Genomic DNA, 69,127 nt, shown 5'->3' with positions numbered 1-69,127 from the left:
AAATGCACAGATGCATAGAGAATTGAAAATACTGAAATCCAAACAAGGAAGAAGAGAAAACCACAGGAGATTAACAATTGTTTAAAAAATTAAAATAGTAATCAAACCTCTCTCCCAGCACACACACACACACACTGCCCAAACACACACACACACACACACACACACACACACGCACTTCCAGAAGCTCCTAACCCAGCTGTTACCACAAACAGGTCTAAGAAACCTTCAGAGAACAGATAACCCATGTGATGTATAAGTTGTTCCAGAAAAAGAGAAATAGAGGAAAAGTGGTCCACCCCAGTTTACGAAGCTAGTACGGAGCCTGGGGCTTCCCTGGTGGCTCGGTGGCAAAGAATCTGCCTGTCATGCAGGAGATGTGGGCTCGATCCCTGGGTCGGGAAGATCTCCTGGAGGAGGAAACGGCAACCCGCCCCAGTATTCTTGCCTGGAGACTCCCACGGGCAAAGGAGCCTGGCAGGTCACAAAGAGTCGGACTTGACTGAGCGATTAAACAACAACAGTATTGGGATTTTTTAAACCGCACAGGATAAGTGAATTCTAAACCAGCTGCATCTATGATCATGAAGTTTTTATTTTTTTATTTTTAATTTTTTTGTATTTAAAATTTTTATTTTATATTGGTGAATAGTTGATTTTCAATTTTGTGTTGGTCACAACAAAGTGATTCAGTTATATGTTACATCCATTGCTTTTCAGGTTTTTTCCCATATAGGTCATTACAGAACATTTAGTAGAGTTCCCCGTGCCACACAGTAAGTCCTTGCTGACTGTTTTGTACATAGTAACGTGCGTGTTAATCCCGGCATCCCGATTTATCCTCTCCTCTACCTTCTCCTTTGGTAACCATAAGTTTGTTTTCTAAATCTGAGTCTGTTTCAGTTTTATAAATAAGTTCATTTGAATCATTTTTAGATTCCGCACATGACTGACACCATTTTTTCTGATATCATATATATTTACATTGTCTTTCTCCATCTGACTTTCTTAGTATGATCTTCTCTAGGTTCATCCATGTTGCTGCATATACCATTGAAAGTGAAAGTGAAAGTGAAGTCGCTCAGTCGTGTCCGACTCTTTGCAACCCATGGACTGTAGCCTACCAGGCTCCTCTGTCCACGGGATTTTCCAGGCAAGAGTACTGGAGTGGATTGCCATTTCCTTCTTCAGGGGAATTTTTTAAATAGTAAAGTATTAGCTAACTAAAATCCAATCACAAGTTGCATTCACATAAGGTTTCTCTCAGTAATAGAAGCATAGTTCAAATCAGAGATTTTAACACAGCAATTTCCCAGGTTAAAGGAGAAAAGAACGATAATCATTACATTGACGCAGAGTAAAGCATTTGACAGTTTGATAAAAATTGACATGATGTAAAGAAAAAAAAAAAACCTTAGGAAACAGAAGCTTAAAGGGACTTTTCCCAACTAATAATGACTATTTCCCTCAAACCTGTGGCAAGTTTAACAGAGGCCATTTGCATGCATTCCCTTTGGGCTGGGAAAAATAGAATGTTCATGCTCACAGCTTCTGTGCAGTATCATTCTGGAAGCCCTGGCCAACGCATAAGACAAGAAAAAGAATCATCAGTTTAGGAATTATTAATAGATGGAGGCAGATGTATTGGTTTGGCCAAAAAGTTCATTCAGCTTTTTCCACAACGTCTTCAGAAAAATTCGAACAAACTTTTCGGCCAACTCAATATCATAATGTCTTTTCAAATAACCTGTTAACATTCATTGAAATGCCCAAATAATCAATGGATTAACTATCAGAACTAATTAGAGTTTAACAGAGTGGCCCCAAACAAAAGTTAACAGTATTAAGTCACTAAAAAATACAAAGATGACTGGACAGATGTTATTTTAAAAAAAGAACAGATGTTCAGGAATTAATCTTGGAATCCACAAGCTCTTTATTGGGGTGGGGGTGGGGGAAACCCTGGAATCACTTCCCAGCCTCAACAGAGAGCTGGAACTGATGACGCCTCTCTGCCTGCTTGCGGGTCAGGGCCAGGCTGTGGGCCACACTGATACACCCAGGCTGCTGGTTCTGGTGCCCAGGTTTCTGTGGGTTTGGAGGCCCGCAGGAGGCTCTGAGCAGTGGGGTGGGTCTCCACTCCGAAGGCATCGTGCCCACCCCTCGCCGTGCGGGGCTCTGCAGCTCCTGGGACAGGACGCCCTAGCCTTCCGCCTCCCGCAGTTGTTCTCAGGTCAGTGGGCCGTGTTGATGTTCTCTGCTCGGCCCTCCATGGCCTGAGCTCCTGAGAGAGACATCGGGGTGGTGACCGGCCTGCCTGGTTCTTCCCAGACCGTCAGCCAGGAATGTCAGGGCGTGCCGGTGCATGCCCGTCCGCCGTCTGGCGCAGTTGAGCTGCTTCATGTTTGCGTGTGTGCACGCGTGTGTGTTGGGGGTGGGGGCCTGGGCCTGGACCCTGATGAGATCTGGAGTCAGCTCCTCCCCGAGCCTGGAGCTTCCAGGGAGTATGGGGGGGGGCAGGCCAGGGGATGTCCCTGCTGCTCAGCCACGTGGACCCTGAGCTGGCTGTGTGACCCCGAGCCAGTCACCGACCTCCCTGGGATGTGAGTCCAGCCAGCGGCGCTGGCCTTGGCTGGGAGTCTCACACTGCAGACCCTTTAGTGAGGGCTTTCTCTGCCACAGTTGGGAACACGGCGCCTGACTGGGGCTCAGGGGTGAGATATGAAGAGGTGTGGGGCCTTGGCAAGGCCAGAGAGGCTAGGACTGGGGGCAGGAAAGAGGTGGGGGGCTGTGGGCAGAGCTTGTCAGGCCGTGTGAGCCTGGTGGGGAGGGGCAGCAGCAGGACAGGGTCTGCAGAACTGGCCACATTCGAGGGCTCACCTCTCTGAGCTTCTCCGATTGGACCCCGACATCTTCACATCCTACCCTGAGTCTGGGTGCGCCCCCGAGTCCCTCAGCATGGAGGATGCCAGCATAGGCAAACAGCTGAGCAGGGGCTTGCTCCGGGGCGTGGGTTTGTTGCTGTGAGCTACAGCAAACTTTACGCCAGGGGTGGGCCCCCCAGATGTGTGCTTGAGAGAGCAGCTGGCGGCTGAGCCAGGGCAGGACAGGGGCAGGTGAGGGCGGACGGCCCGAGGGCGCTGGAGTGGACAGAGGCTTAGGAGCCTGGACTGAGCTGGGAGGGACAGGAAGGGATGCCTCTCCCCAGGTTCCAGCCCGAGCAGCCAGGGGAGGGGTGTCTCTGAAGGAGGTGGGGGGTCAGAGAGGGCCCCGAGGCCAGTGGGCACCCCTGCTGGTGCTCAGGAGTCTAGGCTGGGGGCTGAGGGCGGGGTCATCAGCACGGGGGCTCCCGAGGGCCGCCCAGGAGGGGCTGTCAGGTCCCTGGGCGAGGCGGGGTTGGGGGGAGGTCGTGGCATGGTGGGCAGGGAGGCAGCGGAGCCCTGCGGGCGCTGCTGGAGGCTGGGCAGCGGCACCACCACCAGGAGTCCTTACTTCTACAAACTTGTCTTCAAGATTCGAAACGCAGCAGCGATGAATGGACAGCGGCCCTCCACATAGAGCTGTCTCTGGCCAGAAATCTGGAAACCACTTAATTAATTTGCAACATTAGGGGGTTTATTAAATAAACGTTGGTCCCGCCCAAGACAGATTATTCTACAACCCTGTACATCGAGCTTTCAAGGTGTCTGCTGGCCTGATCTTTCCGTAGTTTGCATCTGGTCACTGGCTCCCAGCTCCAGCGCCCCACACCCGCACTCCCTTACGACCGTGCTGCAGGCCCGCCTCTTCCGCCCGCTGCACCTGCTGGGACCACCCCTCTGCCCGGTGGACAGTGCTAGGCCTTTCTCGTGGGTCCAGCGTCACTTCCTTGGGGCCCTTGCCTGCACCTCTCAGGACTTCCCTGGACTCCCCTGTAGGCGCTCTGGGCCCCTCTCTCCTTCCCCAGCTCCTCCTGCGTCACCCCCTCCCTATGGACCCCCTGGATGTGTCCCGTGTCCAGCCTGGGTGTGGGGGAGTCAGGGCAGGTGGGCTGAGCACATGGGAGCAAGGAGAGACCTGGGCGCCTGGGGGAGGCAGGCTTGCAGCCCAGTCAGCCTCCAGCTGGTCCCCAAGGCCCAGCCCTCCCTGGGCGCCGCTTACCCCAGGGCCCAGGGGCTCCGCGCACTCCTCCGCACTGGCCCCTGGCAGCCCCTTCGCACCTCCCGGAGATCCCGTCCCCTGTGAGGCAGGGAGGGTGTGCTCCCTCCCTGGTCCCTCGTGGTAGGTGTTTCGGCCCAGCGTGTGCAGTGAGTGAATGGAGGCGCGGAGGCGACACCCCGAATCACGCCTCCCCGGCCCTCTGGGCCGCGGACCTGGCTCAGACCTCCCACTCAACCGGTCCCTGCGCCACCACACAGGCCGCCCCCGCGAGTTGGGAGGCGCAGGGACAGGCAGGGGCTCAGCAGCGCCGCCCATCGCCCCAGCCCCTCACCGGCTCCCTGCCCGCTATCTCCTGGGACCAGGAGGGCCCACCCGCCACGTGCCCGGGGCCTGGGCCGGAGGTGGCCACGGCCTCGGGTCACCGGCTGCCGGAGGGGGAATTCACCCCTTCCCGGGCGGCGTGCCCTCCCACCCGCCGCTGGGGGCGCCCCGCCTTGCCGGGAATGCGCGCGGGGCCGGGGCCGGGGCGCTGGCCGAGGGCGGGCGCTGGAGCCTGACCTGCTGGGGGACGCCTCACAAAGGCACCCCGCGCCGCCCCTGCAGTACGGGCGGTCGGGCCGGCGCCCCTGAGCCCCGGCAGGTGTGAGCGGAGATCCGGGCCTGTCCGGAGATTCGCCCGCCCCCTCCCGCGCGGGCCACGTGCGCGACCGGGGGCCGAAGGCCGCGGGCTCTTTCCCTCTCGGGCGGGGGTTGGCTCAAGAATGGTTCCTGCGCCTCCGGGCCGCGCCTGCCCCTCCTCCAGGAAGCGTCCCTGGCCGTTCTGGTCGGGTCGCAGGTGCCTCCCGCTCAGCCCGAGCGCTGACCCTGAAGCCCCGCTCCTCTCCGTATCCCCAGGGACACTGGCAGTCCGGTGGCCGGGCAGGGGTCGGGGGCGAGGCCCGACCGGCGGGTGGATGGGCACACAGCAGATGGGCAGGAGAGCGGACCCGGAGCGGGACCGGACCGGCGCCCACGGTTTCCTGGGAACCAGGGCGTGGCTCCTCCCCTCCCCAGGAGCCCTCCTCCATCCCGGCCGCTGGGGCACGTGGCGGAGGCGGAAGGAGCAGACCCCGCAGCGGCCGAGCGGGTGGGCGCTGACTACTGTAATTGACACCCGCGGGTGGGGAAGCCCACGGAGAGCGGCCGAGGAGGCGGAGCCAAGCGCCCACCCGCTCCCACTCCCCTCTCTCCTTGGGGTCAGGGTTGAGGCCAGGACGTCCTGGGGTCTCTGGGTGGATCAGCTGTGGCAGGGGTGATGGGGCAGGGGGTGAAGTAAGGCTGGAAGGCCCAGCTGGAGGAGGAGCAGGCCTCTGGGCCCCCAGCCTGGGGCAGGGGAAGGGCCGGGCTGGTGTTGGATATTCACAGGCTGAAGGTGAGGAGCAGACCCAGGCCCCCAGGGGAGAGGTTGGGACCACCGCCTGGCTGGCAGGAGCTCCCTGGGGTTATGCGGGGAGCAGAGCTAGGCCCTGGGAGCTGGCGTTCAGAGCCTGGGGGAGCTGGGGAGTGAGATTCCGCCCTGCCCCCCTCCCAGCCTCCCCTGTGGCCTGGCTGGCAAGGCCTGGGCGCGCCCAGCTCCCTGGAGTTGGCAGGGACCAAAGGGCGGAAAGCCGTCCTCCGCCCTCGCCCACTGAGACAGGAATCCGTGGCCCCGGGGGACGGAATCCGCAGCCACATTCCGTGTGCCCTGGTCGCCACCAGGCAAGGGTGGGGCAGGGCTGGGGCGCCAAGGCTGGCTCCGGGGAGTGTGGGAACCCCGTGCTGCCAGCACCCGGGCTGGTGGCCCTCTTTGCCAGCCTGGCTGTGGTGGGTACCGCTCTGTCAGCCCTCGAGGGCCTCACTGGGGCCAAAGTGGGGTCCACGGTGGGAGGAGGGGGTGGTGGGGCCTCGATGTCTTCTACTTGAGACCAGGTCACCCTCACCACTGGGGGAGGCACAGCCCTGACCGCCCCCCCCCCCCCCCCGCCCCCGCACTCTGCGTGGGCAGGCCCTGCCCCGCCTGGGCCAGCAGGGGCCTTGGAAGGGAGAGGGCAGTGGTGGGCTGGCCCGTAGGGGTCATGCTGACCGATAGGGTCCTGGCCCACTCGGATGTGCTCATACACGTCCGCACCCAGCCTGCGGCGACTTGCTCGATGGCAGGAAGGCGGGCCCGCTTGTCCTGGTTGCAATCTCAGAAGTTCTCCAGAAGGGTCTGCTCCCTGCTGGCTGGCGCAGAGCCGGGCTGCAGACTCCCTGGGTGCAGGGCCATTGGGCTGCATGTGTGGCAGCTTCCAGACGCACCTGTGCTGGGGGGTGGGGGTGGAGCCCTGCTCCAAGGAGGGGGCAGAGTCCAGCCAGGCGTGGGCTGGAGGCCGGGGCTGGGCTCTGTCCAGTAGTTGGCCCCGTCCAGCCAAAGCAATGCCTTCCCACCCCCACTTTCCAGATGGAGAAACTGAGGCCGAGAGGTCAGGGGACTTTTCCAAAGTCACACAGCAAGGTGGAAGCAGCAGAGCAGATTCACGGTGGACTTGGAGAACCCTTGGGGACCTGAACCTTCCTTTCCTGAGAGCCCGGGTGGGTGGCATCCCTGTCTCTGGCCTCAGTTTCCTCACCTGGGAAGTGGGCTCACAGTAACCACATGGCAGAGCCCTCGCGAAGTCAGGAAGGCGCTGGCCGACAGTCAGGCTCTTCTGCCCCTACTCCCCACTCCCAGCACCCAGACAAAAGGCTCTGCCGCACCGGGACCCCACATCCATAACAAGGGGCCACCTGGTGCCACTGGTGGCATGAGGCCACCTGTCCTCTGCCCTTAAGTGATGGAAGAGCCTTGGCCACGTGGGTGAGAAAGGCCCTGAGGAGGGTAGGGGGCAGAGGGCAGGCCCTGGGGGGTAGAGGGCAGGGGCTGCTGGGTTGGAGTGTCCATGGGGGTCCATGCAGGGGAGGCTGCGAATGCCGCCCGTCAGAAGCTTGGACGAATCCTGTGGGTGGCTGGAGGCTACGGGACAGTGTCCCCTGGAAGCTGACCGCAGGGGAGGCAGGGCCTGGGGCAGAGTTCACACGTGAGGGGACAGTAGCCCAGCTCTGGGGGCACAGAGGCCCCGGGGGTGCTCAGTCGTGGGGTCTGGTTGGCCTGAGGCCTCGGCCGGTCTGGGCTGGGAGAGGAGCTGGCCAGGCGCCCGAGGGCTCCAGGAGACCGGGGCGCCCACCCCCTTTCAGACAGCGCGGTCCCCTCTGCTCCTCCGTCCTCAGAGGCCCGTCCTGACCCTAACTTGTCCCCGGGAAGCCACCAGCACGCTGGCCTGAGAGGGCCTTGTGGCTCGGGACGCCGGTGAGTGAGCAGACACAGGGCCCTCATCCTCCCTGGCTCCCTGTGTGCCCCGCGCTCTGGCATGGGGTCTGGTCATGGGCACCATGCCACCTCCCTGGTCAGAGCTGGCAGGCGGTGATGGCCGGGACAGGAGGGATGGGGCTGGGGTGGACGGAACTCAGGGTCATCCTCTGGGCCCCGCCCCGGTGGGGGAGTGCAGAGAGGAGCCATGAGGGGCAAGGGACACGGGCACAAGAGGGGCCCGGGCAGTCCAAGGGAGCCCACTGGCCTCTGGGTAAAGGGCTGGGCTGAGGCTCCGACTCACCTGGCCTCTGGGTACCAGGCGCAGGGACATGTCTTGGCTTGTAGCCTGTGGCCCCTGCTCCTTCCGCTATCAGCCCTGGGGGGCGGTGGGGTGCGTGGCGGGGCAGACACAGGCTTGGGAAGCCACCTTGGGCCCCATGCACCCTAGGACTTCTGTTTCTGGTGGTGACAGTCCCCCCGCAGGCCACCAGCACGCAGCATATCTGCCCAGAGGACCCCTCCTCTCTGGGACCAGTCAGTCCTGGCCTTCAGTAAGGCACCCCCCCCCCCCCCCCGCACCGTCCTTGGTGCCTGTGGCCAGGGTATCAGGAGATGGGGCTCCCTGTGGCTGGCTCCCCTCCCTGGGCACTGTTGTCATCTGAGCCTGGAGGTTGAGCTGGGCTGGATGTCTGTGCCCAGGGCACAAGCCTGCCCTACCCAGGAGCTGGGCCCACCACACAAGCCGGGACCCCCAGTTGGCAAAGTGCTCCTCAGTGAGGGCTGACCAGAGCGAGAAGAGGGGCTGTGCAAACCTGGGGCCCAGCATCCCCAGGGGCTGGCACCTGTGACTGCCCTGTGCATTTGCAGAACTCCCCACGGAAGTGGCGAGCATGCGTGTGTGTGTGTGTGTGCGTGCTGTGGGCACATGGACACAGGTGTGCACCGGCTGAGCAGTCACACCAGCGGGCACTCACAGGCCCACCCCCTCACACAGCAAGGAGCACAGACCACACAGACTTGGTGACCAGCCCTACGGAGCACGTGTGAGCGGACCCAGAGCAGCGGGGAGGGGGCTCGTGACTGGGCCCCTGTGTCTCCTCCAGGGTACTTGTAACAAGCCCCGCCCCACTACCAGGGGTTCACCACACACGGATGCAGAGAGCGCTGACAACCCTCCTGCGATGGAAGAAACACGCCAGGCAGAGGGGCAAATCGAGGGAGCTGGGGCTCAGACCCGTGGTCGGGGGTGCCCAGACCCTCGGGGCGGCGGGGCCGCAGCACGCGGAGGAACCCGGCGGCGCGCCGCCGTGAAGCCCGCCCGGTCGGGGAGCCGGCCTCTCCTCGCCCCCGCGGGCTGGGGTCGCCCGGCCCGGGGCGGAGGGGTCGCCGAGGGCGCCGGCTCCCCGGGAATTCCAGGCGCGTGTGTCAGCGCGCTCGGCTTCGCCGCCCCTCGGCGCCCTCGGGCCCCTCGGCGGTTTGGCTCGGAGAGCTGGATTCCCACGGGGGCGGGGCGGGGCCCACCCCGCACCCCCAGAGCGGCCCTGGCAGGAGCGGGCCTCCCTCTACTCCCTCTTACTTTTTGCGCCCCCAGGGTCGCAGCTCCCCCGGGAAGGAGCGGAGAGGGCGGGCACAAGAGGACTCGGCCTGGGGAAGGGACGCCCCCGGGCCCTGGGCGCCCGCGCGCGCCGGGAATTTTCATCCCCTTGGGCGAGCGGGCTCAGCCCTGCCCGACAGACAGATGAGACCCCCTAGGTCACGGCCGTCCAGCTGTTTCTGTGCAGACCTCTGCGTGAGCTGGGGGCGGCGTCTGGATCTTGGGCGCGAATCCCAGTTGGGCTTTGATTTTCGCATCTGGAAAATGGGAAGCAGAGCAGCGCCTGCCTCGCACTGTATCGCGCAAATAGAAGCCGCCACGGCGAGCGCCGCCAGTGCCCGGGGTGCGGCGCAGCCTGCAAGCCCGGGGTGCGGGGACCCAGGACACCCACCCTGCCCGCCCCGGCTCGCTCTGGGGCTGCCTGGAGCCCCCTCCGGGCCGCACACACCGAAGTCTCTCCCCGCCCCAGGCCCGCCCCGGCGCTGCTCTGCCAGCGGCCTCGACAGGCTCCGGCGCGCTCAGGCCCGCGGGGCGAGGGTGGGTGCGCGCCGGCCCCGACCGGAGCGCGCCGGGGTCGGAGGGGCCAGGGGCGGCTCTAGGCGGCGGGAGCGGGTGGAGGCGGCGAGGGGTTGCGGCGGGGCCCGGGGCGGAGCGGGCTGGGGAGCTCGGTACGGCGGGGCCGGGCTCGGGGTCTAGACCGGGTGAGGGGAGGGCGCGGGGAGCCGGGCGTCTCGGGACACGCCCGCGGCGCCGCGCCCCTCCGCGTGCCCCTGGGCGCCGCTCGCCCGTTTCTCCGCGGGGGAAGCGGTGGGTCCCGCGCCCCCGCGGGAAGGGGGTTGGGGTTTGTGTGCCAGCGGCCGGCGTGCTGAGCGGGTTGCTCGTGGTAACCCGCTCGTGGTACCCCGGGTTGCTCGTGGTAACGCAGACAGCACGAAGCGGTGCGGGTCAAGCCAACCGGCGGTCTTGGGCCGCGCCTCCGCCTCCCACTGCCCTCACCGGCCCCTCGGGGCAGGGGCTCTGGGCCGGGAGGCGCCCGCGATCCGGGGAGGCGCCCGCGATCCGGGGAGCCCCGAGCGAGGCCCGCGGACGCAGGGCCGACGTCGGCCAGCAGGCGGCGCGGCGCGGAGCCCCGCCGACCCGCTTCCCTAGGCCCGGCCGCCCCGTCCCGGAGCCCCCACCGGGATCGCAGACGGGAACCCAGGCCCCCGAGCCCTCGCATCATCTTGAAGTTTGCGTGCAACAGAGGGGCAGAAAGGCGGCTTCTTGGGGCATTAGGTGCATGAAACTTGCGGAGCCCAGCTGTATCCCTAGGAGGTGACCTTGAACACGGCCCAGGCTCTCCCTTCACTTCCCCTGTGAAAATAGGGGGTGGGGGCGGGAAGAGAATTCCCCGCTGCTGGCCGGCCTTGGCCCGAGGAGACACGGGCCTTCGGGAACCTGGGCCGCTGGGGTGTCCGGGGGGAGAGGGCTGACGGCAGGCCCACTGGAGGCGGGGTGGCGCCCCTCTCTGCTCTGGGTGTGGCTGAGCCAGGAGAGGCTCCTCGGGACAGAAGCCCCTGCCCTGAGCCCGAGGGCCCTGTGGGGCTGGGCCTGGGGCTGGACGCCTGGGAGGGTCCGCCTGTCCGCAGAGCCTGTGAGGAATGGGATGGAGGAGGTGGGCCAGCCCAGCCTACAGCAGCGCCCCACCCCAGTCAGAGCTCGGCTGTGGCCCCAGCCTGGGGGCGCCGTGCTCACAGAAGGCCTCCAGCCGGGGACTCCTCCCCAGACCCTGGCCTCCCAGTGTCCAACCCCATGGAGGGAGGAGCAGGTCAGCGGGACCCCCTCTTCCAGCTGCGGCGTTGCCCGCACCCCGCCCCACGTGCTCTGGGGCCCGGGGCCTGCCCACCCACCCCTCCCCTGTCTACCCCTTCCCCACCTGGTGCCCTGGCCATCAAGGGTGCAGCCTTTCCTGAGCCCCTGCATGCACTAACCCCGAGGACTGGCTTCTGTGTCACCCTCAGAGAACCCTCTTCTGGGCCTGGGCAGAGAAAGAGTCACCCAGTGGGCTGGGGTGTCCACCCGCTGCGCAGTCCAGAGAAAGGTTTAGCCCTTGGCCTGGCTCCTAGGAGGCACCCTCCGAGCCCCTGGAGTGTCTGAGACGGCCTCTCCTGAGCGCACAGTTGGCCCTTGGCTGAGTGGTGGGCGGGCAGCTGCCCCAAGGTGCCAGCCATTGGGCCTCTGTCCTTGGCTCCCCATTTACTGGGGCACAGGTGCTGACAGAAGTGTGCCTGGTTGTAGGCAGGCCTCCAAGCGCGAGAGCGGGACTCGTAGGGAAAAGGGAGGGGCCTCGTGGGTGGATAGAGAGCTGGGCGGGTGGATGCGTGGAGGCATAAGAGAGCAATGTGGCTGGTTGCTCATTGTAGAAACAGGCGAGGGGTACGTGAGGTTTCACTGTGCGACTCTTTTACCTGTGCTGTGTGTTTGAAAATATAAAACAATGTTGGGGAAATGTTTGTAGATAAGCCCTGTAACACACATGTACACACACTGCTGAAAACGCACGGGCTAGGACTTCCCTGGTGGTCCAGGGGTTAAAAATCCGCCTGCCAATGCAGCGGACACGGGTTAGATCCCTGACGCGGGAAGATCCCACATGCCGTGGGGCTACTAAGCCCGTGGGCCACAACTGCAGAGGCCGCGTGCTGTGACCACTGAAGCCCACGTGCCTAGGGCCCGTGCTCGGCAGCGGGAGAAGCCCCTGCTCGCCACAACGGAAGGAAAGCCTGCGCACAGCACTGAGGACCTCGTGCAGCTGAAAATAGATAAATTAATTAATCAACAAAAGTCTTAAAAACATCATGAGCTAAAGAAGAGATCATAATAGAACTTTTTAAATACCTAGAGCTGAATGGTAATAAAAACATTGTGTATCCAGACTTGTAGGGGGCTGGGCAGCAACGGCGGTGCTTCCAGATATGTGGGTGGGAAAGAGGGAAGCCCCGAATTTGTCAGCTGCATCCCCATCTCTCAGGGGAAGGGCAGTAGGAGGGCTGCAGAGGGGCTGGGGGAGTAGCCCCCTTCTGCACCAGTAGCCGCTGAGCTGGAGCCCTGGCCAAAATCAGACGCCACACCCGAGAGGGACTACACAGAATGCAGGTTCTCTCTGCGTTTTGCAAATCAAATGAAAATGTTGGGGGAAGAAAAGAAGGCATTGATGGGGGGGACAGAATAACTCTGGAGAAATCTTGAAAATAGAGATAAAACCAAGCTTGGGAAAGGATGAAGCAGGAAGCAAATGCGAAGGAGTAGGTCTGCAAAGACAAAGTTTGTTCTTTGAAGAGAATCAACCAACGAAACAGACCAACTTGTGAGAAAAAGGAAAGAAGGGCTTCCCGGGTGGCGCAGTGGGTGAGACTCCCCGGTCCCAAGGCAGGGGGCCAGGTTCCATCCCCGGTCCCAAGGCAGGGGCCCAGGTTCCATCCCTGGTCCCAAGGCAGGGGCCCAGGTTCCATCCCTGGTCAGGGACCTAGATCCCACGTGTCCCAGCTAAGAGCTCGCACGCCAAGCAGAGGTTGACGCACCACAACCAAGACCTGGCACCGCCAAGTAAATGAATCAGTATTTTTAAAAAAGGAAAGGAAAACACAAAGGTAACAACATAAATCGGAAAGAAGATGCAATGTCAGACTTAAAAGGAACTGAGAAGCCACAGACTAACAGAAAACGGTTGCAAAATGTGTATCAGATAAAGGGTTTGTTTTCAGAATCAGTAAAGAACGTCCAGAACTCAACAGCAAAGGGACAAACAACCTGATTTGAAAATGGGCCGGAGACAAAGGTCCATATAGTTCAAGCCACGGTTTTCCCAGTGGTCATGCACGGATGTGCGAGCTGGACCCTAAAGAAGGCTGAACACGAAAGAATAGATGCTTGTGAACTGTGGTGCTGGAGAAGACTCTTGAGAGTCCCTTGGGCAGCAAGGAGCTCAAACCAGTCCATCCTAAAGGAAATCAACCCTGAATATTCATTGGAAGGACTGATGCTGAATCTGAAGCTCCAATACTTTGGCCACCTGATGCAAAGACGAACGACTCATTGGAAAAGACCCTGATGCTGAGAGAGATTGAAGGCAGGAGGAGAAGGGGATGACAGGGTGAGATGGTTGGACGGCATCACCGACTCAATGGACATGAGTTTGTGCAAACTCCGGGAGATGGTGGTGTGCTGCAGTCCATGGGGTCGCAGAGAGCGGGACACGACTGAGCGAATGAACAGCAAGAGATGTGAACCTGGCAGGGAGGAAGGCTTCCTGCTAACGGCGAATAAGCACATGGAGAGACGCTTCCTCCCTGTGTCATTAGGCAAATGCAGATTAGACCGCAGTGCAATACCGCCTGTGAGAGAAAGCAGACGCTAGTAACACGGGTGAAAGAGCAACGCCACGTGAGAAGCCGCGTGGCAAAATTGTGAACAGAACTTCCGACCTGTCGCCGGTGAGAAGGCAGAGCAGAGCCTGGTGGAGGAGCGGGGTCACATCTCAGCAGCTGGTGACCAGGGCTTCCACTCCCAATATTTACTCAAGAGAAGTGAAAGCTCACGTCCTTGCAAACGCCTGTGCAGGAATCTTTACAACAGCGTTATTTACGGTCGCCCAAAACCAGAAACAAAGTAGGTGTCATCCAGCTGGTGTGGTGGGGGCCCCTGTGGTCTGTCCACAAGATGCCACCGGGGGAAGGGGCTGTCCGTGTGCCTGGTGGGCATGAGCCTCCAGTGCCTTGTCTGTAGGAAAGCCTCCGGACCCCAAAGGCTGTACCGGTCCGCTCACGTGAGGTTCTGGAAGAGGCAAAATAAGAGAGGGCCATGACAGACGAGTGGTTGCTAGGGGCTGGGGTCGGGGAACGATTACCTCTCAGGGGCCGCAGAGGGAAGCATGGGGATGATGAAGCTGTTCCCAGCACGACTCTGGTGGGTACACAGCCAGGTGCATTTGTCAAAGCCTATGGAGCTGGGGCTTCCCTGGTGGTCCAGGGGTTCAGAATTCGCCTGCCAATGCAAGCGACATGGGCTGCGCCCCTGGTCCGGGGAGATCCCACCTGGCGCAGGCCAGCTAAGCCCGTGAGCCACAACTACTGAGCCTGCACTCCCTAGAGCCCATGGTCCAGCACGGGAGAAGCCCCACACCACAGCCAGAGAGAGCCTGCGTGCCGCCACAAAGCCCAGCACAGCTGCCAGCCAGCAAGTATGCTCATTTAAAAGGAGACCTTTGAAAGGAGCGAGCTGAACGCTGCAGAGTGAACTTCACTGCACGTACGTGAAGATTTTTTAAAGTGAAAAACACCCATTTCAAAAGGCAGATAATAAGAAGGCACTGCAGACTACCATGTGTTATTTCTGAAAACATAAATGAAATGAACCAACTATTAGAAAACTGGAATGGGCTAGAGGAAATGAAAACCTTGAATGAAGCGGTGCTCAGAAGTCGTCCCACACAGACACCTGGAGCTGGAAGTACAGACACAGACACGGACGGTGACCCAAAGCAGGGTCAGCTCTCTGACAAGCTTGGCAACTCTCGGCTCCAAGGGGCAGGGAGGAACAGGGAGGGGGGTAAGCACGCGGCACGCAGGCAGAAGCGGGGGACGGAAGCCTATCCACTGTCTCCCTGATGTCGGTCGGGGTTTGGGGCTCAACCTGGCACCTGAAGGTGAGATCTGACATGTGGACACGTGGCCGTAGCACTCACGCTTATAGAAAGGCCCTGTCCCCTGTCCCCATGGTGGGGCCTTGAGGCTGCCCAGCCCAGTGCTGGGTCCCTGTGAGGGGGTGACACAGAGCTGCCAACAGTAATGGGAAGTTCACAGTGGAGCTGGGGCCTATTCCAGAATGAAGTTAGGATACAAGTTTCCTGGGCTTCTCAGGTGGCTCAGTGGTAAAGAATCTGCCTGCCGTGCAGGAGACATGGGTTCAAGCCCTGGGCCGGGAAGATCCCCTGGAGAAGGGAACGGCTACTCACTCCAGTATTCTGGCCTGGGGAATTCCATGGACAGAGGAGCCTGGCAGGCTGCAGCCCCTGGGGTTGCGGAGAGTCGGACACGACTGAGCGACTCAACACCACCGCGTGTTCTCTGCAGGCCCACAGCAATGCAGACGGGACCAAGGGGAATGGAAGAAGTGAAATGACCTCCACTGGCAGATGGTGTGATCTGACATGTAGGAAATCCTGAGGCTTCCAGCTGAGTGGCAGGATACGAAGCGAATAAGGAAGTCAGCTGCGTTTCTACTGACTAACAGCAGAGAAACTGAGGAGGAAATTAGGAAGTCAGTTCCATTCTGTCTCTCTCTTTTCTTTTTCTTCACTGTGAGTCCGAAGCATCTGCACCCCTGCCAAGTTCCCAGGGATGTGCTGTGGGCGGCTGGGCGCGGAAATCAGTCCCATTTCAGCGGCCTGAAAAATAATGAAAGACTTGGGAACTACCTGACCCAGGGAAGAGAGAAGGCGGCACTGTGGGAGCCACAGACTGCTGCAGGGAGGAGTGAAGACAGACGGGGAGGCCCGCACCCCGCTCGGACCAGAGGGCGCCCTGCTGTCACAAAGTGGACCTGCAGCCACCACAGCCCCTGCCCAAGTCCCCGTGACGTGACTGGTTTTGTTTTGTTCTGTCTGCAGAAATAGAAATGCTCAGAAGTGCTCAGACGCTCGGTCGTGTCCGACTCTCCGAGACCCCACGGACTGCAGCCCGCCAGGCTCCTCAGTCTGTGGGATCCTCCAGGCAAGAATACTGGAGTGGGTGCTATTTCTTTTTCCAGGAGATCTTCCTGACCCAGGGATCCATCCGTGTCTCTTGTGTCTCTTGCATTGGCAGGCAGATTCTTTTACCACTATGGCACCTGTGAAGCCCCCAGAAGTAGAAATATCCACCCTAAACGTCACATGGGGCCTCAGGGACACAGTCCCAGGAATTCATCCTCGGGGCAGAGATGATGCCTCCCTGAAGCCTGGCCGGCAGAGACTGCGGGAGGGGCGGGGGTGCAGGGGGACAGGGCCAAATGGGGAGGGGGCCAGACGGCAGAGGAGCCGGGCCGAGACTGGGTGCAGCGTGCCCACTCAGCCCGGCCTCGATACTCGGGGGCGGGCGCTCTGCCCACACCCTGAAGGTGCCCATGCCCCTCCTGGAGTCCCGCCTGCACCCCATCTCAACCCGGGAGAGTGGAGCCCGGCCGCCTGCCCGTCACAGGGAGGAGAGTGGGCCAGGGCTGGGGGCGGGGGGGACACACCGAGTCTGCTACAGTGTGTGTGTGTATGTGTGTGTGGTGTCTGTGTGTGTGTGTGGGGGGTGTGTGTGTGTGTGTGTGGTGTGTGTGGGTGTGGGTGTGTGTGGGTGTGGAGTGTGTGTGTGTGTCTGTGTGTGTATGGGGTGTGTGTGGGGTGTGTGTGTGTGTCTGTGTGTGTGTGCGGGGTGTGTATGTGGATGTGTGTGTGTGTGTCTGTTTGTGTGTGGGGGGTGTGTCTCTGTGTGTGTGTGCAGGGTGTGTGTGTGTGGATGTGTGTCTGTTTGTGTGTCTGTGTGGGGTGTGTGTGTGTGTGTGGGGTGTGTGTGTGTGTCTGTGTGTGTGTCTGTGTGTGCGGGGTGTGTATGTGGATGTGTGTGTGTGGTGTCTGTGTGTGTGTGTGGGGTGTGTGTGTCTGTGTGTGTGGGGTGTGTGTCTGTGTGGGGTGTGTGTGTGTGTGTGTGTGTGGTTGTGTGTGTGTGGGGTGTGTGTGTGTCTGTGTGTGTGGGGTGTGTGTGTGTGTGTGGTGTATCTGTGTGTGTGTGGGGTGTGTGTGTCTGTGTGTGTGTGCAGGGTGTGTGTGTCTGTGTGTGTGGGGGGGTGTGTGGGTGTGGAGTGTGTGTGTGTCTACGTGTGTGTGTCTGTGTGTGTGTGTGGGTGTGTGTGTGTCTGTGTGTGTGTCTGTGTGTGGGGGTGCGTGTGTGTGGGGTGTGTGTGTCTGTGTGTGTCTGTGTGTGCAGGGTGTGTGTGTGTGTCTGTGTGTGGTGTGTGTGTGTGTGTGTCTGTGTGTGTGGTGTATGTGTGTGTGTCTGTGTGTGGGGTGTGTGTGTAGGTGTGGGGGGGTGTGTGTCTGTGTGTGCAGGGTGTGTGTGTGTGTGTCTGTGTGTGTGTGTCTGTGTGTGGGGGGTGTGTGGGGTGTGTGTGTGTGTCTGTGTGGGGGGTGTGTGGGGGGGTGTGTGTGTGTCTGTGTGTGTCTGTGTGTCTGTGTGTGTCTGTGTCTGTGTGTCTGTGTCTGTGTGTGTGTGTGTGTGTGCGTGCCCGTGCATGCTGGTGAGTGCCTCCGTGGCCACGTGTGTGAGCGCAGCTGTGTGCACTGGGCTCTCCTGTGTGAGGAAGCAAGCATGCCTTGGTGTCACAGCCAGAGAGGGCGTGCCAGCAGGGCGTCCGGGGGGGGGTGGGCTCCCTCGGCCAGGCAGGTAACAAGCCCACGGAGCAAGCCTGCAGGGAGGGGCAGGAAGCGGGGGCCGCTCCACCCTGTCCTGGCGTTTCTGAGGTGGGGGAACCCACGCGCTGGGAGTGGAGACGGTGGCTTCACACACACATGTCTGCACGCACACCCCTCTGCCCTGCCCTGAGCAGAGCCCTGACTGTGGGCTGGCTGCACCCCAGTCTGGTCACCCAGGACCCCAGCTGCAGGCCCGGCCCCTCCCCAGCCTGGCACTGCCCCCCGCCGCCCCATCCATGCCCTCCTGACTGCAGCTGGCCACCTGCCAGGATTGTGGGCGCCTTGGGAGGGCCGTGACTCCTCCCGCCCAGCGCACGGCAAACGCTCTCTAACCCGGCGGCCAGACTGTGAGTTCTGGCCACCCTGGTCCCCCTAGCCCGGAGGCCTCAAGGGCTGTTACCCGAGTGCTGTAAGCTGCGGTCGGCTGGAGCCCCAGCCTCCTGCAGAGGAAACCGGATTGCTTCCGGCGCGAACAGTGGCTCGCACGCCAGCTGGGGTGTTTTTCCACGTGGGGCCACTGTCTCTGCTGCGTCTGTCAGGGGAGGGGGAGAGCCTGGGTCCAGTGCCCTGACCGCCCAGCCCCAGCCGCTCCCCTCCCAGATCGCTTTGGCTTCTCACTTAGTAGAGAGGGTGACAGGTGTGGAGGGCCAGCAGCCTGGAGCCTGCGGGGCAGCACAGGGCTCACTGCGTGTTCTTGCCCACCCGCACTCCTGCACCTCTGAGGGCCTCCCTGGAGCCTGGGGCGGTGGTGGGTCAGGGGATCCCCCCTGGGCAGGGCTGCCAGGCAGCCTCTGTCATGCGGTGGCATCGGGGTCCCCCCTGGCCGCCCTGCTGACATTTGGGGCTGGAAGCTTCTCTGTGCTGAAGGGCCCTGTCCTTCCTGGGCGTTAGGGTGCTTGGCGCCATCTCTAGCCTCCAGCAGCAGCCCCAGCCCAGGGAGGAAACCCAACACCATCTCCAGGGAGGCTCAGTGTCCTTGGGGACAAATCCCCCAGGTTGGGGACCCTGGGCTGCAAGGAATTGAGGCTCACAGGGGGCCTTGAGGCAGAGGTCTGGGCGGGGGGAGGCTCCTGATCTCACTGGAAGCCTGCCATCTGCGGTTGACCTTTGACAGCAAGTGAGCCTGGGAGTAGCAGCCAGGAAGGGAGGCGGACTCCTGGCCACCACGCCCCTGGCTTAAAGAGGGGCTCCAGGCCACCTCTCGGCATCTGCCCAGCTCTCCCTGCCCCGGGGTGGGGGGGGGGGCGACCGGCTGCACACACCTGTGCTTCTGGGCAGAGGCCATCCCACTGTGCCCCTGAGGAGGCCCTGACCTCTGAGACCCTCCCTGGGTCCTAGGACCCTGAGGCAAAGCGGGCGGTCCCCAAGGGCTGCTGAGGGTGGAACAGGGCCCAAGGGCTGCAGTCCTGGGGGGCGCAGGGCCGCAGGGCTACAGCCGGGTCTGGGCCGTGCTCAGGGCAGGGTGGCCCTGAGGGATAGTGGGGTCCCTGACGGTGGACGGGGTCTGCTGTGCCCCTGCTTGGACCTAGTGCCGCAGTAGGCACTTGATTAAACAGCTGCCGACGAAGCGAGCGGCCTGCTCCTGCTGCCGTGTGACTGACTCACCAGTCGCCGCCCCGAGTCCTGGGGAGGCAGCCCTGGCCGGGTGACCACTCACCAGCTGGGCTGCCTGGGGGTCCCCAGCTGGCCGCAGTGAGTACCGTCCACCAGGGCTCTGCCTGCTGAGGTTCCCTCCCCGGGGAGGCCAGGGATCACGCGCGGGGCACATGGACACACCAGCGATCATGATTGGGGCACGTGGACACGCCAGGGACCACGCTCCGGGCGCATGCACATGCCAGGGACCACACTTGGGGCACGTGGACACGCCAGCGATCATGATCGGGGTGCGTGGACACACCAGCAATCATGCTCGGGGCGCGTGGACACACCAGTGATCATGCTCAGGGTGCGTGGACACGCCAGGGACCACCCTCGGGGCACGTGGACACACGATGCCCTGGGAGGGAGTGGCTAGAGCCACGTCCAAGCGGCGCCCGTGCCCCTCGCGCGCCCGTCCCCACCCGCAGGAGGCCTCGTGTGCCCTCAGCGTGAGCTCTTGCTCATCTCAGTGCCCGTGCTCTCCTGTTCTGGCCTCACGTGTGAACTCGGGCCGGGCATCCTTGGCTGCACAGAAAGCCTCACTGTCGATATTGCCAGGCTCTTCCCTGTCTTTCCCCTCATGTGCTTCTGGACACATTTTTAATGTCCTTCGCTGGCCAGGCTGCCAAGGCACCCTCCCGCACGTTCTTCTATTAACTTCATGGCCTTGCAGACTCTCTCACTGGGGTTCTATTTAGAGCCAAGTCTGTCTGCCCTGGGGCAGTGGCCTGCAGTCCCCACCTGTCTTGCGCCAGGGCTGGGGGACAGCCCCCCGCTTTCTTCTGAAGCCTTGCTGTTCTGTGCCCCAGTAGCAGTGTCCTCCCCAACAGCTTTTTTTTTTTTTTCCTGTGTGAAGGAGAAAGTCTTGCTACTTTCCAAACCTCTGGTCCTCCAAGTTTCAGTTTCCCCTTTCACCCTCCCAAGAATAATTCTTCCTGTCCAGAGGCTGGATGTGAGTTCAGTCTTTTTAAGAAAACAAAAATCCTTTCTTTCTTTGGCTGTGCCAGGTCTGACTTCTGCACTCAAGTCAGGATTTCTGTTCTTCCTCAAGGCATGTGGGATCTTTAGTTGCAGCATGTGGGATCAGTTCCCCGACCAGGGATCGAACCCGGGCCCCCTGTACTGGGAGCGCAGTCTTAGCCAATGACCACCAGGGAAGTTTCGAGCATAGTCTTTAGAGAATGGTTTCCTCTCATGGGACGTATGCACAAGGGATGGGTGGACTCAGGGACCAAAGAGAGTGGGGTGCAAACCCATGGCCCCCAGGGCTTGTGGGCTAGGGGACAGACAGACAGAGGGGGAGGGCCTGTCACAGAGCAGGAGTCTGTGGCCGGTGACCCTGACCCGTGTCCGGAACCCTCTGGTGCCCCCAACAGACACTGGTGATCTGGGTTCCCAAAATACCGACAGGCAAAGCATGCTTGACGCTTTCTTCTGACAAGTGGATGGGTCGTTCTGGAAATTCTGGAGAAAACAGTAACGTTGTTTGCCATCTTTAGCTTCCCTGGGAGGAGCAACATTCTGTCCGTGGAGACAGAGTCTAGCAAGGCCTGTTAAGCTGCTGGGCCAGGGCCACGGGGACTAAAGGTTTGGGTTCTCCACGAGGACCCTGCTTCGCAGGCTCTGGGCAGTGGGTCTCCTGGGGCTTCTAGGGGGAGGAAGCTTCCTTAGGAGGAGCTGCCCCGTGGGCCCCACTCCCCTCCATCTCCCCTCCTCCCAGGCTCCCTCTCCCAGCTCCTGCTGTCCGAGCTCCTCCCTCTTCCCAGATCAACCCCACTCTGGACCCTCTTCTCATTTGGGGGCAGTTTCGTCCCTGGGCCTGGCCAGCATGCATCCCGCCCACCTGTCTGGGACCTGCCTTCGCCAAGTGGAAGAGAAGCTGGTGAGCATGTGTGCCTGAGGCAGCACGTCCCCCCACACCCTGAAGCTCTTCTTGTTTAGTAACAGCACCCAGGGTCAGTGGGCACCATGAAATCAAAGGCCACATTTCCCAGCCATCCCTCCAGCCAGGCATGGCCACAGCTCTGCATTCTTGAGGAGGTGGGACCAGCAGCACTGTTTGGGGATTCTGGTGCATCTCCCCAAAGAGGAGGGGCCCCACTCTCCTCTACTTCCTTCCTTCCCGACACCTGGAATGCAGATGTGAAGGCTGGAGCTCAAGTAGCCATTTTTGACCAAGAGACAAGGCACCTGGTTTCCCAAGGCCGTGGAAGTGGCTGGGCCAGCTGAGGGAGAGAGAGAGAGAGAACTCCACGTGCTCAGCATGTCTGGCGTTTCTGAGGTGATGGGCAGCCTATTCTGGGCTGATCTAGAGCACACTTTAACTCTGTTGAACCCACGACCCATGATTCACATTCAGAGTGCGCCCCAGTCAGAGGAAGATGGGCTGGTAATGAGTTTCAGAATCACCAAGCTCCTGGGATGACAACTTCTGTAAAGCCCCTTTTTGTTCACAGCCTCTTCTCTCCCGAGGAAGCTCTCTCTGAAACCGCCCTGAAAGCCCCTAATCTGGAAGGCACTGGGGAACTCCTGGGCCCTCGTGAAAGCACCAAGTCCCGAGGAAATCCCGGAGCCCCTGCTTCCCCTCCCCAGCCCCCGATTCAGTGACGCAGCATCAGTGAGGCTGAAGAGTTGGGGGTGGGCAGCGGCCAGCAGTTAGGACGGCCTGGCAGACTTTCTGGAAGAAGAAAAAGCGGTCATCTCAGCAGTGGGTCAGGGGTGGCACAGACAGACTGACTCCCACGAGGCAGCAGGGCTCGCTCGAGGCAGGGGCTGCGTGGAGATGGAGGGGCAGAACACAGCGCAAGAACAAGGCTGAAGAGACGGGGCACGCGACCAGCCCCACAGAGGCGGGGCAGATGGCCCAGCGAGTCTGGGACAACTTGAGGGTCCTCAAGGGCAACGACTGAAGTCGACAGAGGAGACTCACCGAAGATATGAAAGCCCCGAGTCCTGCACACGCGCATCCTCAGCAGTGTTACGAGGCAGCCCGCGCATCCACGGATGGGTGCCGGATCAACAGACGCGGTCCAGCCACGCGGTGGCACAGGACTCAGCCACACGGGCAGTGACGTTGGACACCTGCTCCGGCATGGGCAGGCCTTGAGGACCTCATGCCAAGCGAACCAGGCCCGTCACGAAAGGATGCTCCTGGGAGAGTCCACTCGTCGGGGGTCCCTGGCGCAGTCAGACCCACAGAGACAGAGAGCAGGATGGTGGGGGTGGGTGGGGGAGGGCTGGGGAGCCGGGACAGGGTTTCTGTTTGGGGAGACGAGCGTCCTGGGGATAGACGACGTGGACGGTCACACAGCAGCGTGAGGGTGCTGGTCACAGCAGTGTTCCCTTGAAAGTGGTTCTAATGGTAGATTTTACTGTCTCTAATTGCCGCAGTAAAAATCTCTGAGTCCCTAGTGATACTCAGGAGAGAGAGTGAGAAAGAGTCTGACATCTCAGCTGCGGCAGGAGGTGGTTTGCTGCCCTTTGGCTGGGGGAGCAGGGAGGGCCCAGCTCCCTAACCGCCCCCCTAGGCCTGCTGCTACCGTCACAGACAGAGACACCACGTGATGGGAAAGTCACCACGCGAAAGACCCAGTGCGGAGGCCGCCCTGGGGTGGGGAGTGGGAGGTTCAGCTCCAGGGTAGGGGGCGAGACGCCAGACACGCCTTCATGGCGGGGGTCCCAGCGCCAGAAACGCTGACTGAACCGGCCAGGGCTTCAGACCCACTTCCCAGACCTGGGAAGCCGGCAGTGGGGGGGCACGGCAAACGACTCGGGGCACGCCCAGTCATGCACACCGAGGACGTGCCACACGTCAGGGGCGGCCGGCCAGGCCCCCTCAGGAAGTGGAGGTCGGGGAGCGCTGCTTCCGAGCGGGGCCACCGAGATGCCCGACATCAACCAGGCACGCGTGCCGGGTGCGCTGTGCCCGACGTGAGCCACCTGGCACCACCGGCCGGCTGTCGGGGCCGAGGAGGGTGGGCAGGGCGTGCGGAGGCTCTGCAGGGGAACGCGGTGCTGAGCCTGGGGTCCGATTCTGCTCACGGGCATGGAGCTCGTCTAGAAGTCTTGGCGCGGGTGTGGGTGGTGGTCACCTGGGCCGTCAGGACGCCCCTCCTTTCCCTATAAAGCCTCCCGAGGCTGTGAGAGGAGCGGAGACCTGTGGCCTGGAGCACGCTGTCCGGCAGGCGTCCGGACGGTGCCCGGGGGGTTGCCACCACCTGCCCCCCTGTGTCTTTTCAGGTTTGAATCTGTGACTGTATGACCCACTTAAAACAGCGACTAACGTTCCCCTGTCGTGAGGAGGTGGCGTGATGCTGCAGACGGAATCGGGATGCCTGCCTGGTGGAAGGGGGGACCCCGGGAGCTAGCGGCCTCAACTTGAGCGGCCCCTGGGCGTGTTGAGAAAATGGGCTGCAGCGTGCCCCTTTATCCTGCCTGCAAGACACTCGGCCTTCAGGAGATGCACCAGGCCCCTGGCTCCCCTGAAACCCCGTTGCCCATGCCTGCCTCGCTGGCAGGGGCCGCGCCGGGAAGCAGGTGGGGTGGGTGCTGCTGCTGCCCCCGGCTCGCAGCTCCCAGCTCCTCGGGGCCCGGCTCCCTTCCCAGGCCCCCTGAGGAACCCAAGTGAGGACTAGGCTGCCCTCCTTGACCCTATGGCCACGGCCCGGGGGAGCGGTGGCCCGAGCCCGTCCGCTGGGGGCACAGCAGCCGGGAACAGGCAGCGCCTCCAGGGGGCCGCAGACGCAGCAGTCCCGGGAGGGCTCAGGCTGCCCCGTGATGAGAGCTGTCCCCCCGCATCCCCGAGGGCACTGGCCCACGGCTCTGAAGCGGGCTCTGCTCCTGCTGAGGCCCTAGGTCCTCAGACCCCGAGGAGGCGCCACAAACAGCCAAGCCTTGGCTCCACTGCAGACAGCTTGTCTGGGCCTGTGCCCCTGGGTGGTGGGTGGCACCCTTGGCAGTGGCCTGTGGTTGACGCCATCACCCCTGGGCAGCTGTCGGGGGGCTGAGGTGAGTCTTTTGCCCAGATTCGCAGGCTCCCCACACCCAGCTCCCCAGGCACTCTGGGACCCCCCTGAGAGACCACTCTGGGTGGGGAGGTTGCTGAGAGGGAGCCAGCCTCCAACCGCAAGGCAACGTCTGAGGAAAAGTGCCAAGTGGGCACCTGCCCTCCTGGGGCCCCCAGTCCTGGACACGCTGGGCAGGGGCCTTGGTTCCACCTGCTGCCTTGCTGCTGGGGACAGGTGGCCCACAAAGGTTAGGGGGCCCAGCCCTGAGCTGGGCTGGAGAGCTGGGACCACAGTGGGCGGTGCAGGGAGGGCCCCAGTGCCTCACCTCAAAGCCCAGATCCAGCCCAGCGTGGCCAAGCGAGGGGGTGGGTCGCCTGCAGCTCGCCATCTTCTGAGGACACTGGTGTGTGTGTCAGGCTGGGGCCCTGCAAGCCCTGCCTTCCCGAGTGGACCCTGGCTTCCTGGGGGATCCATGGGCCCCTCAAGAGAAACTCTCCCGCGGGTGCCCCCCGGCCTGGCTGGGCTCGGCTCCAGGGGGTCCGGGGGCTCAGGGACAGCGCCGAGGCCCAGGGGCCAGCACAGGGCACGCTGGCCTTTCCTGCAGGGCCCTCCCCAGGATGGGGCCAGGCAGGGGGCTGGGGCTGGGGCTGGGTGCTGTCCTGGGCCCGTGGGGCAGTGCCCGGAGGCAGCCCGGCTCCCCGAGCCTCTCGAGTGCCCAGGGGCGAGGCCTCCTGGCAGCCCTGCTCTGCACCCACCAGCCCAGGAGGCCTTTGAGGCCTGAGTGCAGGGGCTCTTGGGGGTCCCCGCCTGGGGGTGCAGCGATGCTGTCTGGGCTCAGTAGGTCCCTGCAGCTCACGCCAGCTGGCCCCACGTCTGGCCCAGTGGCCAGGGAAGTCTTGAGTGAAAGCAGCTCTGGGTGTTGCCAGAAGCGCGAGCAGAAGCGGCCCTGGATCCGTTTTCAGGAAAGTGACGAGGCCACCGTCTCACCGTCAGCGAGAAGACGCCTCAGCCGGTTGGCCCACCCCCTGGTCTTGCTCGGTTTGCGGTTTGGGAAGTTCTAGAGACACTGCGGCTACTTCCTGAAAGCGCTCAGCCACGCCTGCAGAGAGGAGCGCGAGGCTGTGGGCCGGGGTGAGTCCTGGGCTCCCGCGGGAGCGTCGGGGTTGGGGGCTGAAAGCAGAAGTGGCTCCTCGGCATGAACGTGGGGGCTTGATGGAGGGTCTTAACTGGGGTCCTTCACTGAGAGAGACCCCAGGGCACCAGGGGACCTGGGAGGGAGCCTGGGAGTTCCAGGCCAGGCGGAGGGAAGCAGGTGCAGGGGCCTGGCTCCGCTGTGGGGAGGCTTCCTGTCCCCCAGAGGACATGTGCTTGCTGCTGCTCCGGGGGTGCTGGCGGGTGGGAATAAGGCACTGCTGCCCTGGCCTCCTGGAGCTGGTGGGGCCACAGGTGTGTGGGTGTGAGGAGGGACCACAAGACAGGGGGCCCTGCTGGCCGGGCGGCTGGCTGGCCCCTTGGGACGGGGTCCAGCGCTGGGCACAGTGCGGGGTCCCGGGGTGTCTGCCGAGAATGGAGGGCTGGAGCTTTGGCTGCTGAGGACCGGGTGCTTCCCGCCATCCCCACCTGGGCGGCGACAGGGTGACGTTTTAGGGGACCCTCCAGGCAGAGTGGGGCAACATAGGCGCCTCCGGGGGCCCTGGAACAAGGAGGGGCTGTCCAACCTCACCAGCCGTCGGGGAGATGCAGGTACAACCTTCCTGAAGGGGAGTGGGGAAGACGGACACCCGGGGCTGGAGAGGCCGGGCCACTTGCTGAGAGTGGTGAGCTCGCCGAGCTCGGGGCCCGGGTCGGGAGGTCCCTCCCCGAAGTGTAAGCTGCGGGCAGACAGAAATGAAGTCAGCGCGCTGGCGTGACGAGGCAGGGGTAGGAGAAGGAAATGACCTGAAAGTTCCAGCCGAGACGAGAGGGGCGAAGGTGCAAATTGGGCAAAGGCGCTGCAGGGCGGCCACAGGACAGGCCATCAGCTGGCACGACCGGGTCCCATGCTGTGCGACGGGAGCCGGGAACGAGGCCCGTGGGCGGGCTGGTCCTTGGCGCTTTGGCGGTGCCTGTTTAGAAAGCTCCAGAGTCAACCCTTTCGACGTGTGTTCCCAATAAAGGCAGGGACGCGAGGCACCCGCGGGCCATGGCGCGTCCGGGGAGAGCTCTGCAGGCCGGGTCACTCCTGGTCCTGTCTCTCCCACCAGGGGCTTCTGCGGGCCCTTCCACGATGTGCAGCTGCCGGGGTGGTGCCCAGGGCTGGCAGGGACAGGGCCGGCGTCCACAGCTGCTGGGAGCCGAGAGCAGGAGCCTCAGGCTGACCCAGGCCACCCACCCCGCGGCCTGTGGCTGCCGTGGCCCCCACCCCTCCTAACAGTGCAGACCAGGGACCCCAAGCCCACCAGGCCCAGGCCGGCTATCTTCCTAGAGCCTCCCGTGGGGTCTGTCACTCCATGTTCCCTGCAGCTGGGGCCGCCCGTGGGTCTCCCGAGGTGGACGGGATGCTGGTGAGGGCAGGGAAGAGCAGGCAGCTGGGCCTGGGGGGTGGATGTGTCCCTCTAAGCACCCGACTCTGGGAGAACAAGGGGGGACCCGGGCCTCCCGACCCCCGCCCTCAAGAGCCCCAGCCACGGGTGGGGAGAGGCCAGGGCCCTCTGGGGCGGGAGGGGATCGGATCCTGGTGGGGGACAGTCCACCACCCCCCTGGGCGGGCTGGGCGGTGTCCTGGCTGCCAACCAGGGACAACCTGGGACATGCTGAGGTGGAGCAGACACACGGCCCCCTCCCAGGTCGCTCAGCTCATGGGGTGGGGCAGACGCACAGGACGGAGGACACGAGAGGAAGCAGGAGGCGGCCAGGCCACCGGGTCCAGAGACCCCGGAGAAGCCAGGGGCGGAGACCTGAAGCCAAGTGTGCGTGGGGGGTGGAGTGGCCTGGGTGAGCCCAGGGACGGGCCAGGGTCTGCAGGGCAAACGGCCCGGAGGTGGGTGGAGAGGCAGGGATCCCCCGGGCCTGGGCAGGGCAGGACTGTGCCGTGAGGTTGCGGCCGTCCCAGCCGCTGGCCACCCTGGCCCGGGCCTTGTGCAGCGTTCCCGCCCCGGCCCCGCTCCTCCCAACACGGCCCCCCCCACCCCACCCGCCAGTCCAGGCAGATGAAGGCAGCTGACAGTCACGGCTGCCGCCCCAGACCCAGAGTCCGTGCTGTCTGCACAGGAGGGCGGGGCGGGGGACACCAGGCAGGGCCCAGACGCCCCCCGACTTCGGCCAGTCTGCGCTCTCTGTACAGACCTCTGCCTGCAGGCCTCGCCCCTGCTGGGGGACGCACATCATCAGTTGGGCCACTTCCTCTGGCTTTTGCAGAAGTGACTTCTAGAGACAGTGGTCCACCTCTGCTCCCAGCCATTCAGGGAGGAGCTGGTGGGGCTGCCCTTGGGGAGGGACCACCCCCCAGCTTTCCCAAATCTCAGTTCTTGCAAAGGGACTGGCCCCTCACCCAGGGCGGGGCTGGGGGTCTCCTCCCGGGCCCCTGTGGTTCAGGGGCGTCCTGACGGCTCCTAGGTGGGTTGGCACCCCTCACACACAACTGCAGCTCACATGGGCCCCCCCTCAGTGGACACCCACCTTCCTGGAGCCCCCTTTGTCGGGCTCAGCCCCCCTTCATTGGCTGAGCACGGTGGTGAGTGAGGGGATGGACGGGGAGGCTCAGGGACCCCCAGGCCCACACCCACCAGCCGGTCAGGACGTCCGTTTCAGAATGTTAACGGTGTTTCTCGACTCTTTCCTGCATCTCACCTTTGTCTGTGTTTTCAAGGTCTTGCTTATAAACTCTTTCTAAGCTGATGAACTTTATGCAGTTTCAGGGAAACAGCTTGGTTTCCTGTTATTTCTGGTTAGCTCGCCTGCTGGCATCACAGACAACCCCTCCCGGCACGGGGGGTGGGGGCGCCTTCAGCCGCCGGCTCCCCTGGGGGTGGGGGCTGGGCTCCAGGCCGGCGGGGAAGACCCTACTTCGGACCCTCTCTGGCTGCTAGGATGGGGCCCCTGCTAGGGGCTCTCTGGTTCAGGAAGAAAGCAAGGGTGGGGGCCGGGATGCCACCCCTTCGGCCAGCACCCTGGATGGAGCCTGCCCGTCCCTGCCCTGGGCTGGGCTCCCAGTCCCTTTCACAGGGGTGCAGTCCATGCACTTGGACTCTCAGGTAGCTGTTTCATCAGGAGAACTCCTGGAAAGGATTTCACCCTGTCAAAAGTTAAGCACATTGAAGACTTTTGAGGCGCATTGCCCGATTACACTGGAAGCCTCTGTGCCCATCTATGCCCCTGTCCCTAGCGTGGAGGAGCCCACTTCCTCACTCACTCACCAACACTGAGAGCTGAAGTCCTTTATCTGTGCCAGTCTCACGGGCGAGAAGAAGACGGACGTGTGGTTGTTTCACATTCACCTTTTTTTGACCGTATGAGCAGAGTTGAGCGTTCTTCCTGTTGAGGTGTTTTCACTTTTGTGAATGATCAGCTTTGACACTTAGTTTTGTTGATTTGTGGGGGTTCTTTCTATATTAAAACTCTGCTGCTGTATCCCAGGATAAACACAAGATTTGTGTGTGTCATTGCTCAGTGGTGTCCAACTCATTGCTACCCCATGGACGTGACCCCCCAGGCTCCTCTGTCCATGGGATTCTCCAGGCAAGAATACTGGAGTGGGCTGCCATTTCCTTCTCCAGGGAATCTTCCCCACCCAGGGACTGAACCCTGGTCTCTTGCATTCCAGGCGGATGCTTTACCATCTGAGCTACTAGGGGAGGCCGAAATACAAGACTTGGCGTGTAACAAGTGCGCACTGACCATTTGTCAAATGGCTTGATTTATGATTTAATCTGATTTCCCTAAAGCAATTTCTGCCCACTCTTGCTCCAGGTCACTTTCCGCTCTGGGAGCGAACGTCTCCACAGCCCCATCTCTGCCGTGTGACGGGCACTGCCGCCCGGCCCTGAGCCCAGAGCCTGTGACATGCCAGGTGAGAGCCCCACTCGGGCCTCCTTTGACTTGGAACCTTTAGGAGGGAGCCCGTGGGAATTTTTCTACAATGTACGTGGTCTCATAACAGCGATAATTGCTTCAAAAATTAGCATGCAAAAGGAGACTTCTCAAAATAAAAACTAACCTGCAGGCAGCAAAGCCAGAGGCGCCCACCCTGTGAGGGGCCTGGGCCCCGCAGAGCCTGCCTCTCTGTCTCCCGGGGCTCGTCTGCCCAGCCCAGAAGGCTCCTTCCCAGGAGTTCAGGTCCTCTGAGTGACCCCGGGGCAGGGGCGCACTCTCGCCCGTGTGCCCAGGTGTGGTTGCCAGATGGCTGGGGGCGGGGGTGCGGCGTGGGCAGGTTAAGACGGGGCCCCATGTGCTGCCCACGTGGCCCCAGCAGGCGGCGTGTGACTGAACTATGCTGAGTCCAGGGGGCACCCTCGAGGGCGGGCGGTTGGTGGGGGACCTGGGAGCCGGAAGGAGCCCACAGGCCTCACCTGAGCCTCCACCTGGGCTTTGGGACCCCTCACACCCTGCCCCCCAAGGGGTGGGAAGACAGGGTTGGCACTGGGATGGACCCAGGGCGATGCTGCGGTCCAGGTGGTGGGCTGCTGGCTTGTGGAGGACTTGTCCGACCAGAGGGGACAGTCAGTCCAGGCTGGGCCAGCTTGGGCCAAGACAGGTGTCAGCTCCTTCCCGCCCAAGAAGTGCCCTCCCGCCAGCCGCTCCCCACGCACCTCTGGCCCCCATGCTGAATGCTGCCAGCTCTCGTGTGGGGAACTGATGCCTGGGTCTGGTGACTTGGCCGCACCCTCCGTCTGCACATGGAATGAAACCCACTTCCCAGGGGGTTAGGGCGGGGGATGGGGCCCCAGAGAAGGGACCAAGTCATGCCCGTCCGGATGGCCACTGCCAAAACCGAAAGACCAAGCGTGGCTGAGGATGCAGAGACGGAAAATGGAGCAGCTGCCGTGGAAACCATCTGGAGGGTCCTCAGAAAGCTACCGAGGGGCTCATCACACGAGCCGGCAGTACGCGCTCAGAGGAAGTGAACGCAGGTGCGGAGAAGGCATTGCGCACCTGCGGTCCCAGCGGCCGTGTCCCCGGCCAGGGGAGTGGAGGCGCGCCCGTGGCCCAGCCGCACAGCGACCCGGAGCTGCCCTGAGAAGGAAGGGCGCTCGGAGCCGGGGCTCTGAGGATGCAGTGCCCAGTCCCGGGGCACATTCTCTCTGTAATCTTGCTTGCTGTTTATCTGACTGCTGGGCCTTCGTTGCCATGCGTGGGCCCCTCTAGTCGCGGGGCACAGGCTCCAGGGTGGGCTCAGTAGGCGTGGCCCCCAGGCCTCGCTGCTCAGCCACACACACCATCTCCCCAGACCCGGGACCGAGGCTGTGTCCCCTGAGTGCGCCGGCGGACTCTCAGCCACTGGACCGCCGGGGACGTCCAAGGCCACATTCTTTACCATGCACTCCTAGGAGGGGCTGGGGGTTAAATGAGGACAGAGTTTCAGTTTTGCAAGATGAGAAAGTTCTGGAGACGGACGTGGTGAAGGCCGTACAACAGTGTGAAGGTGCTTCGTGTCACAGAAGTGGACGCGTGGAGTGTTAAGATCGTCACTTCTATCTTATGTATATTTTGCTAGAATTTTAAGAACAGGGGAAAACGGATGAGGCGCAGTCGGACTTTGGCGTCACACTGTGGGGCTGTCGCCTCCACTGCCCCAGGCCAGCCGTGCGGCCCTTCTCGATGGGCCTTCGGCCTCCTTCACCGCTTCACTGGTCGCCGCCCACCCTCACCATGCGCCTCTGCTCGGTCACACAGGCGTGTCCGACTCTTTGCAACACCATGGACCGTAGCTCTCCAGGCTCTGTCCATGGGATTCTCCAGGCAAGAATACTGGAGAGGGTTGCCATTTCCTCCTCCAGGGGATCTTCCTGACCCAGGGATCAAACCTGGGTCTCCTTCATCTCCTGCACTGCGGGTGGGTTCTTTGCCGCTGAGCCACCGGGGGAGCATGGCTCTCCTCCCGCCTTCACAGCCGGCCACGGCGAGACGCCCACGGTCATGCCAGCTTTGGGATGCGGTGAGGTTTCTTTGGCCATTGGAAAGGCCTGTGGAAGGGCCCAGGGGTCTTCAACCTCGACTGTAAGTAACCAAAAAGCCTTCACGCCTCAGGGGTCACCAGCCTACAGAAGCGAGAGCCACGTTCTGCACCATCACTGGGGCCGCCCCGCCCCATGCGGCCCACTGCCCAGTCCCTTGGCTGGGTACCGGGGCCACCGTTGCCAGAGGCTCCCACTGACCTCAAGGGGCTGCTCTGTCTCCGCTGTCCACTCTTGGAGAAGAAGGCCTCTACATGGACAGTGCCTCCAGAGGCCAGGCTCAGTTCTTCCTGCTCCCAACAGGGACCCCAAAGCCCGGGGGTGTCCGCTCCCTGTGCCCACCCACCAGCCTCGGCACGGTCCCAGCGCGAGCCCCGCAGACCCTGGGGGCACCTCCAAAGGACGGTGTGAGAGTGCGGCTGAGCCGACGCGGTGGAGGAAAGCAGGGGGCGGGTGTGGGCGTTGGGCGTCCTGGCGTCTCCAGGTCCCTGCACGTGCTGTGGGCTGGGGCGTCACGCGGTGACGGACGGCAGCGACTGCCCCGAGTGCCTGCGTCAACGGAGGACACAGCCAGGCCCAAGCTGTCGGGGCTGGTTTATATTCAGCGACTGATTCTGCCCGTCTGTTTCCCAAGGGGACGTGGACCCACCCACGGAGGGTGGGTGTGGGTTTTGAGTCAGGACACCTGCCCAGGGACTCCAAAGGTCAGCGCCTCCCCCTGGGAGGACGGCCCCCCTCCACTCAGGAAATGCCCCTGGGTGACACCCCACTAGGTATAAGCGCACAACGACCCCGAGACAGGAGAGAACGCCGGTCTGTGGGAGGGTCTGCAGGCCCCGCGCTGCGGGAGCGGGCCCTCCCTGCAAGGCTCCACGTGCTCGGAGGGTCGCTCCAGGTGATCTGATCCACGTGGTCCCCAGTCACACCTGCCCTCACGCTTGTCTGTGCCCCGCAGGAAACACCACGCTGGAGACCAGCCCTGCACTGGGGACCCTGTCGATGGGTGTGTCTCCCCACACATGCAACGTGCCCTTCAACAACAGCAGGGTGTTCCTGGTGACCGTGTATAGCGGTGTGTGCGCGCTGGGCCTGCCGGCCAACTGCCTGACGGCGTGGCTCACACTGCTGCAGGTGCGCCAGGGCCACGTGCTGGCCGTCTACCTCTTCTGCCTGGCGCTCTGCGAGCTGCTGTACATCAGCACCCTGCCGCTCTGGGTCATCTACATTCAGCACGGGCACCGCTGGCCGCTCAGCCCCTGGGCCTGCAAGGCGGCCGCCTACATCTTCTTCTGCAACCTCTACGTCAGCATCCTCTTTCTGTGCTGCGTCTCCTGCGACCGCTTCCTGGCGGTGGTGTACGCGCTGGAGACGCGCGGCCGCCGCCACCAGAGGACCGCCATCCTCATCTCTGCGGCGGTCTTCCTCCTCGTCGGGCTCGTCCACTCCCCGGTGTTCAAGATGGAGCACGATGACACCTGCTTCGAGACGCTGCCGATGGACCGCAGGGTGGCCGGGTACTACTACGCACGCTTCACGGCGGGCTTTGCCATCCCGCTGTCCATCATCGCTGTCACCAACCAGCGCATCTTCAGGACCGTCCAGCTGAGCACCAGCCTGAGCGCCGCCCAGAAGGCCAAGGTGAGGCTCCTGGCCATCGCGGTCGTGGCCATCTTCCTGGTCTGCTTCGCCCCCTATCACCTGGTGCTCCTGATCAAAGCCGCCGCCTTTTCCTACTACAGAGGGGCCGAAGTCCCCGTGTGCGCCTTTGAAATCCGCCTCTACACGGCCTCCGTGGTGTTCCTGAGCCTGGCCACCGTGAACAGCGTGGCTGACCCCATCATCTACGTGCTGGCCGCGGAACTGACACGCCAGGACGTGTGCAGGATCCACAAGGGGTGGAAAAAGTGGTCCACGAAGATGGACAACACCAAGCTCACGTGCTCGAAGGACTCAGAGGAGGCGCGCTCGCCCATGTCCCTCACAAACAGCTACGCCTTCCCGGAGCTCATCCACCCCCCAGGGCCATCGCCAGGCGCCCCAGAGGAGCTGGCTGAAGGGGCCTGCTGAGCCCAGCGCAGGAGTCCAGGGCTGGCCACCCGGTGCTGCTTGGGTCCCGCTAGCCAGTGTCCATGGTGCCGGCTGGGGAGCCCCCTCTTAATGACTCACCCCCGATTTCTGGTCCCTGGAGTCCCTGCCGCCGGGGGTCCCGGCTGAGCAGAAGCCCCAGGGAAGGTGGCAGCGTGTGCAGAGCAAGGGCGAGCCTGCTGGCCGCGGGAAAATCACACGGCGAGTGGGAGCGCTCGCTCTGGCAGGCGCTGTCCACCGTGAGCGCATAGCAGGGCAGCTGGCACAGGCCGTGTGCCCGCCTGGTGCTCTGGCAGCTGGCACAGGCCATGTGTGGGAGCTGCCTGTCAGCCTCCGCGTGATGACTTTATTTTCCTGAGCTTTTCTGCAAGCGTCGCTTGGATGCGAGTACATGGCTGGGCATCTCTGCTTCTGCCCTGGGTCGTCCATGCAAACTGTACCCCTGGTGTCAGGCCTTTGGCCGGGACAGCTCGGCACTGTGGCCCTGAGGGGAGCCGCGGGGTTGGGGGGAACCGCAAGGTGGGGTGCAGTTCATGTGGCCTCCAGAGGAAGCCCCGTGTGTGCATGGCAGGCACGCCTGTGGGCTGGGAGGGCCAAGGGGCACCCCAGGCAGGGGACACGCCCAAGGGCTCCAAGGACCCGGCAAGTTGTCAGCACGAAGGCTTCCTGGCTCCCTGTCAGGGCGGAGCCGCTGAGGGCCAGGCCAGGCACGGCGCTGCCTCTGTGTCCTCGCTGGTAGCAGGGCCGGTGACCCCAGCCTCAGTGGGTCAGCGGCGGGGGCTGACTGCACGCAGCTCCGAGGTGGTGTCAGGGTCAAATTCCGCTCCCGCTTCTCTAAGGCCGCGTCATGGATGAGCTTTACTGTGAAAGACCCTAAGACATGTGATTTCGCGTCTGGGAATAAAAACACAAGAGTACACGTCAGTGCCAACTTCCTCACGTGCAGAAATGTCATTTCACTTCTCAGGCTCAGGGGGAGGGCCAGGCTGGGGGAGGGGAGCGTGCCCGGCTCTCCAGGTGACAGGCGGGTTCTAGAAAAGTCCGGAGTGTTCACAGGGCTATCCCTCGAGGCTGACACAGGAGTTCCTGGGGCTGCTGTAACTAATCACCGCAGGATCTCCCAGCCTTCAGGCTGGAGGTCTGGATCGAGGCGTGGGGGTGCCCTGGGGGCCTGGGCTCCAGACCTCATGCTTGGCCTCTGGAGCTCACGAATCCTTGGCTTCCTGGGTGTGGCCACATCACCCCAGGCCATCCCCCTGACTCTCGTCTGTCTGTCTCTTTGGACCTGGGGCTCCCCTGGATAACCCAGGGTGAGCTCATTGCTACACCCTTAGACAGAGCTTATTTTCCAGCAAGGTCCTGCCCGCAGACTCCAGGGCACAGGATGAGACATAGCCTTCTGGGGGCAACAAGCCCACCCCCCACTGATGGCAACAGGGAGCAACAGCCGTGCTGTATGGCTCCCGCCCGGGGGAGATTCGGTTCAGTTCAATTCAGTTGCTCGGTTGTGTGTGACTCTTTGCGACCCCACGGACTGCGGCACGCCAGGCCTCCATATCCCAGGGGAGGAGCGGCCCCCGGACTCACCGCTCACCCCTCACCTGCGCTGCGCCTGTCGCCATCTGCGTGGCGGCGCCCGAGACAAACGCGGTTCCTGTGAGAGCACCCCACGACTGTGCGCTGGCTTCCCAGTCGCTGCGAAAATCTGCTTTACAAAAGAGAACGACGGTTGTGTATCGTTTTCATTAATACCTTTTCTTAGCAGCCTCATGCCACTTCCTTGGCAGTTTTGGGGAAAGTTCCTGGTGTCTGCAATCCCAGGCCTTCCCAGGCAGCCCTCCTCCCAGGACTGTCTGCACCCTAGCCTCTTGGTGTCACTTGCCCCGGGGTTTCACCACAGGGCTTCCCTGGCGGCTCAGATGATAAAGAATCTGCCTACAACACAGGAGACCTGGGGTCCAATCCCTGGGTTGGGAAGATACCTGGAGAAGGAAATGGCAACTCACTCCAGTGTTCCTGCCTGGAAAATTCCAAGGATAGAGGAGCCTGGTAGGCTACCGTCCATGGGGTCACAAAGAGTTGGACAGGACTGAGCGACTGACACTTTCACTTGTCGACATTTTACGCCTCAGTTTTCAGCCATGGACATAAAGCTTGAGCTCCCACTGAGGGGGACCCTCTGGGGCTCAGGGTCTCCAACTCCCCGCTGTAGGTGTCCTGGGGTGGCCGAAACAGATGACCACACATTGGGATGATATGTGTTAGAGCAACAGGAACTGACCCCCTCACAGCTCCCAGGCCCCAACTCTGGAATCAAGGTGTCAGAAGCCTCCAGAAGAGGGTCCTCTCTGCTCCGCCAGCCTCTGGTGGCACCAGGGGTCCCTGGGCTTGTGGTTAGGTCACCCCAATCTCTGCTGCTTCTGGCTTTGTGTACCCCCTTGTGTGTCCCTCTGGGGTGCCCCTTCTGTCTCAAGGCCATGTGCCGGCTCCAGAGTCCATCTAACCCCCTGGTGCTGCAGTCCTGGGTCCACAGTCTCCCTGGCCCAGTGGCCCCATACCGGGGCACCACTTTCGTCCTTTCTCCCTGTGGAGCCAGAGCCCGCCTCGCTGGCACCAGGGTGACCAGGCTGCCCAAGGAGCAGAGGCATCAGACAGAGGTGGGGTGTGTCCTGTGCCCTGCTGGGTCAGCAGGCTCCATCCTTGGCCCGAGGGGCCTTCGCCTGCCCTCGGCCTGGAGTGCGGGGGAGTGCAAGCCTCAGGAGTGGGCCTGTCCTGTCCACTCCATCCCTCCTGCGCCCCTCCGTCCTCTCACCAGGCTGCTCAGAGCACCGCCTGGTTTGTGCGTGTGTGTGTGTGTGTGTGTGTGTGTGTGTGTGTGTGTGTGCATGTTACGTGACCCTGGATGCACACCCCCAGCTCCCAGCAAAGGGGCTTCCCAGTGAATTCACGGCCACATCTTCACATCCAGGCTGGGAATCCCCTGCTCCTCCGTCTCCTGCTGACATCAGGCCACCAGTAAGCAGCCCCTTTCTTCCGGAGCAGGATCCATCCAGCACCGTCTGGTCCACCAGCTCACCACTGAGGCAGGGGGTGTGGGGACAGAAGCCCCTGGCTCAGTAAGGAGCCGCCAGGAGTTTGCCAGGAGGGCTGCCCTGAGGGCCTCCACCCAGGAGTCTCAAAGGTGCCTTCAGGGGTGGGGCAGGGCTGCATGAGGTGAGAAGGCGGCTGCGTGGAGGGCCGTCACAGCTGGGGAGGGCAGGCTCCCCGAGCAGGGTCCCGGGTCCCAGGCCAGGTGCTCAGCCCTCAGTGGAGGGGCCAAGTGGGGAGCTGATGTGGGAGACACCCGGGGGGAAATCTGTGAAGAATCGAGGCGGGGGTGGGAGGGGGTGCGGGCGCCTGCCTCGGGAAGGCAGGGCTGACAGGACGAGCGGGGTGGGCCTCAGGGCCGAGAGGCTCAGGAAGGGCCCCTGCACCCCTGCGACCCTCCGCAGCCCCCTCGTGGGGCAGCCGCAGCCATGGGAAGGCGGCCGGGCGCGTCCAGGGTCAGCCGGGGGCCGCGGGCCCGCAGGCTCGCAGCTGGCTGTCTCAGCGGGGCCTCATCCCGGCCACGCGCGCCTCAGGGTCTTCCCCGGGATTTGGGAACGGCCGCAGGACCTGCCCGCAGCGCGGCAGGGGTGGCTCGTCGACCTCGGGAGTGTCCGCCGCGGAACCTGCGCCTGACACAGAGCGGGCGCTCAAAGCGCAGCGCGTCGGTCCCGCTCCCTGGGGCTCTTTCCCGGCCCTGCGAGCACCTTCCTCCACAGAGGCGCGTCTGTCCCGGCGGCGGCCCCTAGGGGGCGCGCGCGGCCGAGCGCCCCGCGCGTCCGGCCCGCGGCCGCCAGGGGGCAGCACGTCCCGAGAGGCGACTGCGGGCGCGGCGGCCCCTTCCGGCCGCGCAGGCCCCGAGAGACGCTGTAGGACCGGAAACCGCGCCTTTGCGCGGGCGGGGCGTGCGGAGCCGGGGCTCAGAAGACGGGAAGCCGAGAGCGGCCGTGTGTCCGGTGACGAGCAGAGGTTGGCGGGGACCTCAGGCCGGCGCCCGGCCTCGTGCGAATCCGGAGAAACCGCAGGCGCAGGGGGCGGCGGGCCGGGCCGCGGGGGCGGGGAGGGCGCAGGGCCGGCGGAGGCCCTGTCTCCGGCCTGCCGGCGCCTCGGATTTGGACGGGACCCCGCAGTGCCCCTCCGAGGGCCTGGCCGAAAGCACGGAGAGCTTCCGTGTGGACGGATGTTGGGGGCAGCATCATTCCATAAGCAAAACGTGGTGTATGATGAGAGCGACTGTCGCTCGCTTCTGCCACCTGCTACCGTGGGGATGAGCCTCACAACGTGAGAAGTGAGAGCACTGTCGTTTGGTCCGGTGTCGAAGACTCCAAGCTCCCAATGCAGGCGGCCCAGGTTGGATCCTGGGTAGGGGAACTAGATAATGCTGTGAAAGTGCTGCCCTCAATATGCTAGCAAATTTGGAAAACGCAGCAGTGGTCACAGGACTGGAAAAGGAGACTTTTCAGTCCAATCCCAAAGAAAGGCGATGCCAAAGAGAATTCAAACTGTGGCACAATTGCACTCATTTCACATGCTAGCAAGGTTATGCTTAAAATCCTTCAGCCTATGATTCGACAGTGTGTCAACCTAAAGCCTCTGGATGTACAAGTGAGATTTAGAAAAAGATAGAGGAACCAGAGATCAAATTGGCAACATCCTTCGGATCATAGGAAAAAAGCAAGGGAATTCCAGAAAAACATCTACATCTGCTTAATTGGCTAAGCTAGAGCCTTTGACTTTGTGGATCACAACAAACTGGAAAATTCTTCAACAGATGGGAGTAGCAGACCACCTTACCTGCCTCCTGAGAAATCTGTATGTAGGTTAAGCAACAGTTAGAACCGGATATGGAACAACAAACTGGTTCCAGATTGGGAAAGGAGTACCACAATGCTGTGTATTGTCACCCTGCTTATTTAAATTATATGCAGAGTACCCAGGAGAAATGCCAGGCTGGGTGAAGTTCAAGCTGGAGTCAAGATTGCTGGGAGAAATATCAATAACCTCAGATATGCAGATTTCACCACCCTTATGGCAGAAAGAGAAGAGGAACTAAAGAGCCTGTTGATGAAAGTGAGAAAGGAGAGTGAAAAAGTCAGCTTAAAACTCAACATTCAGAAAACAAAGATCATGGCATCTGGTCCCATCACTCCATGGCAAATAGGGAAAAAATGGAAACAGTGACAAACTTTATTTTGTCTGGGGGCATCCATCCAGTTGTGGATGTGACTGGTGATAGAAGTAAAGTCTGATGCTGTAAAGAGCAATATTGCATAGGAACCTGGAATGTTAGGTCCATGAATCAAGGTAAATTGGAAGTGGTCAAACAGGAGATGGCAAGAGTGAACATCAACATTTTAGAAATCAATGAAATAAATGGACTGGAATGGGTGAATTTAATTCAGATGACCATTATATTTATGACTGCAGGCAAGAATCCCTTAGGAGAAATGGAATAGCCCTCACAATGAAAGAGTCCGAAATGCAATACTTGGGTGCAGTCTCAAAAATAACAGAATGATCTGTTTGTTTCCAAGGCAAACCATTCAGTATTACAGTAATCTAAGTCTATACCCCAACCAGTAATGCTGACAAAGTAAAAGTTGAATGGTTCTATGAAGACCCTACAAGACCTTCTAGAACTAACACTGAAAAAAAGCTATCGTTTTCATTATAGGAGACTGGAATGCAAAAGTAGGAAGTCAAGAAACACCTGAAGTAACAGGCAAATTTGGCCTTGGGAGTACAGAATGAAGCAGGGCAAAGGCTAATAGAGTTTTGCCAAGACAACGCACTGGTCAGAACAAACACTCTCTTCCAACAACACAAGAGAATACTCTATAATGGTATCACCAGCTGGTCAATACCAAAATCAGATTGATTATATTCTTTGCAGCCAAAGATGGAGAAGCTCTATACAGTCAGCAAAACCAAGACCGGGGGCTGACTGTGGCTCAGATCATGAGCTCCTTATTGCCAAATTCAGACTCAAATTGAAAGTAGGGAAAACCACTAGATCATTCAGGTATGACCTAAATCAAATCCCTTACGATTATACAGTGGAAGTGACAAATAGATTCAAGGGATTATGTCTGATAGAGCACCTGAAGAACTATGCACGGAGGTTCATGACATTGTACAGGAAGCAGGGATGAAGACAATCCCCAAGAAAAAGAAATGCAAAAATGCAAAATGGTTGTCTGAAGAAACCTTACAAATAGCTGAGAAAAGAAGAGACGCTAAAGACAAAGGAGAAAAGGAAAGATATACTCAGCTGGATTACTGAGTATAAAGATATACTCAGGATTCCAGAGAATAGCAAGGAGAGAGAAGAAAGCCTTCCCCAGTGGCCAGTGCAAAGAAATAGAGGAAAACAATAGAATGGGAAAGACTAGAGATCTCTTCAAGAAAATTAGAGATACCAAGGGAACATTTCATGCAAAGATGGGCACAATAGAGGACAGAAATGGTATGGACCTAACAGAAGCAGAAGATATTAAGAAGAGGTGGCAAGAATACACGGAAGAACTATATAAAAAAACTTCATGACACAGATAGCCACGATGCTGTGATCACTTACCCAGAGTCAGACATCCTGAAATGTGAAGTCAAGTGGGCCTTAGGAAGCATCATTACAAACAAAGCTAGTGGAAGTGCTGGAATTCCAGCTGACTTGTTTCAAATAATAACAGATGATGCTGTGAAAGTGCTACACTCAATATGCCAGCGAATTTGGAAAACTCAGCAGTGGCCACAGGACTGGAAAAGGTCAGCTTTTATTCCAATCCCAAAGAAAGGCAATGCCCAAGAATGTTCAAACTACTGAACAATTGCACTCATTTCACATGCTAGCAAAGTATTGGTCAAAATTCTCCAAGCCAGGATTCAACAGTATGTGAAAAATCTTTGAGTTGTTCAAGCTGGATTTAGAAAAGGCAAAAGAACCAGACAGGCTGGATGAAGCACAAAGTGGAATCAAGATTGCTTGATGAAAGTGAAAGAGGAGAGTGAAAAAGTTGGCTTGAAACTCAACATTCAGAAAACTAAGGTCATAACATACGGTTTCAATATTCATAGCAAATAAATGGTTAAACAAAGGAAACAATGACAGACGTTATTTTTGGGGGCTCCAAAATCACTGCAGATGGTGACTGCAGCCGTGAAATTAAAAGACACTTGCTTCTTGGAAGAAAAGCTATGAACAACCTAGACAGCATATTAAAAAGCAGAGACATTACTTTACCAACAAAGGTCCATCTAGTCAAAGCTATGGTTTATCCAGTAGTCATGTATGGATGTGAGAGTTGGACTATAAAGAAAGGTGAGCACCGAAGAATTGATGCTTTTGAACTGTGGTGTTGGAGAAGACTTTTGAGAGTCCCTTGGACTGCAAGGAGACCCAACCAGTCCATCATAAAGGAAATCAACCCTGAATATTCATTGAAAGGACGGATGGTGAAGCTGAAACTCCAATCCTTTGACTACCTGAAATGAAGAACTGACTGTTTGGAAAAGACTCTGATGCTGCAAAAGATTAAAGTCAGGAGGAGAAGGGGACAACAGAGGATGAGATGGTTGGATGGCTTCACTGACTCAATGGACGTGAGTTTGAGCAAGCTCCGGGAGTTGGTGATGGATGGGGAAGCCTGGCATACTGCAGTCCTTGGGGTTGCAAAGAGCAACTGAAGTGACATGACTGAGTGACTGAACTAAACTGAGCTGGTCTCTGATTGATTCTCAAGTTTCAGCCTGCACCAGAATCCCCTGGTGGGCCTGGTGAAACACAGCCAGACAGGGCCCAGCCCCAGAATTTCTGAGTCAGCGAATTTTTATTCATAATGACTTCCCAGGAGATACTGCTGCTGGGGGTACAGGCCCACACCTTGAGCACCTCTGCCCTGAGCCAAACACCACTGGAATGGCATGTATTCAATTCTGGCCAGTGAGAGGTGGGCCAGGACCTCAGTTTGCCTCCTGGAGGAAAGACCTCCTGTGAAACTGAATGCAAGACCTGGAGCTACCGCAGCCAGTCTGAGTCTCTCTGGGCAAAGCCATCTGAGCAGGAAGCCCACACACAGGGGAAGGCCTCTGGGCCTGGACCTGCCCATCCCAGTCTTTGACCTTTTAAGGGCTAGTGGCATTTGCCTCCAGTGCACCACAGCTCTTGTGCCCGGGGTCTGCTCCACATCAGAAGGTGTGCTGGCCACACACCCTGATCAACCCCTTTCACTTCCTTCAGCTCTCTCACACTGCAACCCCTGCTGTGTCTCTTCAGTGTCATAAGGACATCGCTTTCTTTCCTTTATTATTCAGTTCAGTTCAGTTGCTCAGTCGTGTCCGACTCTTTGCATGGACAGGCTTCCCTGTCCATCACCAACTCCTGGAGCTTGCTCAAACTTATATCCATTGAGTTGGAGATGCCATCTCGTTTATTATTACATCCATGTGTACTTAAAGAAGTTGCGCTTTTCCTAAACATTTACCTGCTTATATATGGCACCCCACTCCAGTACTCTTGCCTGGAGAGTCCCATGGACGGAGGAGCCTGGTGGGCTGCAGTCCATGGAGTCGCTACGAGTCAGACACAACTAAGCGAGTTCACTTTCACTTTTCACTTTCATGCATTAGAGAAGGAAATGGCAACCTATTCCAGTATTCTTGCCTGGAGAATCTCAGGGACAGGGGAGCCTGGTGGGCTGCCGTCTATGGGGTGGCACAGAGTCGGACACGACTGAAGCGACTTAGCAGCAGCAGCATAGGTACCCATGGAAATCATATAGAATTATTTTGTGTATATACTTTTATCCAGCTTTATGTTTTGAAAGAATTTCCAATTTACAGAAAAGTGGCAAACTTAGTACTGTGGAATTAAAGAGACTAAAGTAGGAGGCGGGACTAGCCTGTAGGGGGAGCTCTCTCATCCACTAAACTAATTAACTGTTAGTTACTCAGTTGCATCGGACTCTGTGCCCACCCCATGAGCTGTAACCGGCTAGGCTCTCTGTCCATGGGATTTTCCAGGCAAGAATACTGGAGTGGGCTACCGTTTCCTTCTCCAGGGGATCTTCCCCACCCAGGTATCAAACCCGGCTGTCGGGCATTGCAGGCGGATTCTGTATCTGTACCATCTGAGCCCCCAGGGAAGTAGTTCAGTTCAGTTCAGTTGCTCAGTCGTGTCTGACCTCTTGGCAACTCCATGGACTGCAGCATGGCAGGCTTCCCTATCCATCACCAACTCCAGGAGCTTGCTCAAACTCATGTCCATCAAATCGGTTATGCTGTCCAACCATCTCATACTCTGTCGTCCCCTTTTCTTCCAGCCTCAGTCTTTCCCAGCATCAGGGTCTTTTCAAATGAGTCAGTTTTTCATATCAGGTGGCCAAATGATTGGAGTTTCAGCTTCAGCATCCATCCTTTCAATGAATATTCAGGACTGTAAGGTCCCTGTTGGAGAAGGCAATGGCAACCCACTCCAGTACTCTTACCTGGAAAATCCCATGGACGGAGGAGCCGGGTAGGCTGCAGTACACGGGGTCGCTGAGTCGGACACGACTGAGCGACTTCACTTTCATTTTTCACTTTCATGCATTGGAGAAGTAAATGGCAACCCACTCCAGTGTTCTTGCCTGGAGAATCCCAGGGATGCGGGAGCCTGGTGGGCTGCCGTCTATGGGGTTGCACAGAGTCGGACACGACTGAAGCGACTTAGCAGCAGCAGCAGCTAAGCTGGTCATAGCTTTTCTTCCAAGGAACAAGCTTTTTTTAATTTCATGGCTGCAGTCACCATCTGCAGTGATTTTGAAGCCAAAAAAATAAAGTCTCTCACTGTTTACATTGTTTCACCATCTATTTGCCATGAAGTGATGGGAGCAGATGCCATGATCTTAGTTTTCTGTATGTTGAGCTTTAAGCCAACTTTTTCACTGTCCTCTTTCACTTTCATCAAGAGGCTCTTTAGTTCTTCTTCGCTTTCTGCCGTAAGGGTAGTGTCATCTGCATGTCTGAGGCTATTGATATTTCTCCCAGCAATCTTGACTCCAGCTTGTGCTTCATCCAGCCTAGCATTTCTCATGATGTACTCTGCATATAAGTTAAATAACCAGGGTGACAATATACAGCCTTAACGTACTCCTTTCCTGATTTGGAACAAGTCTGTTGTTCCATGTCCAGTTCTAACTGTTGCTTCCTGACCTGCATACAGATTTCTCAAGAGGCAGGTCAGGTGATATTCCCATCTCTTTAAGAATTTTCCATAGTTTGTTGTGATCCACACAGTAAAAGGCCTTGGCATAGTCAATAGAATAGAAATAGATGTTTTTCTGGAGCTCTCTTGCTTTTTCAATGATCCAACGGATTTTGGCAATTTGATCTCTGGTTCCTCTGCCTTTTCTAAATCCAACTTGAACATCTGGAAGTTCATGGTTCATGTACTGTTAAAGCCTGGCTTGGAGAATTTTGAGCATTACTTTGCTAGCGTGTGAGATGAGTGCAGTTGTTCAGTAGCTTAAGCATTCTTTGGCATTGCATTTGGAATTGGAATGAAAATTGATCTTTTCCATTTCTGTGGCCACTGCTGAGTTTTCCAAATTTTCTGGCATTTTGAGCACAGCACTTTCACAGCATCATCTTTTATATTTGAAATAGCTCAATTGGAATTCCATCACCTCCACTAGCTTTGTTTGTAGTGAAGCTTCCTAAGGCCCACTTGACTTCACATTCCAGGATGTCTGGCTCTAGGTGAGTGATCACACCATTGTGATTATCTGGGTTGTGAAGATCTTTTTTATATAGTGCTTCTGTGTATTCTTGCCACCTCTTCTTAATATCTTCTTGTTCTGTTAGGTCCATACCATTTCTGTCCTTTTTGTACCCATCTTTGCATGAAATGTTCCCTTGGTATCTCTTATTTTCTTGAAGAGATCTCTAGTCTTTCCCATTCTATTGTTTTCCTCTATTTCTTTGCACTGGCCACTGGGGAAGGCTTTCTTATCTCTCCTTGCTATTCTTTGGAACTCTGCATTCAAATGGATATATCTTTCCTTTTCTCCTTTGCTTTTCACTTCTCTTTTCACAACTATTTGTAAGGCTTTCTCAGGTAGCCATTTTGCCTTTTTGCATTTCTTTTTCTTGGGGATGGTCTCCATCCCTGTCTCTTGTACAATGTCATGAACCTCCATCCATAGTTCTTCAGGCACTCTATCTATCAGATATAATCCCTTGAATCTATTTGTCACTTCCAATGTATAATCATAAGGGATTTTATTTGGGTTGTTTCTGAATGGTCTAGTGATTTTCCCCACTTTCTTCAATTTGAGTCTGAATTTGGCAATAAGGAGCTCATGATCTGAACCACAGTCAGCTCCCAGTCTTGGTTTTGCTAACTGTATAGAGCTTCTCCATCTTTGGCTGCAAAGAATATAATCAATCTGATTTTGGTATTGACCAGCTGGTGATGTCCATGTATAGAGTATTCTCTTGTGTTGTTGGAAGAGAGTGTTTGTTCTGACCAGTGCGTTGTCTTGGCAAAACTCTATTAGCCTTTGCCCTGCTTCATTCTGTACTCCAAGGCTGAATTTGCCTGTTACTCCAGGTGTTTCTTGATGTCCTACTTTTGCATTCCAGTCCCCTATAATGAAAACAACAGCTATTTTAGGTGTTACTTCTAGAAGGTCTTGTAGGTCTTCATAGAACCGTTCAACTTTTGCTTTTTCAACATTACTGGTTGGAGCATAGACTTCGATTACTGTGGTAGTGAATGGTTTGCCTTGGAAACAGACAGAGATCATTCTGTCTTTTTTGAGATTGTGTCCAAGTACTGCATTTCGGACTCTTGTTGACTATGATGGCTACTCCTTCTAAGGAATTCTTGCCCACAGTAGTAGATATAATGGTCATCTGAGTTAAATTCACCCATTTTAGTTCTTTGATTCCTAAAATGTCTGTATTCACTCTTGCCATCTCCTGTTTGAGCACTTCCAATTTGCCTTGATTCATGGACCTGACATTCCAGGTTCCTATGCAGTATTGCTGTTTACAGCATCAGACCTTGCTTCCATTACCAGTCACATCCACAGCTGGGCATTGTTTTCGCTTTGGCTCTGTCTCTTGATTCTCTCTGGAGCTATTTCTCCACTGATCACCAGTAGCATTTTGGGCACCTGCTGACCTGGGGAGTTCATCTTGCAGTGTCCTATCTTTTTGCCTTTTCGTACTGTTCATGGGGTTCTCAAGGCAGGAATACAGAAGTGGTTTGCCATTCTGTTTTCCAGTGGACCACATTCTGTCAGACCTCTCCACCATGACCCATCTGTCTTGGGTGGCCCTACAGGGCATGGCTCATAGTTTCATTGAGTTAGACAACGCTGTGGCCCATGTGATCAGATTGGTTAGTTTTCTGTGATTGTGGTTTTCATTCTGTCCACCCTCTGATGGAGAAGGATAAGAGGCTTATGGGAGCTTCCTGATGGGAGAGACTGACTGAGGGGGAAACTGAGTCTTGTTCTGATGTGCAGGGCCATGCTCAGTAAATCTTTAATCCAATTTTCTGTTGATGGGTGGAGCTGTCTTCCCTCCCTGTTATTTACCTGGGGCCAAACTATGGTGGAGGTGATGAAGATAATGGTGAAAGTGAAAGTGAACTCGCTCAGTCAATCCAACTCTTGGCGACCCCATGGACTGTAAGCCTACCAGGCTCCTCCGTCCATGGGATTTTCTAGGCAAGAACACTGGAGTGGGTTGCCATTTCCTTCTCCAGGAGATCTTCCTGACCCAGGGATTGAACCCATGTCTGCTGCATTGTAGGCAGAGGCTTTACTGTCTGAGTCACCAGGGAACCTCAAAGATAATGGTGACCTCTTTCAACAGGTCCTGTGCATGCGCTGCGATACTCAGTGCCCCCCACCCTGCAGCAGGCCACTGCCGACCCACGCCTCCACTGGAGACTGCCGGACACTCCCAGGCAAGTCTGGGTCAGTCTCTTGAGGTGTTACTGCTCCTTTCCCCTGGGTCCTGGTTCACACAGGTTCTGTTTGTGCCCTCCACGAGTCTGTTTCCCAGTCCTGTGTAAGTTCCGGCAGCTCTGTGGCGGGGTTAATGGCGACCTCCTCCAAGAGGGCTCATGCCACACCCAGGTCTGCTGCACCCAGAGCCCCCCCCCCCGCCCCCCCCCCCCGCCCCGCGGCAGCCCACTGCTGACCCGGCAGACACAGTTCTGTCTCAGTCTCTGTGAGGTCTCTGGGTCCTGGTGCACACAATGTTTGTTTGAGCTCTCTGAGCATCTCTGGTGGGAATGGGGTTTGATTCTAAACATGAATTTGCCCATTTCATGTGAAATAGATGGGGAAACAGTGGAAACAGTGTCAGACTTTATTTTGGGGGGCTCCAAAATCACTGCAGATGGTGACTGCAGCCATGAAATTAAAAGACGCTTACTCCTTGGAAGAAAAGTTATGAACAACCTAGATAGCATATTCAAAAGCAGAGACATTACTTTCCCTACAAAGGTCCGTCTAGTCAAGGCTATGGTTTTTCCAGTGGTCATGTATGGATGTGAGAGCTGGACTGTGAAGAAGGCTGAGTGCCAAAGAATTGATGCTTTTGAACTGTAGTGTTGGAGAAGACTCTTGAGAGTCCCTTGGACTGCAAGGAGATCCAACCAGTCCATTCTGAAGATCAACCCTGGGATTTCTTTGGAAGGAATGATGCTAGAGCTGAAACTCCAGTACTTTGGCCACCTCATGTGAAGAGTTGACTCATTGGAAAAGACTCTGATGCTGGGAGGGATTGGGGACAGGAGAAGAAGGGGACGACAGAGGATGAGATGGCTGGATGGCATCACTGACTTGATGGACGTGAGTCTGAGTGAACTCTGGGAGATGGTGATGGACAGGGAGGCCTGGCGTGCTGCAGTTCATGGGGTCGCAAAGAGTCGGACACGACTGAGCGACTGAACTGAACTGAACTGAACCATCTTGCTGGGGCTTCTCCTTTGACATTGGACATGGGATATCTCCTCAAAGTTGCTCCAGCACCACACAGCTGCTCCTCCAGGTTTGTAGGAAAGAAATATTTGAAAAAAGTAACTTTATATGTGGTCAAGGTGTGTAAAATTGAATTGCTATGACAAGGGTTTTTAAAATAAGCTTTCAGATTAGTAAAACTTATGTAAAACTAAAACAAGTTTCATATGCTAAAAGGGCTAGGTTTTCTTGAATTGTTGTCTGCTTCTCATAAGAAAGTGTGAAAGGTTTTTCCTTACCTTTTAGTCATCTGCTTAGAAAACCAAAATTGTGCTTTACCCAAATTATTTCCTGTGCTTCAGGCTGTCTTAATCAGATCTTTGATTACTTAGTTCAGTTCAGTTCAGTTCAGTCGCTCAGTCGTGTCCGACTCTTTGCGACCCCATGAACTGCAGCACGCCAGGCCTCCCTGTCCATCACCAACTCCCAGAGTTCACTCAGACTCACATCCATTGAGTCAGTGATGCCATCCAGCCATCTCATCCTCTGTCGTCCCCTTCTTCTCCTGTCCCCAATCCCTCCCAGCATCAAAGTCTTTTCCAATGAGTCAACTCTTCACATGAGGTGGCCAAAGTACTGGAGTTTCAGCTCTAGCATCATTCCTTCCAAAGAAATCCCAGGGTTGATCTTCAGAATGGACTGGTTGGATCTCCTTGCAGTCCAAGGGACTCTCAAGAGTCTTCTCCAACACTACAGTTCAAAAGCATCAATTCTTTGGCACTCAGCCTTCTTCACAGTCCAACTTTCACATCCATACATGACCACTGGAAAAACCATAGCCTTGACTAGACGGACCTTTGTAGGGAAAGTAATGTCTCTGCTTTTGAATATGCTATCTAGGTTGTTCATAACTTTTCTTCCAAGGAGTAAGCGTCTTTTAATTTCATGGCTGAAATCACCATCTGCAGTGATTTTGGAGCCCCAAAAAATAAAGTCTGACACTGTTTCCACTGTTTCTCCATCTATTTCCCATGGAGTGATGGGACCAGATGCCATGATCTTCATTTTCTGAATGTTGAGCTTTAAGCCAACTTTTTCACTTTCCTCTTTTACTTTCATCAGGAGGCTTTTTAGTTCCTCTTCACTTTCTGCCATAAGGGTGGTGTCATCTGCATATCTGAGGTTATTGAAAGAAAATGAAATCTTCTCGGTATTAAAAGTGATACATTTTTCTTATGTCACTCACTCACTTCGTGTGTCTGAGTCTGTGTGACCCCACGGAGTGTAGCCACCAGGCTCCTCTGTCCATGGGATTTTCCAGGTAAGACACTAGGTTGGGTGGCGTTTCCTGTTCCACAGGGCCTTCCTGACCCGGAGATCAGACCAGGCCTCCTGCATCGTCTGCATGGACAGGCTGACTCTGTACTACTGAGCCACACGGGAAGCCCTGTGTGTGTGTGTGTGTGTGTGTGTGTGTGTGTGCGTGTGTGTTAGTTGCTCAGCCATGTCCAACTATTTTCAACTCCGTGGACTGTAGCTTGCCAGGCTCCTCTATCCATGGAATTCTCCAGGTAAGAATACTAGAGTGGGTAGCCATTCCCTTCTCCATTGGATCTTCCTGACCCAGAGATCAAACCCAGGTCTCCTGCATTACAGGCACATTCTTTACCATCTCAGCCATCAGGGAAGCCCTAACATTTTGTATTTGGCTTTGAAATCATTTATCATTACTTTGGTCAAATAGATAATTAATAATCATTTCTTAGTAGGCCGTGGTCCAGTTTAAGCAAATGTCCAAAGCCTTTTGATATTTTTGACAAACTTTCCAAAAGTTGGGTTCTAAATGAAGGCTTTCTCACCTTGAACTAACTCTAGGCTCTTCCAGGAGGTCTTTGAAAAGCTCAAAGGATTTGTCTGTCACCTTGTAAAATATTAAACTAATCAGGCTTTTGTTGTTCGGTACCTCAGTTCAGTTTCAGTTCAGTCGCTGTCATGTCTGACTCTTGGCAACTCCATGGACTGCAGCACGCCAGGCCTCCCTGTCCATCACCAACTCCAGGAGCTTGCTCAAACTCATGTCCATCAAATCGGTGATGCCATCCAGCCATCTCACACTCTGTCATCCCCTTTTCCTCCTGCCTTCAATCTCCCAGCATCAGGGTCTTTTCAAATGAGTCAGTTCTTCACATCAGATGGCCAAAGGATTGGAGTTTCAGCTTTACCATCCATTCTTCAATGAATATTCAGGACTGATTTCCTTTAGGATGGACTGGTTAGATCTCCTTGCAATCCAAGGAACTCTCAAGAGTCTTCTCCAAAACTACATTTCAAAAGCATCAATTCTTCAGCACTCAGCCTTTTCTATAGCCCAACTCACATCCATACGTGACTACTGGAAAAACCATAGCTTTGACTAGACTGACCTTTGTTGGCAAAGTAATGTCTCTGTCCATGGATATGCTGTCTAGGTTGTTCATAACTTTTCTTCCAAGGAGCAAGCATCTTTTAATTTCATGGCTGCAGTCACCATCTGCAGTGATTTTGGCGCCCAAGAAAATAAAGTCTCTCACTGTTTCCACTGTTTCCCCATCTATTTGCCATGAAGTGATGGGACCAGATGCCATGATCTTCGTTTTCTGTATGTTGAGCTTTAAGCCAACTTTTTCACTCTGCTCTTTCACTAAGAGGCTCTTTAGTTCTTCTTCATTTTCTGCCATAAGGGTGGTGTCATCTGCATATCTGAGGTTATTGATATTTCTCCTGGCAATCTTGTTTCCAGCTTTTGCTTCATTCAGCCCAGCGTTTCTCATGATGTACTCTGCATACAAGTTAAATAAGCAGGGTGACAATATACAGCCTTGACATACTCCTTTGCCAATTTGGAACCAGTCCGTTGTTCCATATCTGGTTCTAACCATTGGTTTTTGACCTGCCTATAGACTTCTCAGTGTCTATGCTGAGAGCTTTGTACCTTCCTCCTCTTTAATAAACCCTATTCTCTTGCTACAGTGAATGTTTTAGTGTTCATGGATTCCATTCTTTGGCTCTGTGAACAAGAACTTGGATTCCCATCTCATCTTTGTTAAACAAGTCTTCTTGGTTTTGTGGTTAAGTAAACCTGCTTTCTTGAATAATCAACTTACAGGGGTATTCCCATATTCTTGGTGACTCATAAGCTTGCAATGCATGTCAGAGTGAGGATGGGATCTTAGTTTTCCCACTAGGGTCTGAACCGTCACCCCCCACTGTGGAAGCCAGGTGTCTTAACCATTGGACCATTAGGGAAGACCCCATAACGTTGGAAAGAGTTCCTTCCTCATTATCTTGTGTAAGATTGGTATTATTTCTCCCATTTGAGTGTTTTTCATAGATCCCAGCTCTCCTTAATTTTCTGGAATACAACAATTGCTGTTTTTAAATAGCTCGCTAGCACCAATACCTGGGTTCACCCACAAGTCTATTTCTATCATCGGTTGTTTTGCTTTTTGCCATTTTTGGTCTTGTGTCCTGTTACGCCTGTTAATTTTTTATTGTAAGCTGGACATTTTGGGTAAGACTGAAGTCTCTGGAAGGTATCACCTTCCTTTACAGCATTCTGGATCTTTTGTCAATCTGAGAGTGTAAATTGGCATCAAGTGAGTGTAGATTGAATTTGCATTGCTTTCCCTCCCAGGCTGAGCGTTTTCCATCAGGCTGTGGTTCAGTCGCTCAGTATTTTCCGACTCTTTTCCACTGCATGGACTGCAGCACGCCAGGCTGCCCTGTCCTTCAGTATCTCCCGGCGTTTGCTCAAACTCATGTCCATTGAGCTGGTGATCCCCTTTCTCAACCTCTGGTTAAGAGAATCTTATTTCCTTTGCCCTCAACCCACCTTCTGTCGGTTTGTTCATCTCTGTTCCCGCAGTAGGGTAATCTGCATATTAAGGAATTTAATCTTCGGTGCTGCATATAGCCAGCAGCAAACTTTCCCCTAGTCTTCTTCCTTGTTTGACGAACACACGCATGACCTTTGGAGTCACTGCAGTGACCTAATTGGACTTTTCATTCCCCCAACCTATCCCCAGCTGCGAGTCTCCTGAGGCCCAGTCTCCCGCCTCGCTCGGAGGGAAGCCCCAGTCTCCGCACCCGGCCCACCTGGACCCAGATCCGCTCACGCCCCGGACGGTCTCCTCTCTATTCCCTTCCTTCCTCCTCAGGCGACCACTGCCCTCGAGGCCTGTGTGGGCAAAGCCCCCATCCAACGTGGGCTTGCGCTGCCCGCGAGGCAGCCTCCCAGCGTCTACCGCTGGGCACCCGTCACGGGACACGGGAGGATGCAGGCCTCTCACTGCGTCACCACCGAGCCCCCGGCTTGCACTCGAGAAACGCTCCTTGACTGAGTGGACTGAGGCTTTTGTATCCTGTTCAGGGCCTTTCCACTAAAAAGTTAGCCTTTAAAAGAAATAGCCTCACCCCACCTTCTCACGCCCAGCCCCGCGGGAAGCCGGCGCAGGCGCACTGGGGCCGCGCGCGGAGACCTGGGAGCCGCCCGGAGCGCGGCGGCCGGAGGCCCGGGCCCAACGGCCAACGCGGCCGCGCGGGAACTCGCGCGCCAGGCCCCGCCCGCGGTTTGAACCTGAGGCCCCGCCCCCGCGCCCGGCCAATCAGCAGGCGGGGCGGCAGGCCTCACGGCGACTCTTTGCGGGCGCGGCGCGGCCCCGCCCTCCGGCCCCGCCCCTCCGGCCGCCCCTCCCTCGGCGGCGGGCGGCGGCGCGGGCGGCGCGGAAGCTGGCGGCCAGGTAAGCGTGCCGGCGTTTCCTGGGTCTTTGTGCGGCTGCTGGGCCTCGGGAGGGGTCGGTCGTAGGCGGGAACGCTAGACTCCTGGAGGGGTCCTTGGGGGGCTGCCCCGGACTGGAGACCTGGGAGGCTGAGGCGGACCCGGGGGGCGCCCGAGGCGTCGGGCTCGGGGAGAACCTGGGGCCCGGGGGCGCGTCGGAGGAGGGGCGCGGCCGTGGAGACCGACGTCCCCCGCCCGTTCTCCCGCCGAGTGACCGGCCGCCTGGGGCTCCCTTGCTGCTGCCGCACCCTGAACTTGGGCTGTCCCGCTCCATTGCAGTCCACAGGACCATCCCCTTAGCTTTAACTTAACTGGGGAGTCTTTTAAGGAGGAGAAACCCCTAAGGTGGGTCTGTCGGGCTCTCCGCGGGGAATCCCCCACGCTTCTTGCCTTGGCCTTGGAAGAGATCAGTGCAGGCCCTCCTCCCCCCAGCTCCCACGATGACCCTCCAGGTCTTTGCAGTGGAACGCTTGAATTTCATCACACATCTTTTTAGCGGAACTAGGGGTTTGCAATACTGTCCTGCCTTCCAGAAATGGCCCAGGCCGAGGCTCCTTTCTCTGGAACCCCTGAAGTTAGGGCTGCCTCCCTGCAGCGGGCTGCATGCCTCTTGAGTGTTCAGTTTGAGTTCCTTTCCTTTGTGTCTCAGCTTTAATTGTTTTGAAAAGGAACACTGAGGATGTTTTGCAATGGTTTCTCTCCCCTGTACAGCAGGAGACCCAGCTTCTCTATAAGCTGGTCAGGGGAGTGATGCCAGCCTTGGGTGGCCTGAAGCCACACTCGTCTGCCTCCCCGCATCCTGGCCTTAGCTGCCTCTTCCAGCGGACACTGATGTCAGGGAGGGGAGCAGGGCACGGGATGGTGTGGGGAGGGCTCCCAGACCTTGTGTCCACTGGGCTGCCTGAACTGCCCCATCCTGCCTCGGTCGCCGGGCTAGGAAAAGTACCAGACTCACTTCCAGAGGCAAGTGCACCGCTCTACGTTTTCAAAAGCTGATTGTCCCCAGAGCAGGATGACCAGGAAGAGCATCTGCCAGGTAACTGCTGGGAGAGGCTGTGGTCCAAATAGCGGTTTCCCTCTGCTGGAGACTCCCGTTTCCTCTTAGGGGCCCCTATGTGGCTTGCACAGGACAACCTCATGGAATTAACCGTTCTGTTGAAATGAGCCAGGAAAGATACTGTCCTCTTACAAAGTTAAATATTGTATGAACTTCTTACATACAGTTGCTCTTTATTTTCAAGTTTCACCACGTTTTAGAATTAAAATTGAAATTCAGAATGAAAAAAACAGTTATGACTTTCTTTTGAAAGAGAGAGAGAGAAGATGGCAGCTTTTATCTTGGGAAGAGGCTGGAACTTTCCCTCAAGCTTGCTGTGAGAACATAATCCGAGGCAGAGAAAGCTTGTGTATTTTTTTCCAAGTAACAAAAGTTACTTGAGGGAGTTCCCTGGCAATCAGGTGGCTAAGACTCTGTGCTTTTACTGCCAGAGGCCCGGGTTCAAGCCCTGGTGGGGAACTAAGATCCCACAGGTCGCCTGATGCTGCCCGCCCCCCCCCCCCACCCCCCCCAAAAAAGATACTTGCAATCGACTTTTTAGTGCTAGCTTATGAAAACTCCAGGCAGGCAGTAGTGAGGGGTGACCCCACCACACAAGCTGCGTCATTGGTGAGTATTTCAGAGCCAGTCTGATAGTGAGACAGCACTGAGACTGCTGGTGCTGATTTGCCATAAATACCGAAACTCACAGGGGCGCGTGCTTGCCCGGGGCTGAGGGCCATGTCACAGGGGCGCGTGCTTGCCTGGGGCTGAGGGCCGAGGTGACCGTCTGTTCCTGGCCCTCCGCCTCTGAGTCAGGGATCTGCATCTCCCACCACTCCTCGGTGGGGGCCACAGTGTGAGCTGCTCGGGCACAGGGACCTGGCTGTGCCTGCCAGGGTGACCCAGTGGGCGGGCGCAGCACCCCCTGGCCCCACCGCCACCTGAGGCTCACGGCCTGTCCGTCCCTCTTGTTTCCCTCTGGCGGAGCGCTGGTCCGGAGGAGGCCTGAGGGCCATGTTGTAGGCTGGGGATGGGGGCGACTCTGGTAGGTGGCTGCCTGGGGAGGCTGGGGGGTCTCAGGTGCCACATGAAGACTGGGGCCTCGGGGTTTAGCCAGCTTCGTGGCGAGACCTTCCTGTCGATTGCAGAGGTGGGTAATGGCCCACATTTTTTGCTCAGCACTCACTGGCGAGTCAGGCTCTGCAGTGAGGACGGCCTGGGAGGCTGCGGCCTTGTGTCCCCTGTGTTAGGGGCTCAGTGCCCTCCGACCGCAGTCTGGGCTGAGAAGAGGCTCCGCTAGGCTGGCCGGGGGTTTGCATCCCCTCCTCTGCCCTGGGCATCTCTCAGGGTCCCTCAGAACCACCCTCTGTTCAGATTTGGCCCCAAACACAGATGTCTGAGGAGGGGACCCTCGCAGGCCACCTTCTGGGGTCACCCTAGCCCTGCCCTCTGACAGCCTCTGGGAGGTGGGGCACTGCCCAAGGGCTGCTCCCTTCCATGGTTGTGAGTCCGCCGACATCGTCTTGTGTTGAGTGTAACACAAATTAACAGTCGCTTAGGTTTTGGAGTGTTTGAAAGGAGTCATTTAGGCCAGCTCTGTCCTGGCACGCCCACTGTGGTGCCCGGAGGCAGTAGCTAGTGCTCCAGGTTTATCCTGGTAGCCGCCCCATCGCCTTGTTTACTGACGCACTTTTGTTTCTCATGAAGGTATAATTTAGGGCAGTCAGTCAAACAGATGTTGGCTGTGCAGCTCAGTGAATTCCTTACGTTCAGGAATTTGTGGTTTGCCCAGGTAATAAGAACCAATCAGAAATCAACACACAAGCCTTTGAAAGAGGGTGACCAATCAGACGTCCTCCAGCCTGGAAATCCCCTTTTACACGAATATACCCTATATAAGCAATGTAACCCGAAACTCGGGGCTCCTTCCCATAGCCGCTGTGTCAGTAACAGTGGGAGCCCCAGCTCGAGCTTGGTAAGAAAGACTCTCTTGCTTTTGCATCGGACATCGGCTCCCTGGTGGTCATTGGGAGATTTCGTGACTTGAGTATAACATTTGGGGGCTCGTCCGGGATCTCCCACCGGCTCCACGGGAAGACCGATCCGGAGAGTCATCTGCAGCCGGTAAGCTTTTTTCTTTCTTTCTAGTTTCTGGTGAAGTCTGTTTTCTGGAACCAGTATATGACTCAGGCGGACGTGCCAACGGGTCGCCGGTGTGGGTTGTTGGGAGACGTTCCCGACCCCCTCGGAGGGGACGGAGTGCCCCTGTTCTCTGTAGACGATAGCGGGTCGCTACCACTGAATGGCTGGAGGCCGTCGTCTTATTTTCAGTTTTGCCTCTGAACTCCTGGAGGTATATTTCTTTGTCTGTGTGGCTGTCTGTTTTGGCTGTGTTAATTTACCAACATTTGGCTGATCCAGGGATGATGGGACAACGCCATTCTAGCCCCACGCCTCTATCCCTGATTACTGATCATTTCAAGAAGGTCAAAATGCGCGCTCATGACCTCAGTGTGGAAATCAAAAAGAATAATCACTTTTTGCAGTGCAGAATGGCCGACCTTCAATGTAGGATGGCCCTCAGAAGGCACCTTTGATTTGGAAACTGTACACCGAGTCTGAGATATCATCTTCCGACCGCGGATCAGACCCCCTGACCAAGTTCCCTATATCATTGTATGGGAAAATGTTGTGTTGTGCCCCACCCCTTGGGTAAAACCTTTCTTGCCTCAACAGGGGTTTTCCATCAATCAGGTGTTAGTGACCCGAATGGGAAAGAGCCTGAATAACCCCAAGGAGCCTGAACCGACGGTGCCACTCTACCCTATTCTGCAGGGGGGAACAGAAGAAGAACTCCTCTTCCCCCCCCCTTACAAACCCCCCGAACCACCGAGGGCCCCCGCCATCCCTCCACCCAGGGCCGAAACACAGGAAGGGGGCCCACACGAAATACTCGCCATAGTCGAGCCATGTCCCGGGAGGGGCCAGCAGACTCAACCATTGCCCTCCCCTTACGAGTGGCCAGCCCCCCTGATGAGGAAGGAAACCAACCTCATCAATATTGGCCCTTCTCTACTAGTGACCTATATAACTGGAGATCCCAGAATGCCAAGTTCTCAGATAACCCTAGAGATTTAACCAATCTTCTAGAGACTGTGCTCTTTACCCACCAGCCCACCTGGGACGACTGCCAACAGCTGCTCCAGAGTCTCTTTACCACAGAAGAGAGAAAGAATTCAAAATGAGGCCCGATAAAGGGTCCCAGGGGCAAATGGAGAACCCACCACTAATATAGATGAAATTAACACCTCTTTTCCTTTATCACAACCTGACTGGGATTACAATATGGCACAAGGTAAAGAGAGGCTCTGGGTCTACCACCAGACTCTCTTGGGGGCACTTAAGGCAGCTGCACGGAAACCCACTAACCTAGCTAGAGTAGATGTTCAACAGGGCCCCACCGAGAGCCCCGCAGCCTACCTGGAAAGGCTGATGGAAGCTTTTAGACAATACACCCCTTTGGATCTGGAAGCAGAAGGCACCCAGGCCGCCTTGATAATGCACTTTGTCAATCAGGCAGCCCCCAATATTAGAAAAAAAGCTACAAAAGTTAGACCGCCTGGGTGAAAAGAGTATCCAAGATTTAATAACAGTAGCAGAGAGTCTATAACACCCGAGAGACCCCTGAGGGAAAACAAGCCAAAGCAGCAGACCGCCAGGCCCGTAACACGGCACGCATCCTGCTGGCCGCTGCAGTTCCTGACTCAGGAGAAAGGGAGCGCCAATTGCGCCGCCTAGCTACTGAAGGTAAGAATCGTCCCCGTACGCGACCAGCATTGGGAAAAAACCAATGTGCCTATTGTAAAGAAGAGGGACATTGGGCCAAAGAATGTCCCAAGAAAAATAAGGGGCCACGAAAGGCCCCCATCCTGGCCACTGAAGAACTGAGCGACTAGGGAGGACGGGGCTCAGCGCCCCTCCCCGAACCCAGGGTGACCCTAAAAGTGGAGGGGACCCCAACTGACTTCCTTGTCGACACGGGGGCTCAATATTCGGTTTTGCTAGAGCCCCAGGGAAAACTGGCCGGAAAGACCTCTTGGGTGCAGGGGCCTACCGGAATGAAACAATACCAATGGACTCCCCGAAGATCAGTGGACTTGGGTGCGGGCCGGGTATCCCACTCTTTCACGGTCATTCCGGAATGCCCCTCCCCGCTGTTAGGACGAGACCTGTTAGCCAAAATGGGGGCCCAGATTCATTTCCTCCCGGGAGAAACTAAAATACTCGACCAGACGGGCAACCTGATCCAAGTACTGACCATCCAATTAGAAGATGAATATCGGTTACACCAGAAACCTACACTGCCCCCGGTGGACATTCAGAAATGGTTAGATAAATTCCCTGATGCTTGGGCCGAGACGGGGGAACCGGCTTTGCCGGGCACCGCCCTCCTATATATATAGATCTCAAGCCAGGGGCCGACCCTGTCCGGGTCCAACAATACCCCATGACCCTGGAGGCCCGACGGGATCACCCCCCCCATATCCACAGACTCCTGGCCCAGAAGATCTTGAGACCCTGCCAGTTGGCCTGGAATACCCCCCTCCTCCCCGTCAAAAAACCCAATTCTCATGACTTTTGGCCGGAACAGGACCTACGAGAAGTGAACCGCAGAGTTTTAGATATTCACCGCACTGTGCCGAACCCATACAGCCTCCTGAGCTCACTCCCACCAGGCCAACACTGGTATACGGTCCTAGATTTAAAAGACGCTTTCTTCAGCCTTCCCCTGGCACCCAGAAGCCAGGATCTTTTTGTCTTTGAATGGTCCGACCCAGAAGAGGGAATTAACGGACAGCTGACCTGGACCCGGCTGCCACAGGGATTCAAGAATTCCCCCACCATCTTGGACGAGGCCCTTCATGAGGACCTGGGTGAGTTCAGACAACAACACTCCCAGCTAACCTTGTTACAATATGTAGATGACCTCTTGATTGCAGCCAAGGATCAACAGACCTGCCTCACGGGCGCCCAAGAACTGCTGCAGACCCGTGGAGAATTAGGACACCGAGCCTAGCCAAAGAGGCTCAGATACGCCGACCGGAGGTCACCTACCTGGGCTATGTACTGAAAGAGGGGCAGAGGTGGCTGTTGGGGGCACGAAAGGAGACAGTACTCAAAACCCCTACCCCAGATTCACCTCGAAAGGTGAGAGAATTTTTGGGGTCTGCTAGCTTCTGCCGCCTTTGGATCCCTAATTATGTGAAACTGGGTAAACCTTTATATGAAGCCACAAAGGGTACCACCCCTTTCAGCTGGACGGAACAGATGGAGACGGCTTTCAAGACTATTGAAACGGCCCTGCTGTCAGCCCCTGCCCTAGGGTTGCCTGACGTTACAAAACCCTTTCTCCTGTACGTAGATGAAAAACGGAGTGGCAAAAGGGATGCTGATGCAGCATCTGGGACCTTGGACGCGGCCGGTGGCTGGCTTGTCTAAACGCCTAGACCCCGCGGCGTCAGGCTGGCCCCCATGCCTCCGCATGATTGCAGCAGGGGCCCTAACGGTCAGGGATGCAGATAAACTGACCCTGGGGCAAGAATTGCAGATCACTGCCCCCCACGCCATTGAGGGCGTCCTGAAACAACCCCCAGATAGGTGGATCAGCAACGCTCGGCTGACCCACTACCAGGGACTGCTGCTAAACCCCTCCAGAGTCATCTTTCTGCAGCCTACTGCTCTCAATCCGGCTACACTGCTTCCTAACCCGAATTTAGAAGCCCCAGTCCACGACTGCAGCGACACACTAGCCCAGGTACATGGAACGCGAGAGGCCTTGCAAGATCGCCCTCTAGCGGATGCTGAAGTTACCTGGTAAAGGGATGGGAACAGTTTTGTCCGAGATGGACTCAGGTATGCAGGGGCCACCGTAACCGCTGAGACCCAAATCATATGGGCAGAAGCATTACCCCCGGGCACCTCGGCTCAAAAGGCTGAACTAATCGCCCTAACCAAAGCTCTCCAGTTGGGAGAGAACAAGAAACTTAACATCGTCACTGGTAGCCAATATGCCTTTGCTACCGCCCATATGCACGGAGCCATTTACAGAGAGAGGGGCCTCCTCACGGCTGAGGGTAAGACGATCAAAAATGAAGAAATAAAGGCCCTCCTCTCAGCATTATGGCTTCCTAAAAAACTAGCCATAATACGTTGCCTGGGACACCAGAGGTCGGACACTCTGACCTCAAAGGGAAACAACTTGGCAGATAAGGCAGCCCGAGATGTTGCCCAGGGCACAGTAATCAAAGCCACCCTACAGCTGCCCGACCCTGGAAGCCCTGTGTTGCCAGCTCTGCCCGACTGCTCACCCAGAGACTCAGATTGGATAAAAAGTTTGCCCGTGACCCAACAACTGACCGGGTGGTGGCGGGCAGCGGATAGCTCCCTGATCCTCCCGGAAGAGCTGGGAAAACAAGTAATATTGAAGATGCACCGCGCCACTCACCTGGGGACCTGCAAGATGCAGAACTTGATTAGACATGCCAGACTTACCATGAGAGACGTCAGAACCACAATAGAAAACATCGTGTCAGCATGCAAGGCCTGCCAGCTCACCCACGCTACCCGCCACCCAGCCAACCCCGGATCTACAGAGCGCGGAAGTCGACCTGGAGCCGACTGGGAGGTGGACTTCACGGAGGTGAAACTGGGTAGATACGGATACAAATATCTACTGGTATTCATAGACACCTTCTCACGGTGGGTAGAAGCTTTCCCCACCAAAAGAGAAACAGCACAGGTGGTGGCCAAAAAGTTGATCGAAGACATCTTGCCGCGGTTTGGGTTTCCTGCACAGGTGGGGTCGGACAGTGGGCCAGCCTTTGTATCTCAGGTAAGCCAGGGAGTAGCTAAGGCTTTGGGGGCTAGATGGAAGTTGCATTGCGCTTACAGGCCCCGGAGCTCAGGACAGGTAGAAAGGATGAATAGGACACTCAAAGAAACATTAACAAAACTAGTTGCTGAGACTGGCGGGGACGGGGTGGCTCTCCTCCCCTTTGCCCTCTACCGGGTGCGGCACTCCCCCTACCAACTGGGACTTACCCCCTTCGAGATTACGTATGGAATAGCTCCCCCAGTAATTCCTAACCTGAAAACAGAGGTGCTGAAAGAGGTAGATGATCAAAAGCTACTCTTGTCTCCGGTCCTTGCAGTTCTCCCGCAGGGACACGTGGAGGAGACTCAAGGCTCTGCGTGAGTCAGGCCCGCCACCCGAACCCCACCGCTGCCGGCCAGGAGACGGGGCGTTCGTGCGCTGCCATCGCCAAGAGACCCTAGAGCCCAGATGGAAAGGACCCTTCCTAGTTGTCTTGACGACACCCACCACACTCAAGGTTGACGGCATATCCACTTGGGTTCACTACACCCACGTATGGCCTGCAGGCCTGTTTGCCTTGAGAGAAGAGTTCCTTCCCCAATGGAAGGCCAAGCTGGACAAGACAAATCCCCTCAAGTTCAAGCTACGAAGGCAATAAAAATACTGCTTATGCTGTTGTCCCTGTGGCCTGGTGCTGCCTCTAACCCTCATCAACCCATGAACCTGACTTGGGTGCTTGTAAGTGGTGCTACAGGAGAGGTAATTAACTCCTTAGCCATCCATCCCAAAAACACCTGGTGGCCGGACTTGGAATTGGGCCTCTGTCTTCTAGCCAAGGGATCTTGGTATGAAGACGGAGAAGAAGATGATGTAAGATCACCTAATAACCCTGGGTGTAGCAATCCCTGCCAAAGGGCAGCTTTGCGGGACACTACCTCCTATGTATGCCCCAGGGGGAGACAGAACCAGGCAACTGTCAGTAACTGCGGGGGGGCTGACAAATTTTACTGCGCCGCCTGGGGATGCGAGTCAACGGGGACTGTCGACTGGGAACCTCCGACCCGAGGAGACTTGATTACTTTGAGTCGCGCCCCAGGGCCCACCACTAGACAAGACATACTCTGTAAAAATAACTTTAATGACCCTAACCCGGTTAAGGCTCAGATTCTCAACTGAAGGGAAAAAGTTCCCCAGTTGGGAAGCCGGACAACCTTGGGGCCTCCGGCTATATCAGTCAGGATATGATAATGGATTGCTATTTTCTGTTAGGCTGAAAGTAGAACCCATACAGATCGGCCCAATTCTGTCCTGGTGCCACAAGAACCTACTCACACTCCTGTTCAAAAGCCTCCCTGAACGCCTCCCGGGCCCTACATTACTAGCACGAACAGCTCCCCTCGGGTTAGCCTTAAGAGACCTAATATTAAAGATGATCAGGACCCGTTATTTGATATGATAGTTAGTACCTATCGGGTCCTAAATTCCACTCACCTGGACCTGACTAGCAGTTGCTGGTTGTTACGGCATCAAACCCCCCTATTATGAGGGCATAGCTGTCCCGGGAAATTACATTCAAACGAGACCACAGAGCCTGCCGATGGTAGCAAAAAGTAGACGCCAGATTAACTCTTCAGCGAGTAACCGGACAGGGCCTTTGCATAGGAAATGTTCCCCAAACCTATCAGCACCTCTGCAATTCCACAGACTCTATAAAAACAACCGAGTGCCTGGTGCCTCCCCAAGAAAATTGGTGGGCATGCTCCACGGGCTTAGCACCTTGTATTCACGGGCAGGTACTAAATGACTCCAAAGATTTTTGTGTATTGGTGTTACTGGTCTCCCGACTATTCTATCACTCCAAAGATGAACTCCTAAAACTAGAAAAAGCCTCGCCCTGGTCCAAGAGAGAGCCAGTCTCGGCCCTAACCCTTACAGTTTTGTTGAGGTTGGGGGCGGCCTGGGCGGGAACTGGGATATCCTCCTTGATAGTGCAGAATCGACACTGCTCCAGCCTAAGGGCAGCCATTGATCTTGATATTGAAAGACTAGAAGGCTCAATCAGCCACCTCCAAGAGCCACTTGAGTTCTCTGGTGGAAGTGGTGCTGCAGGGTAAAAGGGGACTGGATTGGGTTTTTCTCCAACAAGGGGGCCTATGCGCCGCGTTAGGAGAAGAGTGCTGCTTTTATGTAGATCACTCAGGGGTAGTCAAAGAGTCCATGGCCAAGATAAGAGAAGGGCTAAATCAGAGAAAAAGAGAAAGAGAAATGTCTCAGAGTTGGTTTGAATCCTGGTTCAACTCATCGCCCTGGTTCGCAACCCTTATATCTTCCTTGGCAGGGCCCCTGATTATTCTGCTCCTGCTACTCCCCTTCGGACCGTTTTATTAAGTAAATTAGTGACCTTCATTAAAAACCACATCCACACGGTGCAGCTCGTGGTGCTCAGATCCCAATACGCAGCCCTACCCTTAGTGGGAGACAATATAGATCAACCGCAGACCCATGATTGGGTCTGTCCTGGATCCTTGAGAAGCGGGGATGAAGAGCCTGAGCTGCTCCATCTTGCCTAATAGGAGAGCTCCATTTTGTAAAGTTCCAGGAAAGAGACTTTGGAAATCCCCTGACCTCACCCCCGCGAGCCAGTCAGACCTTGGACCAAAATCTCCTGACCTTACGTTCAGGAATTTGTGGTTTGCCTAGGTAATAAGAACCAATCAGAAATCAACACACAACCCTTCGAAAGCGGGTGACCAATCAGACGTCCTCCAGCCTGGAAATCCCTTCACACGAATATACCCTATGTAAGCAATGTAACCCAAAACTTGGGGCTCCTTCCCATAGCTGCTGCGTCGGTAACAGTGGGAGCCCCAGCTCGAGCTTGGTAATAAAGACTCTCTTGCTTTTGCATTGGACATCGGCTCCCTGGTGGTCATTGGGAGATTTCGTGACTTGGGTATAACAGCAGCCGCTGTGACGGCAGCGCAGAGGAGAGGGCGGAGGGGCAGGGGCTCTCCTTGCTGAGGGCAGCTTTGCAGGGTCCCAGCTGCTCCCCCTGCGACACACTGAGTCATTGCTGGAGCAGATGGTGCCTCATCTGCCCCTCGGAAGGCTGGGGACAGGGAGCCCTGGAGAGACCGGAGGGACCATCGGGGTGTTGTATGTTGTGGCAAACACGTGGCTGTCAGAGGTGGCAGTAAAGTGCCGAGTAACAGGGAAGGCGTGATGAGCGTGGAAAGGAGGGCGTCCTGAGACGGGGATGCGCCCGGGAGAACGTGCTCTGGCAACGCCAGGGAGACGGCCTGACGGCTGGTTGCCAAGCATCTGTGCCCTGTGCTTTGGCTTCTCCCCGTTCCCCACGGGGACCGCGGACATGAACCGGGCCCCACACGGCAAGCGCAGCGCTGTCTTCTGAGCTGCCACCGCGCTGCCACGAGCATCACCGGGCTGGGCAGGGGCGAGGGCAGCGGAGGCGTGGGAGTGCTTCCCAGCTGGGGGGCCTTGGGGTCCTGAGCGGGACTGGGGGCCAGATGACTGACCAGCATGCTGGCTGGGGGCACATCCTGCACAGTTTCTCCAGCTGGTCCTCCATGGGGAGTAAGACCAAAAACCAGGAAGCGTGGGTTACTGGCAGAGCCTGGGCTGGGGAGGGCGATGCCACGGGCGGGTGGTCGTGGGGCGTCCTGGGCTGTCTGATAGAAATCTGCTGTCTGCATGTCTGGGGTGGTGGGAGCGGGCTGCGTCCAGGCTGCTTCCCGTGGTGGTGGCTGGGTGTCCTCGCTATGTGTTCAGTCTGGGCAAACAGCGGGAAGGCCGCCCTCTGGGCTTCTTGACTGCGGCTGCCACCCCAAGTGCTGAGCACACCAAGCTGCAGCTGCCCTGAATTCGGCGCCTGGAGTGGAGGGCTCCCCCTGGGTTGTGAATTCAAGGGCTGGCCATTCTGAGGACCCCTCAAGGAAAGCGAGGTGGTATCTGAGGTGCCCTGTGAGGCCTCCCAGCTGTGGTCTTCAGCCCATCCCTGCTGGCCCAAGTGGCTGCTGGCCTGCCTTAGACCCGAGCCGTGAGGGGCCCGAGGGAGGGTGGCCTGACTTCCTGTGTTGGTGAAGTTGAGCTTAATCATGTTACTTGAGGGAATTTTGTTTAGGCTCTAAATTGCCTTTTTTTTTTCCTATCCATGCCTTGCAGCTTGCGGGATGTTAGTTCCCCAGCCAGGGATGGGACCTGGGCCCTCAGCAGTGAGAGCTGAGTCCTGAGCCCTGGACACACACCAGGAGATCCCCTGGGCCCCAGGTTAAGTCAGTGGTCGTTCAGAGTCAGGATTTGAGATTAGGTGGAAAGATGCTCGAGGTGATTCATCTACCACAGAGAGGAGCCCTTGAAGCTCGAGTGTTTCTCCGGAACACAGGGTGTTCCTTTTTAGTGTGACGTAGTTTATATCAGCTCTCTCTGCCCTTTTTGTTTTGGAGTGGTTGCAGGTCCACAGGAAGTTGTAGAGAAGTATCCTGGAGGGGTGTCCCTGCCCCCTGCCTCCCGGTGTCCGCATTCGCGCGCGGTGCCTGGCCCAGTAGCCCCTGCAGGAACCTGGCTTCTGAGCAGCCTTGGCGCTGGTGGGATCGTGCGTGCGTGTGCCCGAGTGTCGTGTGCCCGCGTGTGGTTCTGAGCAGTAGGGGCTCATGCAGCACCTCCGAGGTCCCTACGTGAGGAGATGGCCCTGGGCCACCTGAGATGGATTTTCTCATGCTGCATGACCCCCTCGGTGCCTGTCCGAGCCCCCGCTGCGGGGCAGTCCTCCCCTGCGTGGTGGCATCTGAGCCGCAGCCCCCCCTCCCTGAGGGGCCTGCTTCCCAGCCTGGGGCTGTCGTGAGTGGAGCTGCTGTGGGCATTCTTGTGCGTGTTTTCACATGAACATTGGCTTTCATTTCTCTGGGATAAGCACCCAAGAAGTCACGTGCCTTTAAAAGAGTTCTTTAAATGTTAAAATACACAGGAGGTGAGAGCTGTGGTATTGAAAGGAGAATCGGAGGGCAGGGAACCTTTCTGCTTAAGGGTAGGGCTGGCGGCACGGGCCGCTTTAACTCTCTAAATGGATAACTCGAGTGGATTCCTTGAAATAAAAATGTTGAGTTACCTTATGAACTTGAAAGAAGGTCATTACAGCTTCACTTTGTTCTTGGAAGGAGGGAACACCCACAGGGGGCTTGTGGGGAAACAGGGGCCTTGGCCCTTTCTGCTCCACCTTTCACGTCCCCTGGGGTCTCCTAACTTAGAGCCTGTTCAGAAGGGCAGCTCCCTTGTATTTCTGCCTGTGAGAGCAGAGGCGCAGCAGGTTGGCTGTTTCCGACCAGCCTCGGTCCAGGTGAGGCCCAAGAACCAGCATTTTTCGTCCAGTGGTGCTGGCGTGTGCATCCACTCGGAGCGGTGCTCTCCCAGGTGGCCGTAGACCACTCCAGCCCCCAGTGGGGACCCTGCCCTAGTCCTGGGCCTTCCGGACGCTGAGGAGGGGAGGGTTTGGAAGGAGGGGTGGGTGCAGCGCAGTGTGTCCGCTCTGTCTGCACCCCAGCCACCGCCCCCCAACATGCGTCACCCCGGAGTTCGGGCCGAGGTGCGGCAGAATCCCCGGGACCCCTGCAGCAGGCTCAGCAGCGTCCCTCTCGTCTCTGCAGGGCACGATGCTCACCCGGGGGCTGAAGAGGAAGTGCTCGGAGGACGAGGCGCCTGCCGGCCCCCTGCAGCGCCAGTCGCTCCTGGACATGTCGCTGGCCAAGCTGCAGCTGTGCCACATGCTGGCGGAGCCCAACCTGTGCCGCTCGGTCCTCATCGCCAACACGGTCCGGCAGATCCAGGAGGAGATGACCCAGGACGGGAGCTGGTGCCTGCCCGGGCCCCAGACTGCGGGCCGGTCGCCGCGTGACCGCCTGGTGTCCACGGAGGTTCTGTGCCGCCCGGCTTGGGCCGGGCCGGCCCCAGCCCCTGACCCAGCAGACCTGGCCTCTGCACTGCAGGCGGTCCCAGCAACACAGGTTCCCGGGTCCGTGCCGGGAGGCCCCTGGGACAGGGCCGTCCCCGGAGAGAGCCAAGGGGGCTTCCCCAGGTCGCTAGATCAGGTGTTTGGAACACTGGAGAGCCACGGCCCCGGCGCGGTGGAGGAGCTGCTTTCCGACGTGGGCGGCTCCTACTGTGACCTGGATGCCGTGCTGACGGGCGTGGTGGGCGGCGCCAAGTCAGGCCCGGAGGGGCTGGAGACCTTTGCCTCCGTGGCCGCCGCGCCCCGAGGTACCGGCTGCAAGGGGGACCTGGGCGAGCTGGACCACGTGGTGGAGATTCTGGTGGAGACCTGAGCCGCAGCACCGCGGTGCGTCTGTGAGGCTCACGGAAACAGCCGGCCTGCATCTGTGAGGCTCACGGAAACAGCCGGCGTGCGAGGCTGTGGGTGCCGGGGGCCAGCTCTCTGTGATCGGGAGAGCCCCCCGGAGCAGCGTCCGGCGGCCCCACCCTCCCAGGGCTGGCGGCTTTCCCGTGGGCCTGTGTGCCGCCCTCGGCCCTGACTCCTGTCCTGCGACAGCCCCACCGGAGGATGCCAGCCGCATCCAGCCTCGTCCAACTTTAGATGGGTGAATTTTCTAAAATTAACTTTTATATATTTGAGGCAATATTTTGTCTTAAGGTACATTTTTAACTTTTTATACTTGGATCACTTTAGATTTTTTAGCTATTTTCTTAAAAGTATATTTTTTCTGTAAGCATGGCCTGCTGCTGCATGAGAAACTTCTACAGCCTGAGCAGTTGAAGTTGGTGCGTTCCTTTTTTTAGGTCTAAGGAACACTGCTCTTTCACAGCGAGCATCACTGCCCTGAGTTTGCAGCGTCCTCGCACCGGGATTTCCGCTCTGGACTCGGGTGTGAGCCTTGCCTGTAGGCCCTGCTGCGGTCCGAGCGAGGTCAGGGTCAGAGGCCTTGCACGTGATACCTTTACCAGATCTGCTGTGTGGCCACGTGTCTGTGGGACTGCAGCGTGGGTTCTGAAGGGTTTTCTTTATGCCTGTTGATGTCTAAGTGTCTTCAGGGCTGAAGGTCGGGTGCGCTCTGCCTGGAGACCACTCGTACCAAGGTCTCGGGTGGTGCCTCCCAGGGTCTGCGTCTAGGGACCCTTCCTGCACAGGTTTCCCAGCACAGCCAAGCTTCCTCCTACAGTTGCTGCCCTCCAACACCCCCGCCTGGCCAGCTGCTGGGCCCACACACACTCGGCCCGCGGTCGCGGAGGCTGCTATGAGCCGCCGTGTTTGGGGAGGGCGTCTGTGCGCCACTGGGCCGGAGGGTGTCCGCATGTGCTCCATTAAGCCAGTGCTGGGACGGAATCTTGAGCTTGAGCTTCAGTCTGGGACTGAAGGAGCTCCTCCCTCTCGAGGGTTGTTGACGGTGGGCTGGGCTGTGCGTCCTGTGCCCGGGGCACCCAGACCGCCCACAGCGTTTAGGTCTTCATCACTTGTTCACAACTAAGCCTACTCACTCCCCACCCCACCCCTGGTTTCCCGCTTCTCGTGCTCTTTCTTCCTTCCCCAGCCCTTAGCCAAGAAGGGTTGTTTTCTTAGCATCAGCGGTTGCACCTCATTCTATTAAAAAGTCACCTAATGGAGTGGAGTGTGTTGTCAGCTACCTGCCGGACGGTGTCCTCGGGCGGACCTCCTGCCTCACTCAGCTCGGTCCTCGCTGCGGGGCCTGTGGGGCAGGTGCAGGCATCACATGGGTGTGTTGGCGGGTGGGCAGTGGGCTGTCTCCTTCACGGGCCCGTGGGGCTCGGAGGCAGCTCTCCCGTCCGGCTTCTGCAGCAGGTGGCAGGTGGGGACAGCACCCTGGGGCTCGGGCCGGGAAGATACGGGTGAGACGTGGGCTGTGGCTCTCGATGGCTGAGGGGTGCTCCCTCCAGATTCTGAAAGTCTTCCTTTGTGGAAAGTAGCTGAAGTGGATGTCTGTGAGCAGCACGCCCCACGCGGCGCTGTGCGTCTGTGTGGCGGTTCTGTCTTCGGAACACGGGCTCCGTGTGGGGGCAGCTGCACGATGCCTTGGGCTTTGGCTCCAGGTCCCTGTCTGCAGATGCAGCGGAGCCCCAGTCCCCTCCTGCTCCTGCCAGCGGCCCACTTGCATTTCGGGGGCCTGCTGATGGCCCAGTCATCCTGGGCAGGGTGAGATGGGGCCCGTCTAGACACCGATTCCCCTGGAAGTGTCAGGTTCCCCAGGGAGAAACAGTGGTCAGTTGCTGGCGATGGATTTGAATGCAGGTGCAGGACTAGGGAGGAGAAGGCAATGGCACCCCACTCCAGTACTCTTGCCTGGAAAATCCCATGGAAGGAGGAGACTGGTAGGCTGCAGTCCATGGGGTCGCTAAGAGTCGGACAGGACTGAGCGACTTCACTTTCACTTTTCACTTTCATGCATTGGAGAAGGAAATGGCAACCCACTCCAGTGTTCTTGCCTGGAGAGTCCCAGGGATGGGGGACCCTGTTGGGCTGCCGTCCATGGGGTAACACAGAGTCGGACACGACTGAAGTGACTTAGCAGCAGCAGGACTAGGGAGGGGACGGAGGAAGCTTTAAGTTCCTGTGTGCACGTGATCACCTGTTTGTAAACTTCGCAGAAAAGGTGTGTCGGCTGCAGTCCTAAGGCTTCTGCCTTCACCCCACCACCTCATGACCCTCTCCCCCCAGGCCAGGCTGGCTCTGGGCTCCAGATAAGGAAGCTGGGTTTTCGGGGAGAGGTTCCCAGTGCGTGTTTGCAGCTGCTTCTGAGCACAACTGAGCTCCACCAGCTCCTCGACGGGAAGGATGTGGAATTGACCTGCTGCTGCCCAGGTGCCCAAGGTCCAGGGAGTGTGTGGCGGGAGGCAGTGGGGTTTTGTGGATGGAGGGCGGATACGGTGGCCAGCTGTGGGG

At 57.7% G+C, this 69,127-nt stretch overlaps 3 protein-coding genes across 3 annotated transcripts; all 3 read left to right on the top strand.

Moving 5' to 3' along the window:
* Positions 1–30,206: 30,206 nt before the first annotated feature.
* On the top strand, positions 30,207–33,418 carry GPR132 (G protein-coupled receptor 132). The gene is made up of 5 exons (XM_052659555.1): positions 30,207–30,307; positions 30,974–31,070; positions 31,251–31,332; positions 31,655–31,804; positions 32,307–33,418. The coding sequence occupies exons 1-5, from the start codon at positions 30,207–30,209 to the stop codon at positions 33,416–33,418; spliced, it is 1,542 nt and encodes a 513-aa protein (XP_052515515.1).
* A 582-nt stretch (positions 33,419–34,000) lies between these two features.
* On the top strand, positions 34,001–60,862 carry LOC128066520 (uncharacterized). Its single transcript, XM_052659554.1, is given in 11 exon segments — positions 34,001–34,202; positions 36,479–36,617; positions 36,944–37,801; positions 51,540–51,639; positions 51,672–51,828; positions 51,947–52,253; positions 57,322–57,746; positions 57,749–58,402; positions 58,405–58,759; positions 58,761–60,465; positions 60,506–60,862. Coding segments are annotated over 11 exon segments (5,259 nt in total).
* Positions 60,863–65,870: 5,008 nt separating this feature from the next.
* On the top strand, positions 65,871–66,539 carry CDCA4 (cell division cycle associated 4). Its single transcript, XM_052660104.1, has one exon. The coding sequence runs from the start codon at positions 65,871–65,873 to the stop codon at positions 66,537–66,539; it is 669 nt and encodes a 222-aa protein (XP_052516064.1).
* Positions 66,540–69,127: the final 2,588 nt, after the last annotated feature.

This window comes from Budorcas taxicolor, chromosome 21 (genome assembly GCF_023091745.1).
Source record: "Budorcas taxicolor isolate Tak-1 chromosome 21, Takin1.1, whole genome shotgun sequence".
NCBI classification, from domain to species: Eukaryota; Metazoa; Chordata; class Mammalia; order Artiodactyla; family Bovidae; genus Budorcas; species Budorcas taxicolor.
Note: the sequence above shows the minus strand (reverse complement) of the source record. Positions and strands in the feature narration are given on the sequence as shown.

Excerpts from the sequence above, each read along its gene's own strand:
- GPR132 (XM_052659555.1), top strand. The coding sequence starts at position 30,207 with ATGGAGCAGCTGCCGTGGAAACCATCTGGAGGGTCCTCAGAAAGCTAC. Across the intron at positions 30,308-30,973 it reads CTCAGAGGAAGTGAACGCAG|GCCAGCCGTGCGGCCCTTCT; the intron begins GTGCGGAGAAGG and ends CCACTGCCCCAG. Across the intron at positions 31,071-31,250 it reads GCCTCTGCTCGGTCACACAG|CCACCGGGGGAGCATGGCTC; the intron begins GCGTGTCCGACT and ends TTTGCCGCTGAG.
- CDCA4 (XM_052660104.1), top strand. The coding sequence starts at position 65,871 with ATGCTCACCCGGGGGCTGAAGAGGAAGTGCTCGGAGGACGAGGCGCCT.